The 69,581-nt window shown below is 42.6% G+C and overlaps 2 protein-coding genes and 2 long non-coding RNA genes across 4 annotated transcripts; all 4 read right to left on the bottom strand.

Moving 5' to 3' along the window:
* Positions 1-24,273: 24,273 nt before the first annotated feature.
* LOC134285421 (uncharacterized) lies at positions 24,274-24,913 on the bottom strand. The gene is made up of 2 exons (XR_009996366.1): positions 24,604-24,913; positions 24,274-24,537 (listed from the first exon to the last, which is right to left on the bottom strand). It is a non-coding gene; the product is annotated as an uncharacterized LOC134285421 (long non-coding RNA).
* A 5,186-nt stretch (positions 24,914-30,099) lies between these two features.
* LOC134288881 (uncharacterized protein K02A2.6-like) lies at positions 30,100-35,073 on the bottom strand. The gene is made up of 2 exons (XM_062854802.1): positions 34,795-35,073; positions 30,100-33,975 (listed from the first exon to the last, which is right to left on the bottom strand). Exons 1-2 carry the CDS (start codon positions 35,071-35,073, stop codon positions 30,100-30,102), a joined length of 4,155 nt encoding a protein of 1,384 aa, XP_062710786.1.
* A 10,761-nt stretch (positions 35,074-45,834) lies between these two features.
* Positions 45,835-48,846, bottom strand: LOC115256578 (uncharacterized). Its single transcript, XM_062854811.1, has 2 exons — positions 48,646-48,846; positions 45,835-47,292 (listed from the first exon to the last, which is right to left on the bottom strand). Exons 1-2 carry the CDS (start codon positions 48,844-48,846, stop codon positions 45,835-45,837), a joined length of 1,659 nt encoding a protein of 552 aa, XP_062710795.1.
* Positions 48,847-59,708: 10,862 nt separating this feature from the next.
* Positions 59,709-60,462, bottom strand: LOC115256500 (uncharacterized). Its single transcript, XR_009996138.1, has 2 exons — positions 60,236-60,462; positions 59,709-60,172 (listed from the first exon to the last, which is right to left on the bottom strand). It is a non-coding gene; the product is annotated as an uncharacterized LOC115256500 (long non-coding RNA).
* Between the last annotated feature and the right edge of the window lie 9,119 nt (positions 60,463-69,581).

Here is a 69,581-nt window from a genome sequence, read left to right on the forward strand (position 1 = left end):
GGATACCATAAGATACTAGCTCCAAGACCTACGGAACTTGGAGGAGGAGTAGGAATATATTTGAGGAACGAATATAATTTTCAAAAAATGACGTTAAGTACCACTAACATGTTTGAAGTAGTAGGAATTAAAATAACGAGTCTACAATTGCATCTTATTTCTGTTTATATAAATCCACGAATTACGATCGAAGAACTAAAATCAGGATTATCGAACTTATTGACAGAAACACGAGGAATATCCCAACTATTTATAGGTGGAGACTTTAATGCCCACAATATGGCGTGGGGTAGTGCTAGAAGCAATAACAAAGGAAACATTGTATTTGATGCCTTATTAACTTCAGATCTGTTAAGGTGAATATATGACGAAGCCACAACTAGAATTTTCAAAAGCACAAGTCTGAAGAACCGAATGTCGGTTTGAGCTGAAAAGTTGATCGATTGATAACCACCAGCGTGTAACCAATCGATCAACTTTTCAGCTCGAACCGACATTCGGTTCTTCAGATTTGTGCTCTTGAAAATTCGAGGTCTGGCTTCGTCATATATTCACCTTAATAATTAATAATGGAGAGAAAACATATAGACCTACGAATTTATCACACAGACCGAGTGCTATAGATTTGTCATTATGTAGTACTGCTATTTATACCAATACCGTCTGGAATGTATTGTGGATTTACCGGTTACTTGTATTCTACCGGTTACTTAAGTAGCCGTTACAAAGTAGCCGTTTTCATATAAAAAACAACTTGATTGTCAAAAAATGAATGTCGCTGAGTAGCTAGTGGCAACGAGGAATAGCGCATGCAATAAAAATGTTGAAAATCATTTTAAAGTTACTTTTTTTATAAAACGGCTACTTTGGAGGCCATACTGAAGCGACCGGTAGAATACAAGTAGCCGGTAAATCCACAATACTAGATCACACTATAGATAGTAGAGTAAACATAGATCCGCGGACACCGCTGACTAAAATGTTTCAAGCGTGTAAGTAGTAATTTTCAAGAGTGTGACGGTTGAATATGACGTCATGCGCTCCATTGATGTTGTTCAAATCGTGACGTCATGCTCGTTTGGATACAGATTTTAACAGTTCGTTTGGATACAACGGATTCATCAACACGGATCTATGTTTACTCTACTATCTATAGATCACACCATAGGTGGCTCAGGACATTTAGTCATAAAGGTAGTAATAGGAAATATCCAAGAGAAAAGAGAGAGACAGAAATACAACTACAACAAAATACACGCGGAGATCAAAGAAATCAGTGACGCAGATTTTGACTCAATTAGGGATTTAGAGCAATTAATTAAAACAAAAATTAAGAACTGTAGTGTAACGATGTGGTATAATGATTTAGAGTTCGAAAAATGTTGAAGAATATTAACAAAATTCATATACTGTTTTGGCCGAGTGTGTTGAAACTGATTCCAGAGCGGCAGTGTGATACGGTTGAAACGATAGTGTTGAGGAGAAGAGATAGAACGAATGAACGGGTGCGAGAAAAGGACAGCAATTGTTGTTTTCCGAAGCACAGGCGTGGAGGGCTATACTTGTCAGTCTTTTAACGATTTTCAACGCGAACGGTTGCACGGGTTGCGAGAGTTTCCATAACAGTTTCCGATAATTTGTTTTGGAAAAAAATTACGAATACGACAAGAACAACAAAGTAAGTAATGATTATACACCTAAATATTACTGGAAAGAAGAACTAAATACCTTATTGTAGAAATAGGGAGTTGGGCATTATTAAATTTAAATGCATGTTAGTTTCAAAAGCGCACAACAATTTCCATCGGTGTATTCATTGAGAGGCTGTATGCACACCGAAATTCTACTCAATGATGCGATTGACGAAAAGCGAGCCGTTCGAAATCCTACTCTGAGCTAGAGCGCTGGTTGTCGGGAAAAAAAGAAGGGGATCGGACAATAAACTAAGGGAAGAAAGAGAAAGATGATTGGGATGAATGACTCGGTTGGTCGAATATGATTTCAGTTTGGAGAACGTTGTGGTGAAGTATAGATGGTGGATCTAAGCGAACAGAATAAAAAAAAAAAATTGAATTTGAAAATGAAAGTGATTTTTCGTTATTTTAATTAAGAAATCCTACAATGGCGTATGGCGGTAGGTTAAAACATGTGAGTAAATTGACTATTAGGTTGTGATGATTTAGTTTGGACGAGTTTTAGTGGAAAGAAACGGAATTGTGATTGGCCTGTTCATGGCGTGACATGTTAAAGGTGCTTCCGGATACAGCAATGGGGTAAGAAAGCGACGACGGTGGTAAGTGGTTCGTGTTAATCGCGTTGATGCTTCCTTTGCGATCTTTCGTGGGTTGGTGTGCGTCGGAAGAATTGATGCTTCGCAGCAATCAACGTGAGCGGTATTTTTTTCATAAGCGAGACGAGTGGGGCAGATGCACAGGAATTGGTTCGAGCAGAGTTGAGAGCAGAGGTGAAGTGAAAGTGGGGATGTCCCAAATAATGAAAGAAGGGGCGTACAAGGAGATTGTGATGTGTTAGTTTTTAGCAGCTAAGATCGAATAGGGTTGTAATGCGGCAAGTAAATTTATGAAATTCATTATATTTCGTGCAAACGTGTGCTTTGGCCTTTGACGACTTCGATCAGGTAATTTTTATTATTTAATATTGATAAATATCTAAATTGTGACCCAAGAATGAAAGAAGAAGCAATGATGCAAATTATCACCTCACTAGTGCTCATCACAACTCATCAACTGTATATTTATCGCGTGCGATTGAGCTGTGCACTGATCAGCGATGACCAGCAGCAAAGAGGTGGCAAAACGAACATGATGTAAATCACAAACGATTTTGCACACATCTGACTGTGCCGCCACTCGCTCGCCCGAACAGCCAAACCATACCGAATAGGTTGGTTTGCGATGCTACGGCACGAACGCTCGACACGCACACAGAAGCAACATTCGCATGTACCGATACCATACTAATAAAGCTTCCAGCCAACGATGCTTCGCGATAAGCTGTCGAAAAGCATCGAAAGCGATGAAAAGAGATGCTTGGCTAGAACGCAACGGCTCAACGGCGAAAAGAAAGAGTCAACTATGCTGATCAGTGTTGAGTCCGTTCGTGTGCTACTCGTATGGGAGGTTGATTGAATAAAGCGAGGATGGGTGAAAACGTATTCGTTGTCGAAAGCAAATCGCATCATTTCGCGAATGTTTTCATCAAATAGCAAGCTTGAGAAGAAGAAAAGAAGAGTCGAAATATTATTTCACTTGAAATCTCGGATTTCCAACGTTCTTAAATCTAAATCTCCACTAAATAGTAGATGGTTTAGTTGAAGATAGTAATGTTATGTGCTTTACTTGTTATACAAAAATGCAAAACAAAATTGTGCTGTTGCTAGAATTTATGTTCTCGAAAATAATGTTTAAAGCAAGTGTTTCAATTTAATACGTTCGTGGTATTGGTAAGCAGATAAATGATGCCGTGAAAGTAAATTGAAGATGAACAGAACTGAATTATGAATAAGGTTGTAATAATACAAATTGACATTATTTCCTTGGAGATAAATGTATTTAGTATGTTCACTAACAGTTGAAGTATGTGTGATCGTACTGAAGCTAGTAATTATTGTAAAAGTGTACTACGTAACATTACAACCGTGTTGATTTAGCAGATTACAGTAGACGTTCGATAAGTGCAACATGTTTACGTGTCAGCTACCGAATGAAATTCGTTAACTGCAACGACTGACAGCCGTCAAACAGTTGTCAATTGCTGTTGGACGCAGCCAGAATGCACTTAAAAATATCGCAATGCAACTGTAGTGCATCCAAAAAACATCGCAAATCTGTTGATGTTTTGTTTTTGACAGATAGCGGTGCGATAACTGCAAAATTGTTGCACTTAGCGGACTTGCAGTAAAAAAAAAACATTGCAGTTAAGCCGTTTGCACCGAGCGAACGTCTACTGTACTTGAAGTATGAGATTATTATAATGAAAACAAAAATCTGTTTCTTTGGAAAAGTGTCCAAAGACAATAGACATGTAGTTTGATTGCTTGATTGGGTCTAAACACTTCAACTTAAGTTAGTGTAATGTAGTTAAACTGAAATTTCTGGAGATATAAATATGCTTGAATAAATCATTAAAAAAAAAGTTTTGATTCCACTGCTGGGCTTAATAAGACGCATTGAACCTGAGCACCTCATTTTAAGACAAAATAATTTAGGTAAGAGATTCTTACTTTATGAGTACTTGAATAAAGCTCCCATCCTCGAAGATTTTAGGTACTCTAAGTAAAAAAAAATATATAGTTTGTGAATCACACCTAGAAAAGATTTATTCAATTATCATCCACAATAGTTGTAATATGAAAAAAGTCGGCCACGATTGTTAATTTATTGATAATCCATATCATTTTTTTGAGAGTTTATTTAATGATCTTGAAGAATTCCAACTCTAGATCGGAGTTGGTCAGTGCGCCAAAGCTGAGCACTGCTACCCGGTTGGGTCAAGAAATCCAACTTAAGACCTGAAGCAAGAAAGTTGGTCGTCGCTTCATTGGGCGTAGATCCGGATGGATCAAGAAAAGGTCATAAATCCAACTCTAGATCGGAGTTGGTCAGTGCGTCCAAGCTGAGCACTGCGACCCGGTTGGGTCAAGAAATCCAACTTAAGACCTGAAGCAAGAAAGTTGGTCGTCGCTTCATTGGGCGTAGATCCGGATGGATCAAGAGAAGGTCATAAATCCAACTCTAGATCGGAGTTGGTCAGTGCGTCCAAGCTGAGCACTGCGACCCGGTTGGGTCAAGAAATCCAACTTAAGACCTGAAGTAAGAAAGTTGGTCGTCACTTCATTGGGCGTAGATCCGGATGGATCAAGAGAAGGCCATAAATCCAACTCTAGATCGGAGTTGGTCAGTGCGTCCAAGCTGAGCACTGCGACCCGGTTGGGTCAAGAAATCCAACTTAAGACCTGAAGCAAGAAAGTTGGTCGTCGCTTCATTGGGCGTAGATCCGGATGGATCATGAGAAGGTCATAAATCCAACTCTAGATCGGAGTTGGTCAGTGCGTCCAAGCTGAGCACTGCGACCCGGTTGGGTCAAGAAATCCAACTTAAGACCTGAAGTAAGAAAGTTGGTCGTCACTTCATTGGGCGTAGATCCGGATGGATCAAGAGAAGGTCATAAATCCAACTCTAGATCGGAGTTGGTCAGTGCGTCCAAGCTGAGCACTGCGACCCGGTTGGGTCAAGAAATCCAACTTAAGACCTGAAGCAAGAAAGTTGGTCGTCGCTTCATTGGGCGTAGATCCGGATGGATCAAGAGAAGGTCATAAATCCAACTCTAGATCGGAGTTGGTCAGTGCGTCCAAGCTGAGCACTGCGACCCGGTTGGGTCAAGAAATCCAACTTAAGACCTGAAGTAAGAAAGTTGGTCGTCACTTCATTGGGCGTAGATCCGGATGGATCAAGAGAAGGTCATAAATCCAACTCTAGATCGGAGTTGGTCAGTGCGTCCAAGCTGAGCACTGCGACCCGGTTGGGTCAAGAAATCCAACTTAAGACCTGAAGCAAGAAAGTTGGTCGTCGCTTCATTGGGCGTAGATCCGGATGGATCAAGAGAAGGTCATAAATCCAACTCTAGATCGGAGTTGGTCAGTGCGTCCAAGCTGAGCACTGCGACCCGGTTGGGTCAAGAAATCCAACTTAAGACCTGAAGTAAGAAAGTTGGTCGTCACTTCATTGGGCGTAGATCAAGAGAAGGTCATAAATCCAACTCTAGATCGGAGTTGGTCAGTGCGTCCAAGCTGAGCACTGCGACCCGGTTGGGTCAAGAAATCCAACTTAAGACCTGAAGCAAGAAAGTTGGTCGTCGCTTCATTGGGCGTAGATCCGGATGGATCAAGAGAAGGTCATAAATCCAACTCTAGATCGGAGTTGGTCAGTGCGTCCAAGCTGAGCACTGCGACCCGGTTGGGTCAAGAAATCCAACTTAAGACCTGAAGTAAGAAAGTTGGTCGTCACTTCATTGGGCGTAGATCCGGATGGATCAAGAGAAGGTCATTAATCCAACTCTAGATCGGAGTTGGTCAGTGCGTCCAAGCTGAGCACTGCGACCCGGTTGGGTCAAGAAATCCAACTTAAGACCTGAAGCAAGAAAGTTGGTCGTCGCTTCATTGGGCGTAGATCCGGATGGATCAAGAGAAGGCCATAAATCCAACTCTAGATCGGAGTTGGTCAGTACGTCCAAGCTGAGCACTGCGACCCGGTTGGGTCAAGAAATCCAACTTAAGACCTGAAGCAAGAAAGTTGGTCGTCGCTTCATTGGGCGTAGATCCGGATGGATCAAGAGAAGGTCATAAATCCAACTCTAGATCGGAGTTGGTCAGTGCGTCCAAGCTGAGCACTGCGACCCGGTTGGGTCAAGAAATCCAACTTAAGACCTGAAGCAAGAAAGTTGGTCGTCGCTTCATTGGGCGTAGATCCGGATGGATCAAGAGAAGGTCATAAATCCAACTCTAGATCGGAGTTGGTCAGTGCGTCCAAGCTGAGCACTGCGACCCGGTTGGGTCAAGAAATCCAACTTAAGACCTGAAGTAAGAAAGTTGGTCGTCACTTCATTGGGCGTAGATCCGGATGGATCAAGAGAAGGCCATAAATCCAACTCTAGATCGGAGTTGGTCAGTGCGTCCAAGCTGAGCACTGCGACCCGGTTGGGTCAAGAAATCCAACTTAAGACCTGAAGCAAGAAAGTTGGTCGTCGCTTCATTGGGCGTAGATCCGGATGGATCAAGAGAAGGTCATTAATCCAACTCTAGATCGGAGTTGGTCAGTGCGTCCAAGCTGAGCACTGCGACCCGGTTGGGTCAAGAAATCCAACTTAAGACCTGAAGCAAGAAAGTTGGTCGTCGCTTCATTGGGCGTAGATCCGGATGGATCAAGAGAAGGTCATAAATCCAACTCTAGATCGGAGTTGGTCAGTGCGTCCAAGCTGAGCACTGCGACCCGGTTGGGTCAAGAAATCCAACTTAAGACCTGAAGTAAGAAAGTTGGTCGTCACTTCATTGGGCGTAGATCCGGATGGATCAAGAGAAGGTCATTAATCCAACTCTAGATCGGAGTTGGTCCGTGCGTCCAAGCTGAGCACTGCGACACGGTTGGGTCAAGAAATCCAACTTAAGACCTGAAGCAAGAAAGTTGGTCGTCGGTTCATTGTGGCTGGAAAGAATCTTCTGGAACCTGGTAAGCTCCATCCACTAACGCATTTTCAAAATCAGTTTGATTGAAGTTGAGGAATTTGAGAAGTGAAATGTGTACAGTGACATTGAATTTGTTCTTGTTACGGTTTTTTTTTTCCTGGTTTTGTTGCTGGAAGGAATCTTCTGGAGCCTGGTAAGCTCCATCCACGAAAGCATTTTCAAAATCAGTTTGACTGAAGTTGAGGAGTTTGAGTAGTAGAAGTTGTAACTTGATATTGAATTTGTACTTGTTCAGGTTGTTTTTCTGGTTTTGTTGCTGGAAGGAATCTTCTGGAGCCTGGCAAGCTCCATCAACGAAAGCATTTTCAAAATCAGTGTAACTAACGTTGAGGAGTTTGAGAAGTAGTAATTGTAACTTGATATTGAATTTGTACTTGTTCAGGTTGTTTTTCTGGTTTTGTTGCTGGAAGGAATCTTCTGAAGCCTGGCAAGCTCCATCCACGAAGGCATTTTCAAAATCAGTGTAACTAACGTTGAGGAGTTTGAGAAGTAGTAATTGTAACTTGATATTGAATTTGTACTTGGTCAGGTTGTTTTTCTGGTTTTGTTGCTGGAAGGAATCTTCTGGAGCCTGGTAAGCTCCATCCACGAAAGCATTTTCAAAATCAGTTTGACTGAAGTTGAGGAGTTTGAGAAGTAGAATTTGTAACTCGATATTGAATTTGTACTTGTTCAGGTTGTTTTTCTGGTTTTGTTGCTGGAAGGAATCTTCTGGAGCCTGGCAAGCTCCATCCACGAAGGCATTTTCAAAATCAGTGTAACTAACGTTGGGGAGTTTGAGAAGTAGTATTTGTAACTTGATATTGAATTTGTACTTGTTCAGGTTGTTTTTCTGGTTTTGTTGCTGGAAGGAATCTTCTGGAGCCTGGCAAGCTCCATCCACGAAAGCATTTTCAAAATCAGTGTAACTGACGTTGAGGAGTTTGAGAAGTAGTAATTGTAACTTGATATTGAATTTGTACTTGTTCAGGTTGTTTTTCTGGTTTTGTTGCTGGAAGGAATCTTCTGGAGCCTGGTAAGCTCCATCCACGAAAGCATTTCCAAAATCAGTTTGACTGAAGTTGAGGAGTTTGAGAAGTAGAATTTGTAACTTGATATTGAATTTGTACTGGCTCAGGTTGTTTTTCTGGTTTTGTTGCTGGAAGGAATCTTCTGGAGCCTGGTAAGCTCCATCCACGAAGGCATTTTCAAAATCAGTTTGACTAACGTTGAGGAGTTTGAGAAGTAGAAGTTGTAACTTGATATTGAATTTGTACTTGTTCAGGTTGTTTTTCTGGTTTTGTTGCTGGAAGGAATCTTCTGGAGCCTGGCAAGCTCCAGCCACGAAAGCATTTTCAAAATCAGTGTAACTAACGTTGAGGAGTTTGAGAAGTTGTATTTGTAACTTGATATTGAATTTGCACTTGTTCAGGTTGTTTTTCTGGTTTTGTTGCTGGAAGGAATCTTCTGGAGCCTGGTAAGCTCCATCCACGAAAGCATTTCCAAAATCAGTTTGACTGAAGTTGAGGAGTTTGAGAAGTAGAATTTGTAACTTGATATTGAAATTGTACTTGCTCAGATTGTTTTTCTGGTTTTGTTGCTGGAAGGAATCTTCTGGAGCCTGGTAAGCTCCATCCACGAAGGCATTTTCAAAATTAGTGTAACTAACGTTGAGGAGTTTAAGAAGTAGTAATTGTAACTTGATATTGAATTTGTACTTGTTCAGGTTGTTTTTCTGGTTTTGTTGCTGGAAGGAATCTTCTGGAGCCTGGCAAGCTCCAGCCACGAAAGCATTTTCAAAATCAGTGTAACTAACGTTGAGGAGTTTGAGAAGTTGTATTTGTAACTTGATATTGAATTTGCACTTGTTCAGGTTGTTTTTCTGGTTTTGTTGCTGGAAGGAATCTTCTGGAGCCTGGTAAGCTCCATCCACGAAAGCATTTTCAAAATCAGTTTGACTGAAGTTGAGGAGTTTGAGAAGTAGAAGTTGTAACTTGATATTGAATTTGTACTTGTTCAGGTTGTTTTTCTGGTTTTGTTGCTGGAAGGAATCTTCTGGAGCCTGGCAAGCTCCATCCACGAAAGCATTTTCAAAATCAGTGTAACTAACGTTGAGGAGTTTAAGAAGTAGTAATTGTAACTTGATATTGAATTTGTACTTGTTCAGGTTGTTTTTCTGGTTTTGTTGCTGGAAGGAATCTTCTGGAGCCTGGCAAGCTCCAGCCACGAAAGCATTTTCAAAATCAGTGTAACTAACGTTGAGGAGTTTGAGAAGTTGTATTTGTAACTTGATATTGAATTTGTACTTGGTCAGGTTGTTTTTCTGGTTTTGTTGCTGGAAGGAATCTTCTGGAGCCTGGTAAGCTCCATCCACGAAAGCATTTCCAAAATCAGTTTGACTGAAGTTGAGGAGTTTGAGAAGTAGAATTTGTAACTTGATATTGAATTTGTACTTGCTCAGATTGTTTTTCTGGTTTTGTTGCTGGAAGGAATCTTCTGGAGCCTGGTAAGCTCCATCCACGAAGGCATTTTCAAAATCAGTGTAACTAACGTTGAGGAGTTTGAGAAGTTGTATTTGTAACTTGATATTGAATTTGTACTTGTTCAGGTTGTTTTTCTGGTTTTGTTGCTGGAAGGAATCTTCTGGAGCCTGGCAAGCTCCATCCACGAAAGCATTTTCAAAATCAGTGTAACTAACGTTGAGGAGTTTAAGAAGTAGTAATTGTAACTTGATATTGAATTTGTACTTGTTCAGGTTGTTTTTCTGGTTTTGTTGCTGGAAGGAATCTTCTGGAGCCTGGCAAGCTCCATCCACGAAAGCATTTTCAAAATCAGTGTAACTAACGTTGAGGAGTTTGAGAAGTAGTAATTGTTACTTGATATTGAATTTGTACTTGTTCAGGTTGTTTTTCTGGTTTTGTTGCTGGAAGGAATCTTCTGGAGCCTGGCAAGCTCCATCCACGAAAGCATTTTCAAAATCAGTGTAACTAACGTTGGGGAGTTTGAGAAGTAGTATTTGTAACTTGATATTGAATTTGTACTTGTTCAGGTTGTTTTTTCTGGTTTTGTTGCTGGAAGGAATCTTCTGGAGCCTGGCAAGCTCCATCCACGAAAGCATTTTCAAAATCAGTGTAACTAACGTTGAGGAGTTTGAGAAGTAGTAATTGTAACTTGATATTGAATTTGTACTTGTTCAGGTTGTTTTTCTGGTTTTGTTGCTGGAAGGAATCTTCTGGAGCCTGGCAAGCTCCATCCACGAAGGCATTTTCAAAATCAGTTTGACTAACGTTGAGGAGTTTGAGAAGTAGAAGTTGTAACTTGATATTGAATTTGTACTTGTTCAGGTTGTTTTTCTGGTTTTGTTGCTGGAAGGAATCTTCTGGAGCCTGGTAAGCTCCATCCACGAAGGCATTTTCAAAATCAGTGTAACTAACGTTGAGGAGTTTGAGAAGTAGTAATTGTAACTTGATATTGAATTTGTACTTGTTCAGGTTGTTTTTCTGGTTTTGTTGCTGGAAGGAATCTTCTGGAGCCTGGCAAGCTCCATCCACGAAAGCATTTTCAAAATCAGTGTAACTAACGTTGAGGAGTTTGAGAAGTAGTAATTGTAACTTGATATTGAATTTGTACTTGTTCAGGTTGTTTTTCTGGTTTTGTTGCTGGAAGGAATCTTCTGGAGCCTGGCAAGCTCCATCCACGAAAGCATTTTCAAAATCAGTGTAACTAACGTTGAGGAGTTTAAGAAGTAGTAATTGTAACTTGATATTGAATTTGTACTTGTTCAGGTTGTTTTTCTGGTTTTGTTGCTGGAAGGAATCTTCTGGAGCCTGGCAAGCTCCAGCCACGAAAGCATTTTCAAAATCAGTGTAACTAACGTTGAGGAGTTTGAGAAGTTGTATTTGTAACTTGATATTGAATTTGCACTTGTTCAGCTTGTTTTTCTGGTTTTGTTGCTGGAAGGAATCTTCTGGAGCCTGGTAAGCTCCATCCACGAAAGCATTTCCAAAATCAGTTTGACTGAAGTTGAGGAGTTTGAGAAGTAGAATTTGTAACTTGATATTGAAATTGTACTTGCTCAGATTGTTTTTCTGGTTTTGTTGCTGGAAGGAATCTTCTGGAGCCTGGTAAGCTCCATCCACGAAGGCATTTTCAAAATCAGTGTAACTAACGTTGAGGAGTTTGAGAAGTAGTATTTGTAACTTGATATTGAATTTGTACTTGTTCAGGTTGTTTTTCTGGTTTTGTTGCTGGAAGGAATCTTCTGGAGCCTGGCAAGCTCCATCCACGAAAGCATTTTCAAAATCAGTGTAACTAACGTTGAGGAGTTTAAGAAGTAGTAATTGTAACTTGATATTGAATTTGTACTTGTTCAGGTTGTTTTTCTGGTTTTGTTGCTGGAAGGAATCTTCTGGAGCCTGGCAAGCTCCAGCCACGAAAGCATTTTCTAAATCAGTGTAACTAACGTTGAGGAGTTTGAGAAGTAGAAGTTGTAACTTGATATTGAATTTGTACTTGTTCAGGTTGTTTTTCTGGTTTTGTTGCTGGAAGGAATCTTCTGGAGCCTGGCAAGCTCCAGCCACGAAAGCATTTTCAAAATCAGTGTAACTAACGTTGAGGAGTTTGAGAAGTAGAATTTGTAACTTGATATTGAATTTGTACTTGCTCAGATTGTTTTTCTGGTTTTGTTGCTGGAAGGAATCTTCTGGAGCCTGGTAAGCTCCATCCACGAAGGCATTTTCAAAATCAGTGTAACTAACGTTGAGGAGTTTGAGAAGTAGTATTTGTAACTTGATATTGAATTTGTACTTGTTCAGGTTGTTTTTCTGGTTTTGTTGCTGGAAGGAATCTTCTGGAGCCTGGCAAGCTCCATCCACGAAAGCATTTTCAAAATCAGTGTAACTAACGTTGAGGAGTTTAAGAAGTAGTAATTGTAACTTGATATTGAATTTGTACTTGTTCAGGTTGTTTTTCTGGTTTTGTTGCTGGAAGGAATCTTCTGGAGCCTGGCAAGCTCCATCCACGAAAGCATTTTCAAAATCAGTGTAACTAACGTTGAGGAGTTTGAGAAGTAGTAATTGTTACTTGATATTGAATTTGTACTTGTTCAGGTTGTTTTTCTGGTTTTGTTGCTGGAAGGAATCTTCTGGAGCCTGGTAAGCTCCATCCACGAAAGCATTTTCAAAATCAGTTTGACTGAAGTTGAGGAGTTTGAGAAGTAGAATTTGTAACTTGATATTGAATTTGTACTTGTTCAGGTTGTTTTTCTGGTTTTGTTGCTGGAAGGAATCTTCTGGAGCCTGGTAAGCTCCATCCACGAAGGCATTTTCAAAATCAGTGTAACTAACGTTGGGGAGTTTGAGACGTAGTATTTGTAACTTGATATTGAATTTGTACTTGTTCAGGTTGTTTTTCTGGTTTTGTTGCTGGAAGGAATCTTCTGGAGCCTGGTAAGCTCCATCCACGAAGGCATTTTCAAAATCAGTGTAACTAACGTTGGGGAGTTTGAGAAGTAGTATTTGTAACTTGATATTGAATTTGTACTTGTTCAGGTTGTTTTTTCTGGTTTTGTTGCTGGAAGGAATCTTCTGGAGCCTGGCAAGCTCCATCCACGAAAGCATTTTAAAATCAGTGTAACTAACGTTGAGGAGTTTGAGAAGTAGTAATTGTAACTTGATATTGAATTTGTACTTGTTCAGGTTGTTTTTCTGGTTTTGTTGCTGGAAGGAATCTTCTGGAGCCTGGCAAGCTCCAGCCACGAAAGCATTTTCAAAATCAGTGTAACTAACGTTGAGGAGTTTGAGAAGTTGTATTTGTAACTTGATATTGAATTTGCACTTGTTCAGGTTGTTTTTCTGGTTTTGTTGCTGGAAGGAATCTTCTGGAGCCTGGTAAGCTCCATCCACGAAAGCATTTCCAAAATCAGTTTGACTGAAGTTGAGGAGTTTGAGAAGTAGAATTTGTAACTTGATATTGAATTTGTACTTGCTCAGATTGTTTTTCTGGTTTTGTTGCTGGAAGGAATCTTCTGGAGCCTGGTAAGCTCCATCCACGAAGGCATTTTCAAAATCAGTGTAACTAACGTTGAGGAGTTTGAGAAGTAGTATTTGTAACTTGATATTGAATTTGTACTTGTTCAGGTTGTTTTTCTGGTTTTGTTGCTGGAAGGAATCTTCTGGAGCCTGGCAAGCTCCAACCACGAAGGCATTTTCAAAATCAGTGTAACTAACGTTGAGGAGTTTAAGAAGTAGTAATTGTAACTTGATATTGAATTTGTACTTGTTCAGGTTGTTTTTCTGGTTTTGTTGCTGGAAGGAATCTTCTGGAGCCTGGCAAGCTCCAGCCACGAAAGCATTTTCAAAATCAGTGTAACTAACGTTGAGGAGTTTGAGAAGTTGTATTTGTAACTTGATATTGAATTTGCACTTGTTCAGGTTGTTTTTTCTGGTTTTGTTGCTGGAAGGAATCTTCTGGAGCCTGGTAAGCTCCATCCACGAAAGCATTTTCAAAATCAGTGTAACTAACGTTGGGGAGTTTGAGAAGTTGTATTTGTAACTTGATATTGAATTTGTACTTGTTCAGGTTGTTTTTGTTCTGGTTTTGTTGCTGGAAGGAATCTTCTGGAGCCTGGCAAGCTCCATCCACGAAAGCATTTTCAAAATCAGTGTAACTAACGTTGAGGAGTTTAAGAAGTAGTAATTGTAACTTGATATTGAATTTGTACTTGTTCAGGTTGTTTTTCTGGTTTTGTTGCTGGAAGGAATCTTCTGGAGCCTGGCAAGCTCCATCCACGAAAGCATTTTCAAAATCAGTGTAACTAACGTTGAGGAGTTTGAGAAGTAGTAATTGTACCTTTATATTGAATTTGTACTTGTTCAGGTTGTTTTTCTGGTTTTGTTGCTGGAAGGAATCTTCTGGAGCCTGGCAAGCTCCATCCACGAACGCATTTTCAAAATCAGTGTGACTAACGTTGAGGAGTTTGAGAAGTAGAATTTATAACTTAATATTGAATGTGTACTTGTTCAGGTTGTTTTTCTGATTTTGTTGCTGGAAGGAATCTTCTGGAGCCTGGTAAGCTCCATCCACGAAAGCATTTTCAAAATCAGTTTGACTGAAGTTGAGGAGTTTGAGAAGTAGAAGTTGTAACTTGATATTGAATTTGTACTTGTTCAGGTTGTTTTTCTGGTTTTGTTGCTGGAAGGAATCTTCTGGAGCCTGGCAAGCTCCATCCACGAAAGCATTTTCAAAATCAGTTTGCCTGAAGTTGAGAAGTAGAATGTGTAAGGTGGCATTGAATTTGTACTTGTTGAGGTTGTTTTTCTGGTTTTGATGTTTGAAGGAATCTACTGGAGCCTGGTAAGCTCCATCCACGAAAGCGTATTTAAAATCAGTTTGACAGAAATTGAGGAGTTTTAAAAGTAGAATTTGTAACTTGATATTGAATTTGTACTTGTTCAGGTTGTTTTTCTGATTGTGTTGCTGGAAGGAATCTTCTGGAGCCTGGTAAGCTCCATCCATGAAAGCATTTTCCAAATCAGTTTGACTGAAGTTGTGGAGTTTTAGAAATAGAATTTGTAACTTGATATTGAATTTGTACTTGTTCAGATTGTTTTTTAGGTTTTGTAGCTTGAAGGATTCTTCTGGAGCCTGGTAAGCTCCAACCGCAAAAGCATGCTCAAAATCAGTTTCACTGAAGTTAAGGAATTTGAGAAGTAGAGCCTGTAAAGTAACAATGGGTTAACACTTTTCATGTTGTGTTTCTGATTTTGATGCTTGAAATACTCTTCTGGAGTCTGGCAAGCTCCATCCACGGTATTATTTTCATAATCAGTGGTCAGGTAGTTAACACAATGCATGGATGTATTTAAACAGGGTGGTAAGTAGTGTTTTAAATTTATTTAATGATTAATGTTCTTATCTTTTCAGAGTTAACACATCATAGTTCGCGCACTCAAAATGTAGGACAACATTTTTTGTTTATAATAATAATTATACGATTAAATATATTTGCAAATATTTAAATCAGGAGTAGAAGAGGAGAAGGATGTAGAAATAGGGAGTTGGGCATTATTAAATTTAAATGCATGTTAGTTTCAAAAGCGCACAACAATTTCCATCGGTGTATTCATTGAGAGGCTGTATGCACACCGAAATTCTACTCAATGATGCGATTGACGAAAAGCGAGCCGTTCGAAATCCTACTCTGAGCTAGAGCGCTGGTTGTCGGGAAAAAAAGAAGGGGATCGGACAATAAACTAAGGGAAGAAAGAGAAAGATGATTGGGATGAATGACTCGGTTGGTCGAATATGATTTCAGTTTGGAGAACGTTGTGGTGGTGGATCTAAGCGAACAGAATAAAAAAAAAAAAATTGAATTTGAAAATGAAAGTGATTTTTCGTTATTTTAATTAAGAAATCCTACACTTATATGAAGAAAAAAAGCTAGCTAGGAAAAGATACAACCAATGTTCAACTGTAGATAACCTGTGCGCCATTGGCGTAGCTAGGGGGGGTTCCAAGGGTGCCTGGCACCCCCTAGAACAAATTTGGCACCCCCTAGAATTTTTCCTTGGCAGTCACCTAAAATTAAAAATTTCGCACAATAAATTTCATATTTATTGATGGCACATTCGAATAAAACTTAAACACACCCAGAATTACTTATATACCTGTGGTACGTTTTGGCGTTTTGGATGTTGCTAAGAACAATCAACAGACTTCTCCATGGATTCCTCCAGAAATACCGTTATCTATTTATACAGTGATTTCTCTAGGCTTTCTTTATGGATTCCTCTCGTTATTTCTTTAATAAACTTCCCTCAGGATTCTCCAGGCAATTCTGATGGGGTTGTACAATCTATAAATTTCTGTAGATAATGATCCAGCAATTTCTTGTAGGATTTCTTTCGAAGTTCTTACTATGGTGCTTTTTGGAATTCTTCTAGGGATTCTTCTAAAAATTTCTCTTGGGATTTCTTCAGGAATTCCTGGTGGGATTATTTACGACAACCTTCCTGGATCCGAAGTTCCTCCGGTGATTCTTCTAGGAATTCCTGCAAAGATTTTATTCAGAGATTTTTCCAGAAATTTCTCATGAAATTCCTCCAGGAGCTTACATTGGCTTATATATAGGATTCCAGCCATTTCAATTAGAACTCCTCCAAAAACTCTCACCATGGTACCTTCAGGAATTCTACTAGGGAAGTTCTATCGAAAATTCTTCCAGAAAATCACTCTGGGATTTTTCTAAAAATCTCTTCGGTGATTCTTCCAGAGATTTCTTCGAGGATTCAACCAAGACTTCCTCCAGAGGGTCTTCCGGAAATTCCATAGGGGATTTCTCCAAGAACTTCCATTGGCCTTCCTCCATGCATTCCAGCTGGAATTGTTCAAGCAATTCCCATAAAGACTTCTTTAGAAATACAGGGGATAGACAAAATGATCGGGACAGGCAAATTGTTCCCTTCCAAAAAAATTTTCAAATAGCTGTAACTTTTCGAAAAGTGCAACAAATGTTCCTAAATTTTCACTATAAGTTGATCAACTAGTTGTGTATCAGTGGACAAAATTTGGAAAAGATCGGACTACATATTCTGCACAAAGTTGTAAACATTCTAGTAAAAGGTAATTATCCGATTGCCAACTTTGAGATGTTATATCTCCGGATTCAATGAACCGAATGTAATGAAATTTTGACCATTTATGACTTATATAATGAGCTTTGAAAAACTTTTGACTTAACTTAAAATTTTGAATACGGAAGAAAATTATGACGATAAGATTATTTTTCTAATAAAACACCTTTTTTTTTAATTTCAGCATCGTTTCAAAATTCAAAATGCTAATTATAGTTCATTTAAATTCCCTCTAATTGTCTTAAATATAAACATATTTTGAAAGAAAGTAACAACATAGTCGGCTCGGAAATTCATTGTAAAAGTATGGTATGCATATTAAAAATAGACCAACTTACCAAAAAAATTGTTAATAATTTCAAGTTGAGTCAAACGTTTCTCAGAGCTCCTTATATAGGTCATAAATGGTCAAAATTTCGTTGCATTCGGTTCATTGAAACCGGAGATATAACTGCTCAAAGTTGGCTATCGGATAATTCTACCTTTTTCTCGGGGCCAAGGGCTGAAAGGCTCTTTAATAAAGACAAATCAATCAATCAATACCTTTTTCTAAAATGCTTACAACTTCCTGCAAAATAGTGCGATATTTTCCAAATTTTGTGCATTGATACACAACTAGTAGATCAACTTACAGTGAAATTTTGAGAATATTTGATTACCTTTTCGAAAAGTCAATTTCGAAAAGGCAAAAAATTACATTTTTTAAGAGTGAAAATTTTGCCAGTCCCGATCATTTTGTCTATCCCCTGTACTTCCAGGGATTTCACCTGGCATACTTACTTGCGGCAATACTTTCGGGAAATCTTCCTGAGATTTCTCCAGAAATTCCTCCTGAGATTCCATCAGGGCTTCCTTCAGTATATTTCTACCGATTCTTTCAAGGAGAACTGTAGGTATTGCCCCAGGCATTTGTTAGAGGATTTCTCTTAGGATACCCCCGGCATTCCTGATTCTAGGATTTCTCTTCAAGTATACCTCCCGGAATTCATCCAGATTCGCGTTTCCCAAACTCCGAGTTCGTGGCGCACCAGCCAGCCTCTGGCAGCCTCGCTAAAAGGAGTACAAAAAACGAGCCTGCAACACGTGGGGGCGCCACAAAAACTGATTTTGAGTAGCGCTGCTCCAGATATTCCAGCTGGGATTCCTTTAGCAATTCCCGCGGTTCTTCCAGCTATTAATAAATTCTAACTGTGGTAGTTCATAAATTATGCTACGGAATCTTCTAGAGCATTCTCTTGACTTTTTTGCTGGGATCTTTCCAGGTAATCTTCCTGGAATTCTTGCAGAAATTTCTTTGGTTGTCCTACCAGAGATTTCTCCAAGGACTCATTCAAGAATTCCTCCAGAGATTTTATTCAAAGATTCCTCCAGAAGTTCCTCGTGGAATTCCTGCAGAAACTGCCTTTGGCCTTCCTCCAAGAATACCTCAAACAACTCCTCCTGCGGTTCTTCCAGCAATTCCTTCGGAAATTCTTATCATGATACGTCCAGAAATTCTTCTAGTGATTCCTTTACGAATTTATCCTAGCATTATAGCTGGAATTCTTCCGGGAAATCTTCCTGACATTTCTTCAGAAATTCCTTCTGCGATTCCTTCAGGGCCTTCTCTATAGATTCTTTCAGAATACCTCTACAGGTTCTTGCAGGTACTTCTCTAGACATTTCAAGGATTTTTTCTTTGGATTCCCCCAGGCACTCCTAATGGGGGTTCTCTATAAATTCCTGAATAGTTTCCTCCAGCCATTCCTCCTAGGAATTCTGCTGCGATTTCTACAATGACACACCCCAGAGTGCATTTAATAATACCTGTTGAGATTTTTCTCTATGACTTTTTCAGAACCTTTCCGATGATTACTCCAGGAATTTTTATCGAAGATATTTTATCCAAAGATTCTTTCATAAATTTCTCATGGGTTTTCCAGCAATTCCATCTAGGACTCCTCCAGAATTACTTATTGTAATACCTCCCTGAACTCTTCTAGAATTCTCCAGGGTTTTCTTCAAACACTTCCTGGGATTGTTCAAGGCAATCTTTCTATGAGCCTCGCAGAAGTACCTTCGGCATTTCCTCCTGGAAAACCCAAAGGTTGTTTTTTCCTGGGATTTCTCCAAATATTTCTTATTGAACTCCTCCAGGAAATACTCTTGTCTTTCATCCAGGAACTCCTCCTGAGATTCCATAAGCGATTCCTGCTGCTTCTAATGTTTCAGGAATGCCTCCTAGGTCTCCTCCAGAAATTCTCATTGTGATACTTGCAGGAATCTCTCTAGGGATTTTTCCTGGCATTCTTGCTAGGATTCTTCTAGGTAGTTTTCCTAGGATACTTCCAGAAATGCCTTCGATTCTTCCAGGGATTTGTCTAAAGTCTTATCCAGGAATTCCTCTAGAGTTTTTATTCGTGGATTACTATAGAAATTAATCACGGTATTACTTCTGGAAATCCTTTTGGGCTTCTTCAAGGAATTCCAGTAGAAATCTTTAAAGGAATCCCTAAACGAATTTCGGTATTAGTTGGTTTTTCCAGAGAAATCCTAGGAGGTATTACCAGAGAAATCTCTAGTGAAATCCTATAGGAATGTACGGGAAAAACTTGTAATTACTTAGAAGGCACAGAATTGACAAATTGAGAGATGAATTTGCGAAAAAACGCGTTCTGGTGGGATTCGAACCTACGACTCCGTATTCGCCAGACCGTAGTACATAAGGCCATTTCTTTGAGGATTCCTTCGGCATGGTTGTTTTTTATGAAAATTTCTGCGGTAGATCCATTAGAATTTCATCAGCAATTTCTTTGGTTTTTTTCTATAATTTCAATGGCTATTCCTCTGAAATTATTTCAGCAATTTCTTTTTCAGTTATTTTGCAAATTTATTAGGCCATTTTATCGTAATTATTTTTCAAATTCTTGCTTCCAAAAATTATTAAATTTAAAAATCAGAAATTCTCAACTGGTCTTGGTCAAAGAAAATCCTATGAAATTCACGAAAAACTTACTGACAAATTCCCAAAGAAATTGCCGGAAAAAAAATCCAAGTAGGTAGTTAAGTTCAAACTGGAAATACAAATTCCATGTATTTCATTTTTCCCGCGACGCAGTATATCATTATACTAAGAAATTGAGGGTGGATCGGTATTTCTTTTACAAAAAAAAAGCAACCTGGAAGCCACTGAAACTGGCACCCCCTAGGCACCCCTTAGGAAAAAATCCTAGATACGCCAATGCTGTGCGCACTACAAAAGGCAAACGCGAAATTCCTTAGAGAGAAAAAATTGCTGATGAGAGAGAAGATCGAAGAGATTACTAAACACATTGATCCAAGGGATACAAAAGGAAACTGGAAGTTAGTAAAAAATTTGAAGAGCAGACACGAAGACAAACCAAAGAACAATATCATTCTTACGACCAAGGAGGCGGCCAAGCAGTTTTTGGAAGCCAACTTCAGGATAGTGCCAGTTGCCCTTCAACAAAGTGCTCATTATCAAGCAGAAGAAGCGGGAAACCTCATAACCCTAGATAGCTTAAACAAATTTCTGGAGAGTAAGAAAAAAACATTCAGCCCCAGGCACAGATGGTATCACTTACAGTATGCTGAGGCAACTCAGTACGGACGCCAAGTTAAAGATCATAGAGGAACTCAACCAGTGTTGAGAATACTCACTTGCAAGAGTGATACTCACTTGCTTCTGTCTCAGTCCAGAAGCATGCTATCAAAAAATGATGTTTGAGAGGCTTTTAGATTGTAGTTTAATCTAAAAGTTTGCCGAATAAAGTAAAGATCGCAGACGCATACCAAAGTTGTGAGAGAGCTGTGAGTACGAGGTGAGTAAAATTCGTGTAATTCATACTCACCTTGTACTCACAGCTCTCTCACGGTTTTGATATGCATCTGCGACCTTAACTTTATTCGGCAAACTTTTAGATTAAACTACAATCTAAAAGTCCTTCGAACATCATTTTTTGATAGCATGCTTCTGGACTGAGATAGAAGCAAGTGAGTATAACTTTTTGCTTGTGAGTATTCCCAACACTAAACTCAACAATTACTACAGAGCCGGTCACCTACCAGACCACCTTAAAGAAGTGAGACTGATTCCAATTCTCAAGGCAGGTCGAGACCCAGAGGACAACACCGCTTATCGACCCATAGCAATGCTACCAACACTAGCGAAGGCAGTAAATGGGAATGTTTTGACGAGGATTAAAACACACGTGAGCGGGAATCATTTGCTACCTGAGTTATCATTTGGTTTCCAAACGCAAAAATCAACCGAAGACTGTTTGGAGTTTGCCACGAACTTCATAATGGAAGGTAAACGGAAAGGTCAGGTTTGCATAGGAGTATTCTTCGACTTCTCCAATGCATTTAATACGGTAGTAGTGGAAAAGCTAATAGAAATATTGGAAGAGATGAGCTTTCCAGCAGACGTCACGAGATGGGTAGCAAACTTCTTGTATAACCGAAAGTTGATACTGCAAACTGATGAAGGAAGAGTGGAAATGAGCGTCTCGCAAGGATTACCCCAAGGAGATGTCCTTTCTCCAATGTTGTTTAACTTGTATACCGCGAAACTCCACAGCAACATGGACGACGATGTAGTTACTATCCAATTTGCGGACGATTTTTTCAAAATCGTAAGGGGAAGAACACGTGACGAGGCAATAACGAAAGCATAAACAGAAATAAATAACTTTGCAAGCATATGCTCTGGACTTAATCTGCAGTTGAACGAGGCCAAAACAAAAGCCATACTGTTCACAGCGGCAAACGTAGAACTGATGTTGAAGGTTGGCGATGTGGTTATAGAAACGGTTCGCAACTACAAGTATCTGGGAATATACGTGGACAAAAACCTATCCTACGGAACACACATCAGGACCATGAAAGAGAGGATAACAGATCGACAAAACATGCTTAAAATCATTGGAAGCATTAAGAAAGGTGCCACCCCCCGAGTTATGACTATGTTTCATAAAGCGCTCTATGGAAACTACATTCTCTACGGGTCATCTGTATACGGAAGAACACCAAAAACGTATCAAAATATGCTGGAGGTATCAAACAGACAATGCCAACGAATTGCCACAGGATGCACCAAGACAACTCCGACGAACACACTGGCAGCACTAAGTAACGAGAAACCGTTACACTTCACTCGGGAATACCACACCAAAAAAAAGGATAATAAAACATATAAAAAGGCAGGATCCCATAGGAGAGCAGTTAATGCAGCTGGCGCGAACAGGAGGAACACCAGAAGATGTTTCGTACACATTCATGGAAAAGATTTTCATGGAGAATGTGGATCAGATGTTGAACGTTTATCACAACCGAAGAAACACCGTAAAAGAAAGAGAAGTTTTGATTGAAACACTAGTGGATGGCATGCAGTTCTCCAAAAACAACCTAGCTCCAAGTACTACAAGACAGATAACAACAAACATGATCCAGAACAAGTATCCCGAATAAAACGGTATTATACATGAATAATTGAATGTATGATTTTCTTATTATTCGTGTTATCATAAACTGGATTATAAATCGATGATACGATTGATCATATCGCTGATAGCAGTTATCGTTTTAGGAGTTTTAATGATAGACCGAATGGGTTGTTAAGTATCGTTACCATTCAAAAATGGCATTATTCTCGAACAAAAATTTTGCGAAATTATACGTATTATAATCACTTTATCAATTTTATGATACGGCGAATAATAAAAACAAAACGAAAATATTTCAGCAAATCTGCTTTACCGACCGAAAAAATGTGCACACCCCTGTGGGCTCTTTCGGACACTGTCAAGTGTATCTACACGGAGAGACGAAACTACCCAAAAGTGAGTTCTATCCACCCAACTTCGGGGTTGCGTGCGTCAAGCCAATTTTGAGTTGATGGAATCGATGTTTTTGTTGGGTTGTTCCCGCTAGCTTCCATGTGAAAAAAATACCTAATTTTAAGTTTTTTCCACCCAACCGAAATTTTGACTAGGTTGTATTCACTCAAATTTGAGTACTGTGCTAGAAACTCAGTTTTGGCTTGACGCACGGAACTGCAAAAGTTGGGCTGTTTCTCTCTTCACTCTCTGACAACAACAGAAAGAGCGCATGAAAAGGGAGATGAAAAAGAACTCAAAATTAAGTTTAAAAGTACCTAATTTTGAGTTTTTTAGTTTCTCCGTGTACGATTGTGTGAATCATTGTTTATATTCGCGGCGTTTTTTATCTTTTGGGTAGGGAATCGAACCGAGTGAAGTTGACGTGGTCGAGATTAATGTAGTAACTCTTCGCGCTACACCAAACGCAAGCAGTGTTCGCGGTACATTGAAACTCATAGAAGTTAAAAAACAAAAAAGAAATTAGTGGTAATCTAGGTGGTAATCAACGGCACCAAGGAAGATCTCAAATAGGAATTTTCTGAGAGGAAAAGGGATATTTGGGCGGCATCAACATTCTGCTGCAGCCGCAAAAGCAACCAGTGAAGGACGGATGAAGGTAAGCTTTCTAGTGCATTTGTGGAAATTAGAGAAAGCCAGCTGCTGACACGAAAAAAGGCTACGGAACCAGTGGTAGATTTTGGTGAAAAACTCCCCACTAGAGAAAAAAATGAATCATCACACTGCAGTATTGTTGTGCTCGGAGATCTCGGAAGTGCTCAATTTCGTCACTGCTGAGGAAACAGTAATGCACATTATCTTATTTACGTGCGGTACTGTTGTTTTCACATTGAAAAAAATCCGAGGAACAAGCCACAAAAGTAGTATCAACTACTACCTAAACAAAAAGGTATTATTAGAAATTTTTCATATATAATTGCATGTATCGTTATCATAAGTGGTATGATATTCGAAAAGTTTTGTATGATGGTAATTTTTCATCTTTAATCATTGCATCATAAAACTACTATTGCTTCTATAATAATCATTCCACTTATGAACGTCTTATAATATGTACGATACCATAAATTGTAAATTTCTATGCGGGATATCTACTGGGAACACATCTATACACTCAGAATAATTAACATATTAAATATAAGTGCCCTGCACTGAGATTGTGACCAATTGCTTTTGCACTTAAAAAATAAGTGCAACACTATCAAAACTTTGTCAATTCAGTCAAGATTAATTTTATGTGCGAACCTTTTGCTTTGTAAAAATCAAATTATGGGTTTTCAATCGTGAGGCACATGGTTCCTATTACAAAGAATAACAAAATTATTGGCAGTAGGAGTTGGCTTTGAAATAAAAATAAATGATAATTTGGAAGAATCTGCGATCGAACAGTTATAAATAACTTTTCAGATAATTTTCTAAGATTGATTTTGGAAAATAATTAACCAGCTCGATCACAGGTTATGCCAAACTTGATTTGTTATGCAACACTAAATAAAGAGCGTAGTTGACGATTGTTACAAAATATGTTTTAATTATAAGCCATTGCGCACTTAATCTGCCGATCCACCGACGACACCACGGCCAACGAAGATGATGGACCAGTGAGATCCGCAGATGCCACGATGAGTTCCCGCTGGCTACCGGTCAAAAAGTACGTCTCAATCGCCCGTCCAACCCGTAGCTTCCAAATCGTTTACGATTTCGGCCTGATGGGTGACGGTGCACCGTCACATGGAGAAGCGGTCGATGTGCAATTCTCGACGCAATTCTATCGAAAATACAAAAGATATGTGTATTTTGGAAAGGATTTCAAAGTTCCAAGTGGACTACTTACCTTCAAAAACAAGAAGCAGCACGATCGGCAAATTTCCTGAGCACCTTGATGTTGAAAGAGATCTTTTTTCGGAGCAAAACGTGGGTCTTCTGCGCGCGCCATGCTCGTTTCGCGTTTGTTATGCTTGTGTTTGGATTTTAAGTTGACAGGGTTGCTTATTAAGTTGTTGCACTCTAAATTTATTATAAGACAAATCAAATTTAACATAGTAACTTTTAATTCTCATTAGATGCACATAGAATCATTTTTCTCTCTCTCGTTCGTCATCTATGTGCTTTTTGCACTTAGATTCTATCAGTAAAATGATATGAGTGTACTGACGCATCAAAGTCAGAAACAGGATGTGCCATAGGGGCGCTTATCGAAGGAAACGGTACAGAGATTAGCATGAGACTGGAACACAACTGCTGCATTATGACAGCAGAAATTCTGGCGATTTGGATGGCATCGATCGAAGCACCAACATCACAAAACACAGTTATCTTCACGGACTCGCAATCGGCATGCTGGTATCTAATCAACCAAGCAGGCCAGGAATATGTAGATCAAATATCACAGGAGATTCTAGAAAACATGGTTAGGAAACGGATAACTCTGCAATGGATACCAGCCCATGTAGGAATAAGAGGTAATGAAAGAGCAGATGAGTTGGCAAAAGGTGGTCTAAACAATCCAGCGGTCATTCGTAATAAACTATTGTGGCACGACATCATATGCAACTTGAAAAAAGATCTGCAGCAAACAACGGAAGATTGGTATCGGCGAATAGCACTCGAGGAAGGAAAAGGTCGAAAGTTCTTCGACATAATGGAACATTTTCCAACGAAACCTTGGTACTGGAACAAAAAGCTGAACGGAGAGGACGTAAGACTCCTTAACAGAATTATGTCCGGACACGACTACTCCAATTTTTGGCTGGCGAAGCTAAAAATCCAGGAAAGCGAGGAATGTGACCTTTGTGAAGAGTTAGACACGACAGAACATGCCCTACTACATTGCATCAAATATGGACACATTAGAAATCACTTCGATTGGGAAACGTACCGAAACCTGAAGGAATTGATAGGAGAAATGGAAGAAGACAAATTGAAGCAAATCGTGAAATTCGTTAAAATGGCTAGATTGAAGCCATGAATTTTACCACAATCAAAAATACCAGAGGGTAGCTACTGGCGGATATGAGGCACTGTACCTCAAGCCATAAACGGAAAAACCCAACAACAACAACAACAACAACAACAAAGACAACGTAGCAACCATAGCCAATATTGTCTATCCGGTTGGAATCAAGACCGACATTCAATCAAAAATTGCCATTTTCTTGGTCCACAAGTGTCGCAACTGTTTCGCATCTAGTGCGCTGTGTTGCTGACAACAACGGGAAGGATGCGCACTACCTTTGACATGATTTAAAAACGTCGCGAGTTGGGTCGCGTCGCGACTTGATTGTGCGAAGTCCGGTTTGGTGGCGGCCCGACAATATCACCGCCAACCTAGGATTCGAAAGCTCCCACTGACATCGGGTTACTTGTTAGAAAATCTTACCGCATTTGGTGTTCCCGCATTTGATATTTGCATTTTGAATGCACACAGCAATATGTAGCAGAAATACTAAGGTATCGCGCCACTTGGGCGGCGGCTTCTGTATTCGTCTGTTTTCCACTTTAACTCAGTCAATTTTGAACCAATGGGGCACGTTCGGTGTAGTACTAGATTTGTAGTAATGAGCTGAATTTCAGTATGGTGAGAAGGTCAATTCTCCGTTTTTGCAATGAAATGGTGCAAAAAGCGTGGGTATTATGATTCCTTGCCTAATTTGATGATGTTTGAGTAAAACTTTGGATAACTATGTTGTTTATGTTGCAAGAATGGAGAAAAAAACAACACTGTTGCCCACAATTTTGCTCATAAGGCATCAAATTAGGCAAGGAATCATAATACCCACACTTGTTGTGTCATTTCATTGCATAAACGGAGAATTTACCTTCTCACCATACTAAAATTCAGCTCATTACTACAAATCTAGTACTTCACCGATTTGTCCTATTGACTTGAAATGTTGTACACGGGTAGATACTATACCTATCTCACCACATTCAAAAAGTTGTGTCGATTGGTTCAAATTTGACTGAGTTATAGTGGAAAACAGACGAATATAGAAGCCACCGCCCAAGTGGCGCGATTCCCTAGCTTAGATATTTTTTTCTTATCAGGAGGTTAAATGAAATCTTTGAGGTCCAAATACATTCTCAATGTATTTCCTTGGGTGAATAAAATTATTGTTTTCACGCATTCCCTGGACAACCAAATGTATTATAATGGTCGTGTACGGGAAGAGATCCGGCCAGATCCCAGACCAAGCACAAGGCATCCTTCCTTTTAGAACTATTGTAAATTGCTTCGCATTCCACTGCTCCATGCTTGAAAAGATACACACCACAAAGTTGTAGAAAATGTATTGTTGGACAGTTTCGGTCGTATTTTGGCCCAATTTGCATTCGATTGCAATGAGCCTCTACCAATTCTTTTGCAAAAATGTATTCACAGCTGCCAATAAAACTTTGATCCTGTCAATCGTGCCTAAAATTACAAAAAAGTAATAAAAAATGAGAAACTTAGAATCTTGAAACGGTCAACTACAAACATTTGTGAAAACTTTTGACAGTTGAATCAACAACCTACATTTTCAGCCTACTCAGATCTACAGTAGACGTTCGGTAACTGCAACATGTTTACGTTTCACTTAGCGAATGAAATTCGATAACTGCAACAACTGACAGACGCCAAAGAACTGTCAGTTTCTGCAGAATGCAGCCAATTTGCATTTGAAAAACATCGCACTGCAGCGAAAGTGCATGCGATAAACATCGCATCGCTGTTGACATTTCATTTTGAAGGATAGCGGTGCGATAACTGCAAAATTGTTGCCCTTAGCGGACTTGTAGTTAAAAAGCATTGCAGTTAAACCGTTTGCACCGAGCGAACGTCTACTGTACTAAAGTATTGTTTCCAGTTCAAAACCGAATTAGCGACATTTCTTCTTTGACTTCCGCTGCTTTTGCCTTGCGTTAAACACAATGTCGGAAGTGGGGCGCTGTATAGAGCACCAGGTGTACAATACAGCGCCCTACTTCCGACATTGTTTAACGCAAGGCAAAAGCAGCGGAAGTCAAAGAAAAAATGTCGCTAATTCGGTTTTGAACTAGAAACATAATATTTATACAACGTTTTTGTTTTGCAGTGCTGAAAATGATTTAATTTAGACCTATCTAGATTCAATGTCATCGAATATCTTCGAAAAAGGCAATTAATATTCATCACCCGATTCATCATGAAAACATGGGATTACATGTGCGATGTAAAGATCGAGTTTTGCAACGAGTTGCAAAACATTTTTGCAATGAAAAAAAAAAAAAATAATACTAGAATATGATCATTTCCATCGTGCTTCGCGGTGGTTCGGTGGAAATGGTCATGTGTTCCATCATGCTAGACACTAAATTTTGATCAAGGGGAACTTATTGACCTCAAAGTTGGCCTCAAATCCTTCCAAAGTAAGCTGAATGATATGGCCATGTTTCAGGCATTTTGGCCGACAAAAACCCCCCACGAAAAAGAGAACAAACCTGCCGATAATATCCAACGTCACCCTATTAGGCATTCAAAATGAGTCATGTTTAGAAGTACACCACGAATAATACTTTTTATGTTTAGAATTATGAGTCAAAATATTTAATATTCGAACGTGCTCTGAATTAAGTTTTCGTAAGAAATCAGTGTATTAGTTATTAGAAGACATTTTTTTAGTGTCATCCTTAGTTTGTTTGTTAAAAAAATTATATCTCTTGAACCATTGGTAAGAAACAAAAATAGGGTGACGAAGGGTATTATCGGCAGGTTTGTTCTCTTCGTCATAGGGGTTTTTTGTGGGCGAATTGCCTGAAATTTGGGAATATAACTCAGCTTGGTTGAGAAGGATTTGAGGCCAACTATGAGACCAACAGGTTTCAAAAAACCCCCCAAGACGAAGAGAACAAAACTGCCGAAAATACGTAAGTTCCCCTATGTTAATTGTGATCTGACGTTATGGAAGGACCGGATTAAAATAAATAGAAACTTTAATGCAAATGTACTTTTGACTTCCATATCAGGATGAAAATTTCCAAAACTATCAACACGGTGCCTTTTTGAAGACTTTCAATCTGATGCAAAAACTTGATTGTCCCAAAATCCGATGTTGAATATTTTATATTGACGACGTGCCGGTTGTAGATTATCATTTTCTTTATCATCGCCTCCATCCGTATCCAAACGTTTTACAATTGTATAGTTCTTAAGTGTACATATTTTATTAAAAATATTTTCTGCTGTTTCAAAAATTTATCCCTGAAGCAGGTGAAGAAACCCAAACTCTGCAATTTGCGGCTTAAGCCTGGCTCAGCGCTGCTAAGCCACCTCAGAGCACCGCTTAAAATAAGCCACACTTAACGTAAACCGTAGCTTTATTAAACCGGGTTTAGTGGTTAAGCCGAAGTGAAGAAATCGAAAAAAAGTTAAGCCCGGCTTAAAATTTTGCAGAGCCTGGTTTAAAATTTAAGCCCGGGTGAAGAAATCGGCCCTTAGAGCATCGCCACGGGAGTCCTCATCGCTATCCCTATTATACCACTCCTTTTCGGGTTCTATTTTAGGATAGCACCCCACCAGTGGTTTCTATTTTGTGTTTAGGGACTTCAAAAACATATTGATTTTCCACCGTGCGTTGCTAAAAGTGGTTCTCATTTTTCATCGGACGTAGTATTTAGGAAGTTAAAGACTTTCATTGTCGAAATTTGCATAAACTATTTATTTAGTGCGCTAACTAACATGTTAACATTCAATTATGCGCAAAATAGAAGAATTTTATGAAAATGTGCAACTGACAGTTTGATTAATTTTCATAATGTTTACATGTTGACTCGTTTGGGGTCGGATCCGAATCCGTTTCCGCTCGGTTATTGCTAGTCAGGGTCAGCTCTGACTCAGGTTCAAAACCGAAAACGACATTAATGTTTACCATTAAGGTCTTTCGTTCTCGGTCCACCAGCTGGTCATGTTTACACAACAAAACCAGCTGGTGCACCGATGTTTACATCCTTATTGTTCTCGGCTACCAGCTGTTTATGTTTTCATAACAAAATCAGTTGGTTTCGCCTGAATCGGGGAAAGAAGGCGAATGTGTCATAAATCGAAGACCACATTATCAAGAAGACTTGCAGCACTGCTGAAAATCGGGAGTCAATGCTTGCAGCGCCACCCCGGATGAAAATGGCACTACTCATGATAGTATGTGTAAATTTTTATACTCGCACCAATACACTCTTATACACTTTGTTGAGATTGAAACACGCGACTTGCTAGATTATTTGTTTATGTATTTCAGTTTCTTCAGTGTTGCCAATAGTAATCAATAAGCACAACATATCTCATTTATTTTATCGAAAGTAGTATACTTAGTTCTCATACCAAGTAATCATCAAAACGCTTTGGAAGTCTTCTTTCACGTTGTGGTCTTTCACCCGTCATGTTCGCAGTGCCGGATGACACCTCCAGTTCAGCTGGTTCCGGAACATGAGCTTCGACGTTGGATTGCTGGATAAAAGGCCTTACATGTGACGTATTCCGCTTGTACACCTGACCTTCACTTGTTTTGAGGGTGACGCTGTTTCCGATCCTGTCGACTACTGTTGCTGGCGTTGGCAAGAACTTGGAAGATAGTTTGTTTTGTGGCAACAGATTCTTCATCAAAACCTGATCCCCGACATCGACCGGCGATTCTCTTGCTCCGACTCTTTTATCCCTGTTTTCCTTAGCTTGATACTTGGCAACCCAGTCCTTGTCACGTAGTTCTCCATCGTCCAATGTACAGTCTTGTACGTGTGGAATCAAATCACGAAAACGCCGGCCAAACATGAGATTGGCCGGGGCCACACCTGTTGTCGAATGAGGCGTAATCGAGTACATGTACATATATTCTTGTAACGCCTCTTTCCAGTCAGTCCCCTTGTTCTGGCTAATCCTCAAAACCTTCAGAAGCGACTGGTTTTGTCGCTCAGCTTCTCCGTTGGCACTCGGCCAGTAAGGTGTGGTGTGGGTCAGCTTGATACCGCGGTCAACACAGAAGTCCTTCAATAGTTGACTCGAAAAGTTTTTAGCGTTATCCAAGGTAATAACTTGCGGCAGTCCCATTCTGGTAAATATTTCCTTCAGTGTGCGGATCACGTCATTCGAAGTTGTCTGATTCATAGGTTCAACGATCATATACCTGCTGTACAAGTCGATCAGTACAAACAAGTAGTAACCGTTGGGAAGTGGTCCCAAAAAATCTCCAGCCAAATGGACCCACGGAGCGGAAGGGAGTTCTCTGATACGCAGCGGTTCTGGTTTGTCAAACGGTGCTACCAGCTGGCAATCGAAACATTCCTTACACGACTTCTGCACATCGCCATCGATCCCTGGCCACCATACAGCTGCTCGAAGTCTTCTCTTCATCTTCTCCTGTCCTGGGTGTCCTGTATGTGCCAATGCTAGCACCGTACTTCGGAGTTGTCTCGGTACCACCAGTTTGCTTTTTCTGAGCAGTACTTCATTCGCAAAACATAGTTCCGACTTGAATGGTGCATAGGTTTTGATAGTTTCGATCCAGTTGCCATCGTGCAGCGCTCTCTTTACTTGCTGTGTTTCAACGTCCTCTTGAGAACACCGAGCAATCTCGTCGAAGGTTACCGCAGATGGTTTGTTGACTTCCACAATGGAGCAAAGGACCCTTTCCGCTTCCTTGTCGAAAGTTCTTGCGTTCGCCACTTCGGATAATCTAGAGAAAGGATCCGCAATATTCAGCTCACCTGGAACATGGCGTATAGTGTACCGATAGGACTGCATTCGCAATGCCCATCTTTCTTGGCGTTGGTTTGGAATGGAAGAATCGCAAAAAATATTGACCAGTGGTTTATGGTCTGTTAGGATCACGAAATGCAAACCTCGCAGATACATTTGGAAGCGCTCCGTAGCCCAGACAATTGCAAGTGCCTCTTTGTCCAAAGTCGGATACTTTTTCTCAGTCGGCGAAAGTGTTTTGCTGGCGTAGCTTATCACTCGTGGTTGACCATTGACTGTTTGCATCAGTACTGCATCGAGACCACAATCGCTGGCATCGGTAATTAGGGTTGTCGGATTGCTTGGACTATAGTAGCCTAGGTAGTTCGGGTTCGACAGGGCTGTTTTGACCTTTTGAAAAGCTTCCTTTCGTTCCTCGGTCCAAACGAACTTCACTCCTTTAACCGTCATCTCACGCAGAGGTGCCGAAATGCTGGACAGATTGGGCACGAATTTACCTAGGTAGTTTACCAAGCCCAAGAAGCTTCGCATCTCCTTAGCATCTTGTGGCTGTCGAAAAGCTTGAACTGCTGATACTTTATCGTCCGTTGGTAGTATTCCTTTTGATGACAGGGTATGACCCATGAAATCGACAGACTCCTTGCCATACTCACACTTCTCGTCGTTTACCGTTAGTCCGTACTCCGATAGTCTGCGCAGAACTGCAGCCACTCGCTTATCGTGTTCCTTTTTCGTCGAGGCGTACACAAGCGCATCGTCAATGAATACTTTCGTTCCAGGTAGACCATGAAGAACTCGCTCGATTTCGCGCTGAAACACTTCTGCGGCGCAGTTCATACCGAACATCAACCTTTTGTAGCGGTAGTAGGCATTTGGGGTAACGAAAGTAGTGATTTCTCTAGATGCCGGTGACAGCTCCAATTGATGAAACGCCTGCACCAAGTCTATCTTACTGAAGAATCGGCAGCCGTCGAGGTGCGGCATTATCTCCTCGAAGGTCGGTAATGGGTGTCGATCTGGGATGATGGCCTTGTTCGCTTGCCGCATATCAACACACAGGCGAACATTTCTCCCTCCGTTCTTCGGTGTCACCACCAGTGGCGAGGCCCAGGTAATCTTGAGCGGCGCTGGTTCGATTATATCCTGTTGCAACAGCTCCTCCAATTTGTCCTCGACAGGTTTTTGCAATGGAATAGGCAGCCGCCTACATGGTTGCTGAACAGGTGTTACGTTTTTGTTGATTTTTACCTCCACTTGTACGCCCTTAAGTTTTCCAACTGTTGGTTTCGCTCGCTGCTCCACGTTGAACACCTCTCCTCGAATTTCCAGGATTCCCAGATCGATTGATGTTTGCTTGCTGAGCAGGTTAACTCCTTTCTGCTGGTCCACTACATATATCAGGTGACTCACTTTGCTAGACTGCGTCGCAATATCAGTCCTGATCACTTTATGGACGCCCAGTTCACCGTCGCCGTATACACGAAGGGCATTCCGTGGTTTCCTCTCTGTGACGTAAAGGCATCCCTTTTGTTTTAGGTCATTCCAAGTCTTTCTGCTGATCACATTCACGTGAGCTCCAGAGTCCACCACCCAATCCAGCTTTACGCCGCCTGCGTAGCACGTAACGAATCCTTGTTTGCAGTTCGTTGCATAAATGTGACACACATCGCTGCCACTCTCGCTTGCGGTGTCGTCGCCGGAAGTGATGTCTTCACGCCCTCGTCTCTCGGTTTCGGACACCATTAGAACTTTGTCACGTTTCTTATGCTTCGGTGGATCGTGTTTAGTTTTGCACATTTTCTTAAAATGGCCTGCGAGGCTACACCGGTCGCATATTTTGTTCCTTGCGGGACAAGCTTTGTCGTTCGCAAAATGGCCTGCGAGTCCGCACCGGAAACACACTGCCTTTTTCTTGTTTGCCTTGATCCGGTTGATAGTGTGATCCTCGGTTGAAGCCTTTGCAGCACTTTCCTTCGCTTCGTCCTTTTCCATCGCCATGAGCTCCTTATTTCGATGAACGGTTTCAATCATCCGTGCCTCTTCAACGATTTCGTTCACCGTCATCAACTTCTTCTTGAGAATCACCTCCCGTAGTTCTTCTGAGATGCAGTGGTCAAAGATTTGCTCCGTAATTCTCATGTCCAGTGCGGCCCCGTAATCGCATAGTCTTCCTTGTTCTCTTAGTCGGCTGACAAACTGGTCGACTGTTTCGTCCTCTTTTTGTCTGATGCTGCGAAACACGAACCGATCGTAGGGAATGCTGGCCATTGGTGCAAAATAGTTGTCCAACAGTCTAATCGCCTCACGATAAACGTCACTTCCCGCCGGTGGGGGCGCATCATGTCCTTCGAGCTCGTAAAAGATGTCTTGCACCGCTGGTCCGGCATAATGAAGCAGATAGGATTTCTTACGGGACGCCAGAGCTACCGAGTTCACCTCCAGGAATAATTCTAGCGACCGCTTCCACTTCCTCCATCTCGTGGCGATCGAGGAAGTATCCTTAGTGTCGAACGTTGATAGAGATGGTCTGTTTACATCCATTTGAACTGCTGGTTTGCGCAACTTAGGCGAAATCACTTTTTTTTAGGTTCTTCTCTGCGTCTCCACTTATTACTGCTAGCGATTCTGCGCCGGGCTCAGGGCAGTTGAACACTCGACGACACAACACCACGCGACGCAACACACCGCGGCGCGACAACACGACGTGACACACCGTTCTGCCGACGGCCAACTAAAGCCGTTCGTTGTTCCAGAAATAATCCACTTTTCTGGCTTTTTCGACGAGCTAATCCACTCTTACCCGTTGGAAAACGTCTCTAGCCAACGTTATCCAACCGAATTGAATCAAACAGATACGAATTTAATCTAAAAATCCCGAAACTTGTCGCCAAATGTTGAGATTGAAACACGCGACTTGCTAGATTATTTGTTTATGTATTTCAGTTTCTTCAGTGTTGCCAATAGTAATCAATAAGCACAACACACTTTTAAACAAAGGTACCACCTTAGCTCACCAGGCGGCAGTGCCGTCGGTAACGCACACCGTTAGTATGGGAAAATAACAGAGTTGCATGACTTCTTGATAAAGTAGTCTTCGCATAAATGTTAGGTTAGTACCATATTAGGGCGAGTTCAATTTCGTCGCCAAAGTCTGATTATTCGTAAAAAAATACAATAACTCTTAACCCTAAAAGGGATACCTTCATGGCCTCAATTTTGTCACCTCGCTGAGTGTGTTCCATCAAAGACGAGCTCTGAAAGGCGCCTGGGGTCCAATGGACCCCAGGTATTCCTTTTAGGGTTAACGGTGAGACTGACCTGCTGGTGGTGATTCTGGAGGGCCGTCCATGCTTCCTTTGCGGTTGTCGATGACCGGATCAACGGGTGTTGATTGTCCTCGATCAGTAGTAACCCGATGGTTGCCCTGGCCTTGACGTCTCCAGTGGACCAAACTGCATCCGATTCCGTTGTTGGTTTCTCACCTGGTGTCACATAACGCCACAGCTCCTCCCGTACCAACAAAAGTTCAACCTTGAAGCGCCAGCTTGAATAATTGGCGTTGTTCAGCTTTTGCAGGCTGAATCGGCTTCCGTCCATTTTGCTTCTAGAATTTAAAAAAAAAATCTCCTCGCAGGCCCATAAACCTGTTGTAGGTTGCAGTGGGAATAAAAACCGTCTGGTTTGATTAGCAAATGAACAAAGACTGAAGAAAATGTGGAGCGGACCTGGTGTGATGGTTAGAACACTTGACTTTCACGCCGAGGACCTGGGATCGAATCCCACTCCCGACAAACTCGCAAAATGTGTTCCTTCGGAAGGGAAGTAAAGCGTGGGTCCCGAGATGAACTAGCCTAGGGCTAAAAATCTCGTTAATACAGATAAAAAAAAAAACTGAAGAAAATTTATTCGACTAAAAGTACAAGATTGCTTTGATTGAGTTCAAATTAATCCTAGGTTCAACGATGACAGCAGAAGGTGTAACGGAAAAAACATTGGAACCTCATAAATGCGCAAGGCCCCACGTTGGGCGCCAATGTAACGGTAAAAACATTGGAACCTCATAAATGCACATTTTATTTTCCGTATCGGGCCCCACGTCTGGGAACTTAGATACGAAAAACAAAATGGAACATTACAAATGCACAAAACACAAACATGCAACACATAACATAAATTGTGCCCAGTTATCCAAATAGATAACGTAGTCCAATCCCAGGATGACGAGGTTTCATTTTTGTTCTTGGTCCATCAGTCAATCCTGTAATCCTATTTTTTCTGGCAGTTCGCCTTTTAGTTCGCAGCATCTGTTGCGGCATTCATAGCTCGATTTGGTCTAGGATTTTCTTATCCTAAGGGAGGCCTCCAGATTCGGGCAACAACACAAGACCGTCTACAATTTGATGTCCGTGTTAGGGGACGGCTTGTGCGTTTTGTACTGGATCGCTCCTGAAATTTTTGGAGCGCTACAAATGCACATTAAATTTCAGGGACAAATGTACAAACCTTAGTAAAACATACAAAATAAACAGACAAAATGTTCACAACAATTGTAACTAATGAGGCCTCCCCCTATCCGGCATCAATGAGACCCCCTTCTACAACTGCCTCAGGGTCGGCATACGCGCTTGACTCACCGCGACCAAGAAAACACCTGAGCTCCGGATTGCAACACACTTTCCCACTTTGTTGTAACTTTTGTGCACAAGGTACCTTTATTTCCTCCCACTTTCTTACAGCCTATCTCCTACCTTAACTTCCTATCTTCTTCTTCTTCCCTTTTACGGTCGACGGGGCCCCTTCTTCGTTCCGCAACCACTCCTTTCCACCTTCCTACGTCGACGCTGGCTCGCTCCTCTCGATCAGCGACGCTACGTTGGCTTCTCTTCCTCTTTCTCGCTTGGTTTCCTTCCGTTGGCTTCAACCGCCGAGCGTTCGCGGTCTTAACTTGACGATGCCGCGAAGCTCCAGGCAAAATGGCGGCACTCACTCACCGTCGGGTAACGGCACGGTGATGGGCGGTTCTATCCAGCAGGATAGGCGACCTACTTCTGCAGTCTCGGGTGTAGGGTTCGAGAACTGCGGTTGACTGAGAGGCGGTAGGACCACGCAAGGGTCTCGGTCGACTACGCGCACTCTACTGCGGACTTCACCAAGGTAAAACACAAGGGGTCCTGCGGGCGGTTTGGAAACGAATGGGTGGCGCATTAGTGATGGGGGCGATTGGGTGATTCTGGTCGGGGAATTGTTACCTGGATACTTTTCACTATGCTGCTTCTTCCACTAACTTTCACTTCAGCTTATCTACGGCCTTTCAAACTCCAAATGTTTTTTCTTACGGGTTTTCAAACTCCAAATATTTAATCTCAACACGTCTGTTCGATATGGTTTTGCGTTTGATAATGATGTGGAGCAATGGAGCTTGTCCTATCCAGAATCCCCGACCAATAGTTTCCCGCTTTGTTGCAATTCGCCCCATCATGGCTCCTTATACGCCACCCCTCATGGCTGCCTTATCCTTGAGCCTGCGATGTCTGGTGGCGAGTAGCGGAACTATGTGGTGTGGCTGCTAGTTGTCCGGTGGGCGGTGGGTGGTATTTGGTGAAGCTCAGCGGATATTCAAATATCTTCTTGGTATTTTAACATTGAAACGAAACACTACACCGCGAAAATCTCACAAATCTCGGACAGACAGACACACCACTGGTTACACTCTCCCCCCGCTCGGGTTAAAAAAAATCAGAGAAGCTGATTTTTTTTTTTTCATACACTTAAACTTCAACTTTGTGACGCGTACCTCTGAACCAGAATTTTCACCAACAGAACTTAACTTACTAACACACTCTTTTTTTAACACAAACCAAATCATAAGCATCTCAAACACATTCAGAAATAACGAATCACGGCTGTAAGCTTAGGGAAAAATAGCCTTTTATGAAATTTAGTAAAAATATGGTTTGGGGTCATAAGGTGTCATTGTTGGAATTCCAACTCCACTCTGTTTCAAAGTAATTACTTTCTACTGACCATCAACATCTTTCGATTCCGGTCTCCAGCAAACCTATTAAACTATTTTCAACATTAACCAACATTGAAACAAAACCAAAATAAAATATATACAAGTTGAACTACATTGAACAAATTAAAACTTATTATATTTTAAAACATGCAAAATCGAACTTTTTGACATGCAACAATTTAAAAAAACATTTCTAACTACAATTACTTAAATGAATTCCGGAATAACAAATATTTACAAAATTGTACAGATTTACTCATGAGTACGGTGAGAACATCATCTTCACCCTTTTAAAATACAATGCATTGTCGGAGTTAGCCAATATCAGTCAAATCAACTGTGGCTTTTTTGGTAGCGATATCGGCTTATCAGTGTGTACGTGCGGTCTACTGTGAACAACCAAACTGTCAAATTGCCTATCTATTATGTCGTGGCTATTGTGAAACGTGGCTGACCTGCGAAAAGTGAATTTTCTCAAAAAGCTAGGATAAAGTGCGCGATTAGGAAGAATATTTATCGATTTAGTGACATTGTGTCTAATATTTGGGCCCAGTGATCATTTGATTGGTATTTCTCCCATAAGATCCCTTTATTCTAGGCATTTTAATGAAAATTCAATCTATGAGGATTGCATGCTTTATACAATAGGGTAAGTATGGTGTACTAGTGTTTTTCGGAAAATTAATAATAGAATAGTGCGAAAGTGATTGAATTTAATTGGAAAATTTGTCTAACTCACTTGATGCTGTGTTCTTGGAATTTTCCGGTGGAAATAATCTGAAAGTGGTCATTCACAGCAATTTTGCGCGCTCACACACTCAAATAATGCACAGCTTCCATCTGCTGAATGAAATGCAGTCTTAGAAACTTGCTTACAAGATTGCATTCAAGACAGTCGATTGCATAGGTGCATATTTAAGTTTTATTGAAAATTTGAAAAATGTTGAATTTACACAACAGAAAATAACAATTTAAAAAACAATTAAACATTACATACAAATTAAAATAATTTGATTTTTGGTTGAATGCATTCATTGATGGGTGCTAAGTCCATTAGACACTCCATTTTCAACTTCTGATTCCATCCTCGATTCAGAATTACGCAGTGTGATTCAGAAAATCCATCCAAAAACACTTTTGACGGATTGGATCTCTTCCTCACTACTGACCTTCTATCACTCAAGAACCAGAGTTGATATTAATCGGTTGTACCATGGATTTTTCATTTAGGTTTTGCCTAGGCCTTCAGGTCCGCTGCAGAGAAGACTCCCAGCGACCGGCCGTTCAGGTCCGCGACCTCGTACGAACTGCTGCCTTTCTTCGCCACGATGACACACGGGGTGTACTGTGGACCCAGCTTCGCATTGAAGTCTTTTCCTGCTGCTGATAGGGCGAAGCTTCGTTTGAATACGCGCTGTCCGACAGTGAAAGATGGTGAGTACCGTTTGTGACGTAGATCATATTGCCGTTTCGTATTATCATATGCTTTTTTTAGGTTCTGTCTCACCAACTCCAGATTCTGCTTGCTGACGACCTTCATCCTCTCCGCTCGGTCTTCTTCCGAGATCTCTCTCTCATCTTCCAACCGATGGTCTGATCCTCGGGTTGCCATCTCACTTCCGAAGATCACTCTGTGAGGGGTAAGTTTTGTCGATCCATGTACGGTGTTGTTCAACACGAACTCAATTTCTGAGACCTTAGTGTCCCAGAGTCTCTGATCGCGTTGGACGTAAGTGCGAATCATTGCGTTTATGCTTCTATTTAACCTTTCCGTTGGATTAGCCTGACTACGGTGTCTCGCATTTGCCCAGTGCTGGATGTCATATTTCTTCAGTAGCTCCTGAAACTCTTTGGACATAAACGTTGTGGCGTTATCCGTGATGACGTACTGTGGGACTGCCAATCGCCGAAACCATCGTTCCTCCAATATTGTGCAAAGATTACCCGATGCAATTTTCTTTACCGGAGCAAGCAGGCAGTACTTAGAAAACATGTCTAAGACAACTAACAAGTGAGCATTGCCCTGCTTGCTTCGGGGCAGAGATTGTATGTAATCCATGCACACAATCTGGAAGGGACGGGTCGCGATTCGCTGGTTTCCCATCGCAGGAGCGGTTGATGTAGTGGAATGCTTACTCATTTTGCAGATTTCGCATTTAGCAATGTGTTTCTTCACATCTGCGCTCATTCTGGGCCAATAAAATCTCCGTTTAATCTGTTCGATGCACTTCTCGAAGCCGATGTGCATCATGCCGTCGTGTTCTTCGCGTATGATCCTGGGACGTTCGGATTCGGGTACACACTCCTTCCACTCGAACCTGTAGTCCAGGACATCGGATTGAGCTGCCACGAACTTGTAAAGTTTCCCATCTTGGATGCGAAAGTCCATATATTTTTCAGGGTTTCCTTCAACAGCGTCAAAGAGATCGCGATACCATTTATCCGCTTCTATCACGTCCAACGCTTCGATCGACCGGGACAGGGCGTCCGGGACCACATTCTCTTTTCCTTTTCGGTGTCTGATGTCCATGTCGTAGTGTTGAAGCGTGATACTCCAGCGGCTCAAGCGTGATGAGGATCTCCATTTGGCTCGCATAATGAAGGAGAGAGCCGACGAGTCAGTCACTAGTGTGAAGTGAGTGCCTTCTATGTAGCATCGGAACTTCTCAATGCAGCGAAGGGCAGCTAAGCCTTCCTTCTCTGCTGCATGATAGTTGACCTCAGCACCTTTCAATTTCTCGGAGTGATACGCGATGACTCTCTCGACCCCGTTTTGTACCTGGGTGAGCACACCAGCCAAAGCAATATCACTCGCGTCAGTTTGCACCGAGAACGGTAAGGTGAAATCGGGATTTGCCATCACCGGAGCTGTTATGAGCCTCTCTTTGATTGCCCTAAACGCCCCTTCTGCTGCCTCGTTCCACCGCACCTTTTTCGGTTTGTTTTTCAACAAATCCGTTAGAGGTGCGGTGAGTTCGCTGAAATTATTGATAAACCGTCGGTAGTAGTTTACCATACCGAGGAATCTTCTCAGTGACCTCACGGATTTTGGGGCCTCAAATCCCAGGATCGCTTGGACCCGATCCGGGTTAGGCCGCAGTCCTTTCTCAGAAAGGATGTATCCGAGGTAGGGCAGTTCATAGCAGCAGAATTTGGATTTTTCTAAATTTATGTACAAATTGGCCTCCTTCAATCGTCTCGCTAAATCTCTCAACTTTTGTATATGCTCCTCGAATGTGTGACTCGCCACCACTATATCATCTAAATAGACGAAAATAGCTGGTTCGAGTTCACCGTAGCCCAAAACTCTGTCCATCAGCTTGCTCAGTGTCGCCGGGCTGTTCACCAGGCCAAAAGGTAGCCTCGTGAACTGAAAAAGTCCCTTTCCTGGCACCGAAAAAGCAGTGAACCTCCTGGACTGCCGATTCAAGGGCACCTGCAAAAAGGCTTGTGACAGATCGATTGTCGTTAAGAATTTGAACGGTCCGAGCTGACTCAGGATCCTGTTCTGATGTGGGAGAGGATATGCATCGCGCTTCGTCCGCTCGTTGAGCTTTCTTGCGTCGAGACAAAGTCGCACCTCCTCACTGTCACGTTTCTTCACGGGAACCACTGGTAAAGCCCAGTCTGATTCCGATGGTTCTACAACGCCGTCCCTAATCATCCCATCCAGCGCTCGGTGAATCTTCTTTTGGATTTCGGGACTCCAAGGGTACGGATTCTTACGAACTGGATCCGCATTCAGGAATTCGTCCTTCATCTCGATATTATGCTCGATGAGACTGGTTTTCCCAAGGTGGCCTGGACTGGCTACCAAGAAGAGTCGCTTCACCTCCTCCAGCTGCCGTTTTTGGTCTTCATTCAGCTCATTAACACAGTCTCTCATTTCTATTTCAGCCTCATCGATCAAATCAACGGACTGAGAGATTGTTGGATGAATCCCAAACGATTGCCAAAAATCGTATCCCAAAATGCAACGACGATTAAGACTCGGAGCTACTACCACAGGTATGATTTTGGTCTCTCCGTTGAATGTAATGGGAATATCGGTGGTACCTAACACTTCTAACTGCTCTCCTCCGGCTGTTTTTAGGCTCAACGTGGTGGGTCTCAGTTTCAAATTTAACGCACTCATCAGCTTTCTACTACCTGTCCCTAACACTGTTCTAGCTGCTCCACTATCTAGCAGGCCTAAGAGAGTAATGCCTAGCATTTCTACTCTCACGAATGGTCTGGGATCATCGCTGAGAGTGACTATCATAGTGGCTACTTCTACCTCTTCGTGTGGATCTCCACTCACTCGCGAATAGCCAAGCTGCTCAAGGGTCTCTGCAACTGCTGGCTCAGTGTGAGGTCTTGTGGAGTTGTATGGAAGACTGACTTGCCTCGTTAGACAGCCTTCTGCCCGTTTTTTGATTGGCAATACGGACAATCTTTCGTGTAGAAACCTGGGAATCCACATCGCTCACAGAAGACCTTGCGTTCCTGGTTGCACTCACTGAAGCTATGGCCTCCCTCGTGACAGTTGAAGCAAACATTTTTCTTCAATGGAATGTAGGCTCTAACTATCCTCTCGAGGGCATTAGTTCCACTAGTGCCAGGAACGGAACTTCCTTGTGGTGCATTCTGTGGCTTAGGTTTCTGAAACGGTTTCTCGTTATGCTGTTTATGTTCGTTCGGTTGCTGCTGTTTCCATTCACGTTTCTGTGACTGGCGGTTGTCTGACCTGAAAGGTTGATTCATGTTCGATTTTCGGTGTTCTACATTTTGAAATCTATCTCGACCCTCTCTATACGACGACTGCTGTCTAACCTCATCTATCTGTATCGTTTCTTTCCGTGCAAACCTATTCTCTCTTTTCTGGTACATGTGCCAATTAATTGAGTCGAAACGTTTCCCAAAATCTCTCATTTTAGGAATCGAGTCAACGTTCGCCGCAAGCATCGCTATACGACAGTCATCCCGGGTGTTACGGAAGAGAACGTCGAATTTCCGTTTTTCATCCCATGGGGTTGACATGCTACGGAAGATCCGGACCATGTCCAAGTAAAAGTCCTGGAACTTCTCCCTGGCACCTTGCTTCCGGTTTCCAGCTTGCCGCTCGTAGACATAGTCTATATCGACAGGTAAAAACTCTCTCTTCAACTCTCTAACCAACTCTCTCCACGAACTTATCTCATAGCAGACTTCCATGTACCAGGATCTCGCCTTCTGCGTAAACAGATGGTGAGCACCCTGGAACAGCTCAGCTTCCGAAAATCCTTCTGACCTAGCGTTAAACTCAACCTCTTTTAGGAACTCATTCAACCTACGTCCATTGTCCATTCCATCGTATTTAACTGTCCATTTGTGAATGGGAAACCTGTTCTCAAACCTATTTCTTGCTTCCACATTCTGAACTTTTCCAACCCCTTTCAAATCTACTTTCCTAGCTTCCTCTGAAACTTTCAAGGTTTCAATCGAGTCATTTCTTTTCTTCAACCATTCCAGAAAATCTCCTGAATGGGCCTGAACCTGTTCTGAATCTACACCGTCCTTAACCTGTTCTTCGATCCTAGTACTGTTAGTGGTCTTAGCATGCGTATCCACAGGCTGGCAAGTTGCTTGATTAGCCTCTAACACCGTGATGCGCTGCAGTAGTACGCCTACAACCGCAGTCAGTTTTGCAACCTCTGCAGCTAGTTTCTCACTCTCACTCTCTACCGCTACTGTTTTCTCGCCACCCACAGCACCCTGCTCGTCATTCTCTCCATTTTCGTCACTCGCTGCATTCAAATTTTCCTCAGTAGATCCCTTCTCATTCTCGTTTCCCTTCTCCACCTCAACAGCATGTTCGTCAACCTCTTCATTTCGCATTTGGTGCAAGCTTTCATTGATGATTGCCAGCTCAGCCTCTCTCACTTCGGGGAGGTGAGAGGTTGCTGAGAAGTACACGCTAAGAAGCTTGACACATTCCCCGGCAATTACGGCTAGACTATTTAAATCCTCCTCTTCTTTCGCGACGGTTTTTAGTCGATGCATCCGTAACAGGATATGAATTAGTCGAGTTTTGTACAACTGTTCCGGCGCTCTTTTCGAACCTCGTTTCATCAAATGGTTCTTAATTCCGTTCAACTTATCGTCACACACTTCCAACTCTTCTACTACCGATTCGCTAACAAATGGAAATTCTAATTGCGGTTTATTTTTCTCCTCTTTCAGCAAACATCTCAGGGTTCTCTCAGACGCGCTCCGTGAAGCTTCCAACGGCGCACCGCGGATCTTCAGCTCATGCTCCAGCTCATCTATAGTGAGATGGCCTGGATTCATCGCATGGTACTTCGACAACATATGGGACATTTCCATAGTTGCCGCCGACATTCAACCAGAAAAAATCGAAAAATAAAATTTAAAAAGAAACTAATAATGCTGTTCAGAGGAACTTCCTCTCGAACCAATTTGAAAATCCTAAATGTATAAACACCTTCGTTGCTTGAAAGCTGAAAAATGAAATTTAAAAAAACCTAAAATTTGTTCACGCTCTCCTATGGAGCAATCAATTTAAAAATCCTAGTTTTAGCAAGTTTATGGTCAATAAACGTTTCGTTTCGTTTGGTGTTTTACTGTTCAGTTTGAAAATCACACTACACTGAGCCTTTCCGGAATTCAACCGCGAAAATACTCCAACTAAGAACTTGTACTATTTTAGTAAGTTTTGATCAAGTGTTGGCGGCTAATTAGACCGTCCACTCACATCCAAGACCCCTCTTGGTGAATTAGCTGTATTGATATTTAATCTTCAGTTGGTTACCTGTTTTGTGTGCTTTTAGAAAAGTTTGTCGACGAAGTCTGGACGTTCCCAGAGACCTCCGCAAAGACACGCAATCGGCATTCAAGTGTACCCGGGCACTGAATCTGCGCAAAATTTCAGTTGGGCGCCAAGTGTAACTAATGAGGCCTCCCCCTATCCGGCATCAATGAGACCCCCTTCTACAACTGCCTCAGGGTCGGCATACGCGCTTGACTCACCGCGACCAAGAAAACACCTGAGCTCCGGATTGCAACACACTTTCCCACTTTGTTGTAACTTTTGTGCACAAGGTACCTTAATTTCCTCCCACTTTCTTACAGCCTATCTCCTACCTTAACTTCCTATCTTCTTCTTCTTCCCTTTTACGGTCGACGGGGCCCCTTCTTCGTTCCGCAACCACTCCTTTCCACCTTCCTACGTCGACGCTGGCTCGCTCCTCTCGATCAGCGACGCTACGTTGGCTTCTCTTCCTCTTTCTCGCTTGGTTTCCTTCCGTTGGCTTCAACCGCCGAGCGTTCGCGGTCTTAACTTGACGATGCCGCGAAGCTCCAGGCAAAATGGCGGCACTCACTCACCGTCGGGTAACGGCACGGTGATGGGCGGTTCTATCCAGCAGGATAGGCGACCTACTTCTGCAGTCTCGGGTGTAGGGTTCGAGAACTGCGGTTGACTGAGAGGCGGTAGGACCACGCAAGGGTCTCGGTCGACTACGCGCACTCTACTGCGGACTTCACCAAGGTAAAACACAAGGGGTCCTGCGGGCGGTTTGGAAACGAATGGGTGGCGCATTAGTGATGGGGGCGATTGGGTGATTCTGGTCGGGGAATTGTTACCTGGATACTTTTCACTATGCTGCTTCTTCCACTAACTTTCACTTCAGCTTATCTACGGCCTTTCAAACTCCAAATGTTTTTTCTTACGGGTTTTCAAACTCCAAATATTTAATCTCAACACGTCTGTTCGATATGGTTTTGCGTTTGATAATGATGTGGAGCAATGGAGCTTGTCCTATCCAGAATCCCCGACCAATAGTTTCCCGCTTTGTTGCAATTCGCCCCATCATGGCTCCTTATACGCCACCCCTCATGGCTGCCTTATCCTTGAGCCTGCGATGTCTGGTGGCGAGTAGCGGAACTATGTGGTGTGGCTGCTAGTTGTCCGGTGGGCGGTGGGTGGTATTTGGTGAAGCTCAGCGGATATTCAAATATCTTCTTGGTATTTTAACATTGAAACGAAACACTACACCGCGAAAATCTCACAAATCTCGGACAGACAGACACACCACTGGTTACACAATTTACAAACGTAACAAAGGTCGCATCAAAAAACGAGATAGTGTGGTAGGCAAAAGTGGCAGCAAGTAGACATCAAATTGACGAAGTTCGTAAAGGACGTTTGAAATAGGGTGTCGAATAGACCATCGAATCCAGTGGCCAAGGAAACTCAGTGAATAAAAAAAACATTTATTAAGCATATCTTCAGTTTATACATTTCAATAATGCGTAAAACGCAACCTGGCGTTGTATGTTGATTCGATAGCAACTGACGCTGCCTAGTTCAAATGCAAATCGTTCATGCCTTTTTCAGCGCTGATCAAGCAAGATTGAAACTGCTGTTCAAACTTTACAATGTCCACCAGGTAGCCCAGCCCAGAATCCATCAGATATTGCTCAACCTGCTCCGGATTGTCCATGTTGATGAAATCGGTCCATTTGAGAGCCGACTCGTACCACAGCTTCACGGTGTCACCCCGGCCATAGACCGCTTGATACTTAAGAAGCAGTTCGCTGAGAATGGCAGCGCCATATTTGGGCAGGACGCTTCGCGCCACGTATTGTATATCTCTCAGGTTGATGTAAAACATATTCAGCAGCCTTACATAGAAGATGCTAAGGTACTTGAAAAGCTCGGGAATATCGATGATGAATTCATCGGCTTGCTCGAAAACCGTCTTGAGAGCTTGCAGATAGTCGACCCTGGCAATGGCCTTCTCCTTGAACATCTGGGCCACATAGTGGGCGACCGTTTTTCGCGAGACTTCGTCCCGTTCGATGTTGTTCAGCAACAGTTGTTCCAAATTCACTGATGGATTTCTGTTTCCCGATCTCCAGGATTGTGCCCTGTTATCTCGTCCGTAGACACGGCCACCGGAATTAATCCACCTGCCGGACCCGCGTTGCACGGTACCTCGATAATCTCGGGTAGGTTCAGCTGCTCGCTGATCCTGACTATGTTGTTTTGTTGTCCATCCAATTTGCCGTAGTTCCATCACATCCTGGATGGCAAAGCGAATTTTTCTGCTGAGTCGATACTTTTCCTCGTTATGAAAAATGTCGTGCAGCTTTTCAAAATATGGACCCAAATTTTGACCATTGTCTACCTCCATTTTACGACCAATGGTGGTAAGAAGCACGCACAAGCATTCCAAGTCTTCTTCAGAACAATCTTTCGATTCAGTCTCAAGCAGCTGCATAATACAGCTCTTCATGATGGAGTTCGTCAGTTGATCTGTTTTGTAAAGCTCTCCGATGATTCGGACAGTTCCAACGTATCGTCGTCGTACTTCCTGTCGTGTCTGCTCACATTGCGTCTTTAAATCATCGAATGATTCCTTGTTCGGACCTTGGCGACGTTCAAAATTATCTTGACACTTATTCACCAGTCGACTCTTGAAACTCGAGGAACGCTTCTTGGAAGCGTCGTTAGCCACCACAATCGTTCCAATTTCCTTACACATCCTTGCGTAAGCTTCGGCGAACATAGGTTCTGAGATGGCCTTCTGGAAAAGCAGCTCGACACAACCGTCCAACCGTTCGTCGGTGTCAATGACGAGGGATTTGACCTGATCCACTAGCCGGAACAAGTTGTCCAATGTCAATTTGTTCAATACAGAGCGAAACTTCCTGAACAGTATCTGCGTATCTCGTTGAGCTGTGTCGAGGGAATCGCTCTGCTCCAGGTGAGACGGAAGCCATTTGATCGTTGATTCACCCGGGCTGTTTTCTCGGTCCTGTTGAAAAATAGAACGTCTGCATTAGCCGACACTGAGAAAGATCAGTTTAGTTTGTATACATTTTGCTCCATTAAGTCTCTACAAAATACACACGTAAGGTTAAGGTAGGCTAAATGTGACCCAACACCAAGTCGTTATTCTATTCTTCGTACTGAGCCCTTTGGCTCCCGTGCAATTTGTTATTCTATTACGAGTACACATCGCCATTTAGAGACCTTCTAGGTAGTATGTTAGCCATATGTTACTATGCCACATGCCGAGCCCTTTGACTCCAGTTAGTAATGGGTTAGTACTAATTTATTCGCCATTCTGCGACTGATTTCGGTTACTAACACTCCTCATGCACTCCTCACTCCGCTAGACTACTCGGATAGTCCCTGGCGGCAATGAATCTATCCTACACCGACGACGAATTCCCCGGCAGTGGAAGGTCTTCCGAAACCGTCTCTTCCCGGGCAGTGTTGCGAATACTCACTTGCAAGAGTGATACTCATTTGCTTCTATCTCAGTCCAGAAGCATGCTATCAAAAAATGATGTTAGAAGGGCTTTTAGATTGTAGTTTAATCTAAAAGTTTGCCGAATAAAGTAAAGGTCGCAGACGCATACCAAAGTTGTGAGAGAGCTGTGAGTACGAGGTGAGTAAAATTCGTGTAATTTATACTCACCGTGTACTCACAGCTCTCTCACGGTTTTGGCATGCGTCTGAGACCTTTACTTTATTTGGCAAACTTTTAGATTAAACTACAATCTAAAACCCCTTCAAACATCATTTTTTGATAGCATGCTTCTGGACTGAGATAGAAGCAAGTGAGTATAATTTTTTGCTAGTGAGTATTCGCAACACTGTTCCCGGGCAGGTGCCGAGGTCGGTTCTGCGATTCCGGTTAAGGTCGGCTTCCGGTTTACAGGCACCCCAACGACCAAGCTCCGGTGCTTTTTCGCGATCTACTCGGTCTCTAGACCCCGGCGGTGCAGGTGGGAGCCTAGGATTCTTTCCTAAGCGAACCATATTCGCACATAAGTGTGGACTGACCACCTTTGACATCGCAAGGTGACCGAGCATCATATGGGCCACTTCAGAAATACCACACACCCGGAAGCATCAACTCGCGTCCCTGCCGGGCCCTTCCGTAGCCGAATGGCTGCAGCGGCCTGTTAGGTTTCGACCTCGCGGATATGGAAGCTTGGTCGGACCGGCTAATAAACTTGACTCCACAACAACATTTGATTACATGGTGTGCAAACTTTATTCAAAACTCCCTCCATCTTATCCTTTCTCCTATCTATCCTTTTAGGCCCTTATCTCTTTCTTCTCTCTATTACAATTCTTATTACTCACGGTTCATCACTTCGGGTGCACCCTTATCTTCTTGGCGAACCGCTGCGCCTGCTCGCCGGAGGGTCCAATTCGTAGTGGCGTCTGCTTCGAAGTAGTCCCGGTCCCCATTCGCACCGCACCGAATCTGGACTACGCGGTTTGTGTTTCGGCCAGAGGCCGACGCTTCCTGCACAGCCGTCTCTTCGTCTTTCCGTCTATGGCCGACAACCATGGAGCTCTTGTTTGGCCGGCTATCGAACTGTCCGTTCCGACTCACACACTCGACGGCTTCTGCTTAGTCCGACCCCGTCTGCTGACGGCAATCGCTGACCTCGTCGAGCTGGTCCTGCTGTCCCTTTTGGCTGATGATGGGGAACTGATCCGCCGGAACCGGCACGATCTCTTGGTTCTGCTGCGCGCTTCCGGGTCTTGTTCCTCCCACCAACGTCCTCAGATTCCTCACCCCTCGCTGCACGCCCGCTCAGTCTTCGTCAACCGACCTCGATTTTGTCAACACCGCCTTGCTCCTCGCTCCGTTGCGATTTCCGGGAGCTCTCCGGGGAATGAGCGGAACACTAAACCAAGTATGAAGAAAAAAAAGCCTGCTTGTGCAGGCTTTTTTCCCGTTTTGATTCGTCTGTGCCCACAGGTCCGCTCTTCCCGCTGACGGGCTGCTTAATGGTTCCTGGCACTTCCGCTAGTTTTCCGCTGTGGTTGCTGGCGGGATTCGTTTCCTATTGACCGGCGTGGTGGTCACTCCAACAAGGTTTTCGCTCCTCGAGGGTGAATGAAGCTCGATCGTCGGAGCCGGCTCATGCAGACCAAATCATGCAAGGTTCTATGGAGATGCCTCGTTTCGTGCTCGATGGCGAAGACTTAGAATGTCCGGATTCGTTCGATCCGGATCCACCGCATGCGTGCTTTCCGCCTTCTGTCGACTGCCACCGCTTCTGTGACAGCGTGGATCGGATCAGCGTTGGTCCAGCCGCCAGCACTTTCCAACCGAACCACTCACTCCGGGCGTTGAATACTTTCTGCTGAAGCTTCACGCAAAAACGCCTACGCTCAAAAATGTGTTCGGCCTGCACATTTTTAGTAAACATCCATGCCGCACATAACTGTGTTGGAAACACACATTTTTTTAAAATTGCTCGTACGCTCACATGAGCATGTATTTTGCAATAATTTCGACATGGCAACCTCACTGGGTTTATAAACCACCTTCAAATACCGAAAAACATTGATATTTTGCAAAAATGTGAGCGTACGAGCAATTTAAAAAAAATGTGTGTTTCCAACACAGTCCCTGTGCGGCATGGGCGCTACTCAAAAATGAGAGTTTTTATTTTAGAGAGTTTATCGTTGATTTCTCTATCCTGCTCGTGTGTGTCGACGTGTGCGTGCGGGTTTTCCGGAAGCAGTTCGAACCGTCATGCGAGTGACAGTTATGACAACTGCGTCTTCTTGTCAGGCTGTGGAGCCCATGCAGCAGCATGTCACTCGTTTTCATTACACTCTAAGCTTATACCGCTAGTAATTACACCCAGTTTGCACACTAAATCTGGAGCAGTAACTATGCTCGCTTAATATTATCATGAAGTTTGAAGCTTGCAAAACCAAACGCTACACAACTTCACTGTGGGGATTGAATTTTTCATGAATTGATTCTGCGATTCATGAAAAATTCTAAACTTTCACTTCCATTAAGAAGTTTTCTAGAGACTGAACTGATCTGGTTGTTTAGTTTTCACAGACATACTAAACGATACAAAATCCAAACTAAATAACGCAAGTCTTACCACTTGCCAGAGCGGGAATACTTAATCCAAAACTCATATTGTTCTGCAAACGACAGCGAGTCCTGTCAGACAAATTGATCAGACGCCAACGATGTCTTGGCAAATGGTCTCTAGAGAAGTTCTTGTCCATCATCTCTATGCTAGCTGTCCCACAGCGAGACATTCAAACAGATTATCTCTAGTTGTAAATAAACTAGGGAAATCTTACAAATAACATAGAGGAATACGATTGTTTGGCTAAATTACTTAGGCTAGGACATCATCGGTAGTTTGATTCCTTATACTGCCTTTTTTTGGTGCGTTGTGGCATAGTCGCTGATCAAAGTCAAGTGCATAGCATGAGTAGTTAGTTCGGGAAAGAGCGCATTTACTCGCCCTCGATTTGCATGGGTCCAGGAAAAGGGTTCACAATTCCATGTTGCCTTGGAATATCCGCGCCCACGGTCGCGTTGCTTTTGGGTAAGACCCGGGATGATATGCCATGCAAACGCCCGAACACTACGAGGTGCCAAGAAGACCTTTGACAGATTTATAGGATTACGTAACACTCTGGACCTGATCGATTTTTGCTGTTGTGGCTACCGCCAGTACACCATCCAGGGCTTGTGACTTTGTTGCTTCCTTCTTGAGTGTTTCTCGAGGGCTGAACTCCTTGTAACTGGTGTTGTTCATAGCTGATTGACTGGTTTTGCCTCTTCGCATGCTGGTATTTGGAGCCTCCCTACTCTGCCACTGGTTTTCAGGGTTCCAATCTCCCGCGCCTTCTGCAGGCTTCTGCTTCATCTCCTTGCCGCTTCGCCTGCTGGTCTTTGGAGCCTCCCTACTCGCCATCGGTTTTCGGGGTCCCAATCTCCCGTGCCCTCTGCAGGCTTCTGCTACGTCTCCTTGCCGCTTCGCATGCTGGTCTTTGGAGCCTCCCTACTCACTATAAGCTTTCAGGGTCCCAATCTCCCGCGCCTTCTGCAGGCTTCTGCTCCATCTCCTTGCTGCTTTGCATGCTGGTCTTTGGAGCCTCCCTACTCGCCATCGGTTTTCGGGGTCCCAATCTCCCGTGCCCTCTGCAGGCCTCTGCTCCATGTCCTTGTCGCTTTGCATGCTGGTATTTGGAGCCTCCCTACTCGCCATCGGTTTTCGGGGTCCCAATCTCCCGCGCCCTCTGCAGGCTTCTGCTACGTCTCCTTGCTGTTCGCATGCTGGTCTTTGGAGCCTCCCTACTCACTATAAGCTTTCAGGGTCCCAATCTCCCGTGCCTTCCGTAGGCTTCTGTTTGTCGTCGTGCTCCACTACTCCCAACATCTCCAGATGATACCTCGCTGCGCCTGGTAGTGGCCGTAAACATCAACTCCGCGCCGAACCGATTGTTGGTCGTCGACCCCGGGTCTCCGTTCCTCCTACCCAAGACACTATCTGGAACATTGGTGAGCTCCCTGCATTCCGTTGCCAGAACTGCAAGGTGCAATTTCTCCCGTTTTGCGAACGGCGAGCGGTCTACTTCCTGGCGCGACGGAAGCGTGCGATGACCGCAATGATGTTTTCTGACTTTTGTGACCGCAATGCGTGTGTTCTTCTCTTCGTGATGAAGGTCGTAGTCTGCAACAAGGCTGCTTACATAGCTGATTAAACTGTCGAGGTGGAGAGGTAGTCATATAGAAGTTTTTGCTCATCACACCTGACCAGACTGCCGTTTTCCCGCTAGGCACGGAGCATAGTGCTCATCGTTGACAGGTTTTGCCTGTGGACATAGCTTTACCATGTTTGCTTAATCTGCCTTGATGTCCTTTGCGTGATAAAGGCCTGCCTTGCCATCAGCAACGTCCTCCAGCATGTAGATGTTCTTTCCCAGGATCTGTTTCACCATTGCTGGCACGAACTTCGGATCCAGCTTCTTGTTGACGTGATCTGCCTTGGAAGATTGGGTAAACGTGCGTCTCCAAACGATGTCTCCTTTCTTGAAGTCTACCTGCCTTGTCCGCACCCTCAAGGTTAGCTGCCGTAGCCTAGCAGCAACGAACATCGATGACTCGCTCTGGAGAGTCCATCACGGTAGCATGCTGGCGCTTAGCCAGTTTCCCGAGTGGTCCTCGCCACTCCCTTTGTCCTCGGAAGGCGGGCAGGGTCAACCCCGCCCGCGCCCTACTGCTGAGCGGACATCAAGAACTGATGCCCACATGCAACCCGATCTGACCTGCCCGTAAGGAAGGGTATCACTACCCTTCAGGCCCTATCAGATGCACCCGTAGGTTGCAGACAGCAGGATCTCACCTACCCCGACCCTTGCCGGGGACCCCTTTCCAACCGCGGGCTCGGATCCAACCCAGTAGACCGACGCCACGACAGCACCGCTACCGGGACTTCCTCTCCGCGGCCACTTAATCGTTGTAAGGGTCGATCTCGACGGCAGGGCACCGGTATGACCTACGAAGCCGACTCCGAACCCCTGGACCACCTCTTGTACTGCATCTGGACTAGCCACTCTCCGAGTCCACGCGCCACCTCCTCTGTAGTTCCCAGACGATATGGGTGATAGCCGTTGAAACGGCGTTCCAGCCAAACTCATCCCTACACATCCTCTGGACCAAGTTGTCCGGATTTGTGTCCTCCCCTCATGTGGCAAGCATGCGGTCACGCATTGTGCGAAAACGCGGGCACACGAACAAAACGTGTTCCGCCGTTTCCTCTAAACCATTGCACGCTGGGCATTCGGGAGAATCCGCATGCCCGAAACGGTGTAGATACTGTCGGAAGCAACCATGACCTGTAAGGACCTGTGTCAGGTGAAATGTAACTTCCCCATGGCGCCTGTTAATCCAACTATCTACCCTCAGTATCAACCTATGGGTCCACCTTCCTTTGGTGGAACTGTCCCACGCGCGGTGCCATTTGACCATAGAGGCCATCCTGGCAGTCCTGCGTATTCCTCTTGTGCCGCGCATTTCGAAGCACTCCATGTCCTCACTGATAAGAATGCTGATAGGCACCATACCAGTAATGACGCAGAGAGCGTCGTGTGATACGGTACGGTATGCGCTCGCAACCCTCAGGCACATAAGCCTGTAAGTACTTTCCAGCTTCCGTCGGTAGCATTTAGTACTTAGCGCGGTGCCCCACGCCGGGCCGCCATACCTAAGTATGGACGTAGCAACACTAGCCAGAAGCTTGCGCTTACTGGCGTACACCGCAGAGCTATTGGACATCATCCGGGACAGTGCCGCAATAGCTGTGGAGGCTCTTTTACAGGCATAATCGACGTGGCTACCGAAGGTAAGCTTATCGTCGATCATCACGCCCAAGTGTTTGACGGAGCGCTTTGACAGGATAGTACACTCTCCTACACTGATCTCCGTCTGCTGCTCCGACTTCAGGTTGTTAACAACCGTCACCTCTGTCTTGTGGTGAGCCAGCTCCAGTTTCCTGGAGCCTCCACAACCTTGATCGAGTGGTTGGTAGTCAACTTTACCTCCTCGATCGTTTCACCGAAGACTTCGAGCGTAACGTCGTCGGCAAATCCGACAATCACCACTCCCACTGGATACTCTAACCTCAACACCTCGTCGTACATGACATTCCATAACACCGGACCCAGGATGGAACCTTGCGGGACTCCTGAGGTTATGTGAAAGCACTTCCGACCCACCTCCGTGTCGTAGACTAGTACACGATTCTGAAAGTAACTTCCGAGAATCTTGTACAGGTACTCCGGTATCTTGTAACCGACAAGATAGCGTCTACGGTGGACCTCCCCTTCCGGAAGCCGTACTGGTTACTCGAAAGACCATTTTCGCCCTCGGTGAACCGCAATATTCTATTGAGGATGATCTTTTCGAGCACCTTCCCCGCCGTTTCAATCAAGCATATTGGTCTATATGCCGACGGGTCTCCGGGTGGTTTCCCCGCCTTTGGCAATAGTACCAGGCTCTGCCTCTTCCAAGCTTCTGGGAAAACTCCCTCGTCCAGGCATTTCTGCATAGCAGACCTGAACATCTCGGGAGCCTCTGCAATGGCTACTTTTAAGGCCAGGTTCGGAACTCCGTCCGGACCAGGGGCCTTACCTACGCTAAGGGACTTAGCTATCCCCACAAGTTCCACATCGGTGACCCCCTCCTCATCGCCAGCCCCAGTCCCCGGCTGTCCTACGAAAGGAGGCCAAGGATTAGGATCATGACGCGGAAAAAGTCCTCCAATGATCCCCTCCAACATCTCTGGAGATTGCTCTGTAGGAGCCATCACACCTCTCGTCTTGGCCGTAACGATCCTGTAGGCGTCACCCCACGGGTTCGTATTGGCACTCTGACAGAGACCCTCAAAGCAGGTCTTTTTGCTTGCTCTTATCTCGGTCTTAAGCGCGGCTTTTGCAGCGGCGAACACTACCCGCCGTTCGTTTCGCTCTTCCTCTGATCGTGCTCGCTGCATCCGCCGCCTAGCCCGTAGGCAGGCACGGCGCAGGTCCGCAATCGCGTCGGTCCACCAGTAAGCCGGTGGCCTCCCATTTCTAGGGTGGACTCGCCTAGGCATGGTCGCATCACACGCACGTGAGAGCACCGCTACCAGCTCGTCGCCGTCTAAACCGATTAAGTTTCGCTCACGGCGAAGCACCTCCCTAAATACCCCTTCGTCGAAGTATGATGTCTTCCACCTGCGAGGGCTTGGCTTTGGCCTAGCCGCCTCCTCTTCTATCCGCTGTCTGCTGTTGTTGTAGTCGATACTGTAGCGAACCGCCAGGTGGTCGCTGTGACTGTAGCCATCATCTACTCTCCAGTTCGAACTACTTGTTAAACCAGGACTACAAAAGGTCACGTCAATAATTGACTCCGCTCCGTTTCGACTAAAGGTACTCTTGGTACCGACATTAGCCAAGTCGACATCTAAGATGGCCAGTGTTTCTAGCAGGATCTGACCCCGCTGGTTCGTGAAACGGCTTCCCCATTCCACGGCCCAGGCATTAAAGTCGCCCGCTATTACCACCGGCCTTCGCCCTGTTAGCACGGTCGTTAAGCGATCCAGCATTTGCGTGAACTGCTCGATCGGCCACCGCGGAGGCGCATAACAGCTACAGAAGAAGACCCCGTTTACTTTGACGACCACGAAGCCCTCATAGGTAGTAGACACCAACTCCTGAACGGGGTATTTACCCGTCGTCCATATCGCCGCCATTTTTCTGGTCCCATCTGAGGCTCAGTTGCCGTTGCCGGCGGGTACTCGGTATGGGTCCGAAATGATGGCGATATCCGTCTCCCAATCAGAAACCGCCTGACAGAGCAGTTGCTGAGCCGCATCACAGTGGTTCAGGTTCAGCTGCGTTACCTGCACTGCGATTTGTTGTTCACTGCGACTTTCTTGAAGGCCGGGCATCTTGGACCACCCGTCGGATGTCTGTTGCAGCTTTGGGCCTTATGACCTTCAGCGCCGCATCGCCTGCACAGTTTGCGCCTGTCGGGGCCTTTGCAGTCCCACGACTTGTGTCCTGGTTCCAGACACCTGAAGCAAACCCTTGAGCAAACCTCTGGTGGCTCGTGGAATGTTAGGTGACATACAAACCAACCCACCTTTATGTTCCCTATCTTAACGGACATTTTTACATCTGCCACAGGAAGCTGAACCAAAGCTATTTGTGTCCCTGCTGGTCCTTTCCGTAGCTTAACGGCTGCGGCGACCACCTGCACATCGCACTGTTGCCGCAGTGCCGTGACGAGCTCTTCCACTTCGGTGATCTCATCAATGTCCTTGACCTTCAGAGTCGCCTCATGTGTCAGAGCCCTCACCTGCACACGCTCACCAAGGACCTCTTCTGCCAGCCTCTTATAGGCGGCGCCCTTGTACTCCTTCTGGCGCTTCAACTCCAGGATCATCTCGCCCGTACGAGTACGTCTAATACTGCGTACGTCGGCTCCAAGACCCTCAAGCTTAGCGTCGCTTCGCATCATCTTCAAGACGTCCGAGTACTTGGACTGTTCCGTCTTGATGACGATCGCGTCGCCTTTCTCGCGCTTGGTTTGGCGTCCTGCGCTACTAGCTGCGGATTCGCCTTCTTCTTCCTCTTCCGCTCTACCTTCGTCCAAGGGGGGTCCTCCCCTTGGATCGCCCTGCTCTGTGGCTGTCGAGGGCCCACCAGTGGTCGCAACCCCTTGTTCCCATCCTTCCGGGACGGGCCAGCCTTTTCAAGCCAACCCTTCCCAGCTTTCCGGGAACCCTGGCTGGGGTCCGACCTTCCGGCATTATTACCGACTTTCGGGGTAATGATTCACCTGGCCTTGCGGGCACTGCCAGACAGCTCCTCACCTGACGGTTACCTTGCCTGCTTCTGCGATTGCTTGCCTCGTTTGTAGTGAGCAGTCGCTTCCGCCTTATTCGGACTTCCTGCGAAGGAGAAGGCCTCCGTTTGAGTAAACTTCGGCACTTTATCCTTTGCAGGGTCTGCTGCTGCAGCAGTCAGCCATGCGAGTACCGCGTGCTCCTGCTTGGCCTCGTCGATCGCCACCATAAGTTGAAGCAAGGCCGTTTTCAGGTCCTAGCTTATGTTCCACTTAGTGGACGCAAAGTCGATGATTTTGCCAAGCTGCTGCTCAGCCACCTCTATTGCGGACCGTCGTTTGGTTTCTTGGATGACGACCCTCAACAACCACGCTCCGTCCATAACCTCCACCGGCTGGCTTGCCGGGAAGTGGACTGGAGCACCCACGCTTGAGCTGCGTACGCAACTCCCAGCACCTAATCTCCTCACTTCTCCTTGTCGGACATCTCATCAACCCGCTTCTTGCGAAGGGGTTGATCCCACCACTACTTCCACCTAGGTTTTGATTTGTTTTATTTGATTTCATGATTAAATCATACGAGTAGCACGGGAAAGAATGTCCACCACGCCAGAGCCCTGCATTAACGCGGTAAGGGACAGCTTACCCTACTAGGAGTTTGATCGTGGCGATCTGTATACCTGCTGGGTTTTTCCGTAGACGGATCGATGCACTTGATGTATGTACCTCGCACCTAGCCTCGCACTGCTGCTTGGTTACATACACCTCCCAAGTGCGGCTGCGAGCTCCTCTGCGTCGGTGATTTCGTTCCGGTTTCGCACGCTCAGCCAAATAAACCTAAGATTATAATAAGGTCTACCTTATGAAATGGCCATTCACAACGATTAGAATGAATTTCATAAGGTCATTTTATGACGCAGAATCGACTCACAGCTTGGCTTTTATGTATACGCATTCAGCAACACGATATTCTCAAGCATCGATAGCCGTGTGGGTTGGGCACGAGCTAAATGATCTCGACGTTAATAGATCGATTCCAGTCTGCGATTTTTCTGCTCTTTTTATAAGTTTATCTTTTTTTTTCGTGACATACAAACACCATTCCATTTTTATTTATATATACATTTGCTAGCTATCTTCCATGAACTGAAATTAACCCAAGTAGTATGTTGGGGTCAATATGTCCCAGACAGGCACGCTGAACGTGCACTACGCCATCGTGATGCGAAAATCTTAACATCTTAGGAGGGTTAATAATGCAAATGGCTCTAGGTCGCATTGAAGATCATTAGAAGTATCATTTTTGTCCTTTTTACACCATAAGAATTGTATAAATGACGCTTAGTTTCGATATATAACCATGAGTCCCAAGTACCTTCGGAGCCAAATTAATTGATTGATTAACCCCAAGGGGTTGGAAACTCTGACACCTTGTGTGAAACACCCGTTTAACACACCAAAAACACCTTCTGACACCTTTCGACACCATTCAAATGTACCACCGCGATTTCTTTTCTATTTACTGGCATCACTGTTCTGTCGATATTTTTGTTTACGTTTTCAGAGTCGCTGACCAGTAGCAATCGAAAAGTTTCAAACGCGAGGTTTTAAAGTGGTTTAAAATAGATTCCGTAGCATAGCCATTGGCATGAAGGTCCACCGCCACCAACGGAACTTCGGCGGAACGGGCGGAATGGACCACCTCGTGAACCACAACACCTCCTCCAGCAAGCCCAATAACCATACTGTTTGTTAAGTGGGGTATTTGTGTTAAAATCTCAAGATACATAAATTGAAAAAGTGTAGTGAATCCCGCTCGATCCCGTTATGTTTTGCATATGTATCGAAAGGGTGTAAGTTCATGCAAAACATAACGTGGAAATTAGCTGCTAATAGCCGCTATTCTGTATGATCTATCCCCCTAAAGTTGGTATAAAAAAGTAAGAAAAACATTCCTAAGTCTTTTAAACGAAAAGATAGCCATTTGCTGTCTTCAGAAAAAATGTGTATTTTTGCAGTATCTACAACTTTCCTGAACATTGGAAAACTGGGAAAATTCATTCTAAAAAGATATTTCGAAAAATCTATTTTAAGGGACATATACACCATTTTTGCCCTATAACTTTGTTAAACTGCGAGATAGAATTTTTTGGTCTTCGACAAAGTTTCTTCTAAATACATTATCTACAATGTTTTCTTAGACATTTTTCAATTTTGACGTAAAATAAAAAAGTTAATTTTTTTATCTAAGTGTATACCACCCTTAAGTGAAATTTTATTACATCAAAATAAAGTACTTGTAAAATGGAGAAACATTGTAGAAGACCACATAACGCTAATTCCAATAGTTTCTGAGTAAATACCCATGTCCCACTTTTTTTGATTTCGTCCCACTGTGCGCCGGTGGCAGAATTTGGGATCAACGGGAAGCGCTCGTGCCATCTAATGACCTCGATGTGGCTAAGATTCACTAGGCCAAATCACATCCCAGGAATTGCAAGAGGAAGATGCCCCAACCACTTGATCATCGCCGCCGAACGACTTTCACTCCACCATCCACTCTGATCCACTGGAGGAAGTAATCTCGGAATCATTTCTTCCATCGGCAGAATTTTTCCTGGTGGTATCGCGTGCCGCTCCCATCCTTTCCGGATTCTTCGGTTGCAACAGCAACAACGGGTGGACCCCTAAAGGAAGATCAACATGGCGACTGTCCGTAATGTTGGCCCATACGTTTCCGAGGCAGTAACCGAAGATGGCGTCACTGGCGCCTGCTGTTTGTGGGACCAACCAACCTTTGGTGTGAAACATTTACTGGAGGAAGCTTCGTAGGATTTTACGACCGATTGCTTCCTGGCAAATCATCTGGGCGTATCTGGACAAAAGCTGCTCAAAACTCAAAAGTATATGTAATGTGAGAGGTGTGTAATTTTTTTGTACTGTGATAAGCATGAAATTAAATAAAAAATGAATCATTATTATTGTAATAAAACTAACTTATTTTTTTGTTTCTTGTTCGTTCTCATTAGAAACCCCATGTCGGAAGATTGCTCTTCTCGTCTTCCTGTACCGATCAATTTCCGTTCATTGTTCATCGATTCAACCGACTAAGATCCGCCCACTTCAATTTTTCTACCGATTTCTTCTTCAGTGGCTATAGATCATCGTTCGCCTTCGCTTCATCACACGGGAAACATCATTCCCTTGTCCTTGCCAGACCACGTCAGCGTTTGACTCAACGATTTCTAACTATTCGATGTCTCTTCCTTCAGATCTTCTTCAAGAATGTCCTCCAGCACAGCATGCTCGATGATTGTGGCTGAAGCAGCATCGATGGTTTTGTCCTTCTTCGCTCGACTGCTTTTGTGGCTCGCTTTGCTTGGGTGTTCCGTTTAATTGAGTTTTGGCGACGCATCCTGCTGGACTGCACTTGCTTCCAAGGGAGTTAAATCCAATACCAGCTTTTGCTCGGCAACTTCCGATTCCTGGCATGAAAGTTGTTGGAAAATAGCTGATGTATTTGTTATTAAAAACTTTAAGGAATTAAGCTTCCCCGAGAGCTTCCCTTACTTACCGGGACCGGAATTCCGCAACATGCGGGAAGGTGTAAAGTCGCTTCGGCCGTGTTGTTTGAACTTGGTTTGGTTAAATTTACATCAAAACAAAACAACGATGAAAGAACTTCTGAAGTGTTGCCAATAATCTGGAAAAATGTGACGTCTATCACATTAATTGTCAAAAACGTCAAAGCACCGAGAAACACCCAAAAACACCCGATTGACACACTTCGACACCTTCTAGGGAGTGGATGGTGGAGTGAAAGTCGTTCGGCGGCGATGATCAAGTGGTTGGGGCATCTTCCTCTTGCAATTCCTGGGATGTGATTTGGCCTAGTGAATCTTAGCCACATCGAGGTCATTAGATGGCACGAGCGCTTCCCGTTGATCCCAAATTCTGCCACCGGCGCACAGTGGGACGAAATCAAAAAAAGTGGGACATGGGTATTTACTCAGAAACTATTGGAATTAGCGTTATGTGGTCTTCTACAATGTTTCTCCATTTTACAAGTACTTTATTTTGATGTAATAAAATTTCACTTAAGGGTGGTATACACTTAGATAAAAAAATTAACTTTTTTATTTTACGTCAAAATTGAAAAATGTCTAAGAAAACATTGTAGATAATGTATTTAGAAGAAACTTTGTCGAAGACCAAAAAATTCTATCTCGCAGTTTAACAAAGTTATAGGGCAAAAATGGTGTATATGTCCCTTAAAATAGATTTTTCGAAATATCTTTTTAGAATGAATTTTCCCAGTTTTCCAATGTTCAGGAAAGTTGTAGATACTGCAAAAATACACATTTTTTCTGAAGACAGCAAATGGCTATCTTTTCGTTTAAAAGACTTAGGAATGTTTTTCTTACTTTTTTATACCAACTTTAGGGGGATAGATCATACAGAATAGCGGCTATTAGCAGCTAATTTCCACGTTATGTTTTGCATGAACTTACACCCTTTCGATACATATGCAAAACATAACGGGATCGAGCGGGATTCACTACACTTTTTCAATTTATGTATCTTGAGATTTTAACACAAATACCCCACTTAACAAACAGTATGTTTGAAAGATGATTTCAAAACATTTTTTTTATTTTGGTATTTGATTAGTAAAGTTGTAGATGCATAGAAATACACTAGCCGGCATAAGTATAGACCTACAAAAAATATTGCTGCAATATTGCATCACATTGACTGACCTTAATATCTCCAAATCCTGAGGACTTACAAAGATGCTGTCTTCAGCAAAGTTATTAAGCCCAAATAAGCAACAACTTTTCTGGAGGCGGTATTTTTGTACGTGTTCTGGTTTTAGATATATCGAGGTCAGTCAGTGAGTGTCAGAGTGTAATTTTTGAAAGTGATTTCAAACCAATCTAATATTCAAAGGTCAGAGCTGTTTACTGTTTAGTTTAAGGTTGATTTGAAGGAGAAAAGTGATACATACATACATACATTTATTTGTTCAACATCACATTTAAGACAAGACATAATCAACAATAGTACGTCACAATACTCGGTGTGTGGCTGCCGCTCTTATCCTCGGTCGCGCCCAATGCTCGCTAGGTCACGCTCCACCTGGCCCGCCCATCGTGCTCTCTGTGATCTACACCTTCTTGTGCCAACCGCGGTAGTGGAAAAAATATTATCTCCAAATAACTGTTTTTTTAATTTGTCTTTATTCCTATTAGTTCTCAGGATTTGATGTTTTTTACATAATCCAGCTCTGTAATCTGGTCTATTTGGTAAAACCGTGTATTTTTGAGCATCTACAACTTTGCAGATCAAAGGCAAAATAAAAAAAAAAATAAAATGAAGAAATCTTTTAAACATACTGTTTGTTAAGTGGGGTATTTGTGTTAAAATCTTACGATACATAAATTGAAAAAGTGTAGTGAATCCCGCTCGATCCCGTTGTGATTTGCATATGTATCAAAAGGGTGTAAGTTCATGCAAAACATAACGTGGAAATTAGCTGCTAATAGCCGCTATTCTGTATGATCTATCCCCCTAAAGTTGGTATAAAAAAGTAAGAAAAACATTCCTAAGTCTTTTAAACGAAAAGATAGCCATTTGCTGTCTTCAGAAAAAATGTGTATTTTTGCAGTATCTACAACTTTCCTGAACATTGGAAAACTGGGAAAATTCATTCTAAAAAGATATTTCGAAAAATCTATTTTAAGGGACATATACACCATTTTTGCCCTATAACTTTGTTAAACTGCGAGATAGAATTTTTTGGTCTTCGACAAAGTTTCTTCTAAATACATTATCTACAATGTTTTCTCAGACATTTTTCAATTTTGACGTAAAATAAAAAAGTTAATTTTTTTATCTAAGTGTATACCACCCTTAAGTGAAATTTTATTACATCAAAATAAAGTACTTGTAAAATGGAGAAACATTGTAGAAGACCACATAACGCTAATTCCAATAGTTTCTGAGTAAATACCCATGTCCCACTTTTTTTGATTTCGTCCCACTGTGCGGCGAGGCCACCATGGTCGTGGTTTGACTCCGGTCGTCTTGGTATAGAATGGCTTTAGTAACCTTTCTCGGAATAGGCTTTTGATCAATTCGATGGTTCTCGGAAGTTTGATTTGGGACGTCCTGGGGTTCTGGTTCAGAAGCGGTGACCATTCTGGAGCCGGAGTCGTTGGTTTCTTCCCAGTTCTTTTTGCATTTATCCAGAATATCGATCAGAATTGTACGTTGAACAATCCCTCGAACAATCGCCTACGGTAGGATGTCGCTGTCGACGGGTGTCTCGGTCTCGAGATGATGGCTTGTTTGAAAACTGCGTCGCACTACGACCAGAACTTGCCCAAGTAACCAGTAAGCATTTAAAATAGCATTCCTTCGGCATTATAGTAGCCTTTACGACAAGGCGTTTAATGCTAATTAGCCGTATATGCGCCTATAGTGCTACCTCACAGCAGGTTTTGGCAAAATAACGGGCTGTCTTAGTGCTATCCCTTCAGGAACGTCTTGACGAAATGTCAAAGAAGCGTAACGCCTCGTCGAGCAAAAGAAAAACAAAAATAGATTGACTTCTGCCTCTCGTTCTCTCAGCCTGCTTCCCCGCTACATCGTCCTTCCATATTCCAGCCGGTGCTAGGTGGTACTTTTTTGCTGATTTTTGTAGTGATGTAGGTTTGAACTTACGATCCGGAGATTGATTAATCATATCTGCTTCGGATTCTGTTGCTCCTGATCCACGATGCTGAAGCTGTCCCGGTGGCGTGCGTTGATTTATTCGCCAATATAAAGAATGATTCGATAACAGCTTCAACATCCAAAACTTGTTTTCATTGCGATATTTCGTTGTGGTAGAGCATTACGATCCCTTCTTTTAAATATCTGTGGAATATGATTGTTTCTTCCCTCTTTCAAACAATCCTATGATCCACCAAAGCATCCACCTATTCGGCACATATTTTCCGACGAAATGATAAATAATTGGTGATTTTTTGATGGCCAAGTTCCCAATCCAATCCAGCTGCAGTAATGTTTTCTTTGGTGCTTTTGGATGAGCAGGAGAAAATGAAGAAACAAATAAGATGCACAAACTTGTAAACAGAAGCATAGGCTCTGTAAGAGAGAGACAAAATGTGTTGCCAAATGCGTAACATATCTCCCAACCTTTTTGCTCCTAGCATTTAAAGAGCAGTTGAAAAGCATTCTTTATGCTCCCAAGTGAAACCACTTGAAGCAGTTGAAATGCTAATTAACAGCCGGAAGCTTTTGAGCAGCACAACTTATGCTAACTCAAGGCAGCTATGCATTCGAACTGCTTATGTAGGGCAGCAAGCAGTTTAAATGCGTAATACGGGCTGATACACGGCTTATTCAAATGCTTAGTGGTTACCTGGGTGGTTATTGGGCTTGCTGGAGGAGGTGTTGTGGTTCACGAGGTGGTCCATTCCGCCCGTTCCGCCGAAGTTCCGTTGGTGGCGGTGGACCTTCATGCCAATGGCTATGCTACGGAATCTATTTTAAACCACTTTAAAACCTCGCGTTTGAAACTTTTCGATTGCTACTGGTCAGCGACTCTGAAAACGTAAACAAAAATATGAGCGCTTGCACGCTGACGTCATCACTGTCTCCTTCTCTTTCTTTCCTTCGGCGTCGGTCCATAAAGCCGTCCTTGCCCTCAAAAAAAATTTGAGGGCAATGTTTACAAATCGTATGAGAATTCGATGAGGTTATGTTTTTGATGCAAGCCTCTATCGACAGAACAGTGATGCCAGTAAATAGAAAAGAAATCGCGGTGGTACATTTGAATGGTGTCGAAAGGTGTCAGAAGGTGTTTTTGGTGTGTTAAACGGGTGTTTCACACAAGGTGTCAGAGTTTCCAACCCCTTGCTTTTTAGCAGATCTATTAGAGCCGATGCACACGAGCGTTAATAGACGCTGCGTTAATTCACGCCGCGTCGCCGCAGCGTTCCTGTGGGGCATGCGTTGACATTGCGTGCCGCACACGGTGCGGCGCGGTTGCGGTGCGGTAGCGTTGCGTTCTCGTGTGCATCCTCCCATTTGATTGCGTGTAATTCAGGACGCACTTGCGTGCACGCTGCGTGGACGCGCCGCCCGTGTGCATCGGCTCTTATAGGATGTACACGCTAACCCTCGGTTACCCAGATTGGTGTCAAAGCGACCCAGATTGAGCAAAACTGCAGTTACTCTAATCTGAGTAAAGGCACCTTTACTCAAATCTGGGTTACCGATGTTGGTTGCAAAATCTGGGTAACCGGTACCCAGCTTCTCCGGGACCTTGATTTTGTTAATTTATTTCCAATTTAGATTTTTGATAAAAAGCTCCTAATTCCCATGTGCTTTTCACTTACCTGATGCAGGAAAACAGTTCCTTTGAAGAATTTCACTGTTTTCCCGTCATTTATCCTCATATTTTCCGTGGAAACATCCATAATTGCCTGCGTTCGCCTGATCGCTGCCATATTCTCAAACCGGAAAGTGACAAAGTGCCGATTACCCAGATCTTTACCCAGATTCAACCAATCTGGGTTTTCGGATTACCCGGATTCTGACAACTGCTAACAACATGAAAATCCGGGTAGAATCGACCCAGGCGATGGGTAGTTTCAGGTTAGCGTGTAGTTCTGAAAAGCTCTGTTGGCACTGTTCTTCATATGAATATAGAACCAACTTGGTGCCAATTTTTACGGCTTAGTGGTTACTTGGGAGTTGTTGACTTAGCTTAAGGTACCAACTGAAATTCAGGGGCCGCAGTTATGAAAATTAAGATCTGAACACACACACTAAGATTCAGATGTTCCAGCTCAGTAATTTTTTCACTGAGTTCAGCATTTTTTTCATCTTTTCACTGAGTTTTCAACAGCAGATTTATCTCGGTACACTCAGTAATCGTATTTACCGTTCACCAGTAACGATACTTACCGTGCATCAGTAACTTTTGACAGTTTATTAGCTGAGCTCGGTAACTCATTTACAGAATTTCCGCATAATAAACAACCGAGCGTACCGAGTTAAATCTGCTGTTGAGAACTCAGTAAAAAGATGGGGAAAATACCGAGCTGATCTTAGTGTGCATGTCAGGTCAAACCCGTAATAACAATAGTTTGTCGATTTTTTTTTGCTTTCGTATGAAAAATAAGTGCAATTAATGTATCCAACGATTTTATCAAGCATTTCTATCCAAATATCCCGAGCAAAGACGGATAACAAAGTGATATCACTTTGATAACAAACTATGTTATCGGTGTTATCATGTTGTTATTTTTGTTATCATCTTTTTCCAATTGATGATAATGAGATGATAACAAATTTAGTTATCAATAATTTTGGTCTATAACATAAAAATACTAAATGATGACAACATATGTTATCAGTTTCCAAACGCACATTTCAAAGCTTTCCCAAGACTGAGGGTCTGGTGGACTTCGAATCTAAAAATAGATTCTGCTTTCCATCTTCAATGCGACTGCAGTACGAAAGCGTAGCCTTCAAACACTCTCCCTCTCACTGAGTCCCTTTACACTAGTCGACAAAATTGAAACTTTTTTCACGCACTTTGACCATTTGTTCCATTTCTAATGGAATTTGGCCCGCTGAATCCGAATCTGACTTCAGAATTCCTGTAACACGTACAGTTTTTGAGAAAAATAGGGTTTTATTCACAAAGTTTCATATTTTCAAAGAAATTTAATATTGTCTTTAAAATTTTAAATTTTTCATCTGCTTATTATAACCAATATTCATATTCAATAGATTTTGATCCACTGAATCAGAATCTGACCTAATAATTTTAGTATTACGTAAATTTTTTGAGAAAAATTGGGTTTTATTCACAAATTCCATATTTTCATAGAAAATAGACTATTATATTTATATTTTTTTTTTATCTGCCCATCTTTACCAATATTTATATTCAATAGATTTTCATATTCTGAATTGAAATCTGACCTAAGAATTTCTGTAACACGTAAAATTTTTGAGACAATAGGTTTTTAAACACAAAATTTCATTGTTGAAAATGCTTTGACATCCATGTGCACAACAGAACATGTGCTCGATGAACAAATTGAGATTTGAAATTATGAAAAGAAATCCACGTACTCCGGTGAGACTCGAACTCACGACTCCCAATTCGCTAGACGGGCGCTTCTATTCCTTCAAGCTACGGAGTCACTCGACTATCTCCGTCGCCAGCAGGCCTAGAACTGAACTCGATTCCACAATCGCACATGGTTATCTTCTTTTCACAATCCAAACCCCCTTCGGATGGGATTAGATGAACATCTAACACATTGTCTGTTGTGCACATGTATGTCAAAGCGGGAGAGGAAGTTATTTTTAATTGTCGAGAGCTTCGGGCACTGCCTTCCAATCACTTATTGGTATGGCAATTAGTGTGCAGTCGGACTCTCGACGGGTCGGTCCTCGGCCGACCGAATACGGTAAGGGTGACCGTAGCACCTTACAAATGTCAATTTCTTGATTTTGCTTTGGCTGACCAAGCCATGTGGGAAATTACACTGTTGAAAATGCTTTGACATCCATGTGTAATTTCCCACATGGCTTGGTCAGCCAAAGCAAAATCAAGAAATTGACATTTGTAAGGTGCTACGGTCACCCTTACCGTATTCGGTCGGCCGAGGACCGACCCGTCGAGAGTCCGACTGCACACTAATTGCCATACCAATAAGTGATTGGAAGGCAGTGCCCGAAGCTCTCGACAATTAAAAATAACTTCCTCTCCCGCTTTGACATACATGTGCACAACAGACAATGTGTTAGATGTTCATCTAATCCCATCCGAAGGGGGTTTGGATTGTGAAAAGAAGATAACCATGTGCGATTGTGGAATCGAGTTCAGTTCTAGGCCTGCTGGCGACGGAGATAGTCGAGTGACTCCGTAGCTTGAAGGAATAGAAGCGCCCGTCTAGCGAATTGGGAGTCGTGAGTTCGAGTCTCACCGGAGTACGTGGATTTCTTTTCATAATTTCAAATCTCAATTTGTTCATCGAGCACATGTTCTGTTGTGCACATGGATGTCAAAGCATTTTCAACAGTGTAATTTCCCACATGGCTTGGTCAGCCAAAGCAAAATCAAGAAATTGACAAAATTTCATGTTGTCATAGAAAATAAACTACTGTCTTAACAATTTTAATTTTTTTTATCTGCTCATCTCAACCAATATTTGTATTTAATAGATTTTCATATACTGATTCGGAATCTGACCTATGAATTTCTGTAACACGTGTTTTTTTTAGAAAAATAGGGTTTTATTCACAAATTTCAGATTTTCATATAAAAGAAAATATTGTTTTCATATTTTTCAATTTTCCATCTGCTCATCATAACCAATATTTTTATTCAATAGATTTTGATCCACTGATTCAGAAACTGACCTAAGAATTTCTGTAACACGTAAAATATTTGAGAAAGTATTCACAAAATTTCATTTTTTCAGAGAAAATTTAATATTGTCTTTATAATTTCAAATTTTTCATCTGCTCATTATAACCAATATTCATATTAAATAGATTTTGATCCACTGAGTCAGAATCTGACCTAATAATTTTAGTAACACGTAAATTTTTTGAGAAAAATTGGGTTTTATTCGCAAATTACATATTTTCATAGAAAATAGACTGTTGTATTTATAATATTATTATTTCATCTGCCCATGTTTACCAATATTTATATTAAATAAATTTTCTTATTCTGATTTGCAATCTGACCCAAAAATTTCTGTAACACGTAAAATTTTTGGGAAAAATAGAATTTTAAGTACAAAATTTCATATTTTCATAAAAAAATAAACTACTGTTTTTATAATTTTAATTTTTTCATAGAAAATAAACTACAGTCTTTATAATTTTATTTTTTTCTATCTGCTCATCTAAAAAATACTCAAAATTTAAAATTACTCAAAAATTTCTCAAAAATTTTACGTGTTACAGAAATTCTTAGGTCAGATTACGAATAAGTGAAATAGAATCTTTTAAATATAAAATATGAATTAAGATGAGTAGATAAAAACTTTAAAATTATAAAGACAATATTTTATTTTCTTTGAAAATATGAAATTTTGTGATTAAAAAGCCATTTTTCTCAAAAACTGCACGTGTTACAGAGATTTTTTAGGTAACTTACCAAATCGGTGGATTAAAATCTAATAAATATAAATAAAGGCTAAAATGAGGAGATAAAAACTTTAAAATTATAAAGATAATAGTTTATTTTCTTTGAAAATATGAAATTTTGTAAATAAAGCCCCATTTTTCTCAAAAAAATAACGTTTTACAGATATTCTTGGGTCAGATTCTGAATCAGTGGATCAAAATCTATTGAATTTAAATATTGGTTATGATGAGCAGATAAAAAAATTATAAATATTAAGACAATATTTTGTTTTCTATGAAAATGTGAATTTTGTGAATAAACCCCTATTTTTCTCAAAAACTGTACGTGTTACAGCTATTCCGAAGTCAGATTCGGAATCAGCGGGCCAAAATCCTTCGGAAATGGATCAAGTGGTCAAAGTGCGTGATTATAATCACTCGATCAGGGTTCGAGACTCACTGGGTGCAATAGTTGAAAACATGAATTTTAATTACAAAAAACTTTTATCAACTGCTAACTATGTCGGTAAAGTAGATGTTTACTGTTTTGGTCGGTAAAATAGCTCTGAATGATAACCAAATGATAACAAAACCTGTTATCAATCAGCTGTATTTTTTCATGTTGATAACTAAATGTAATATTGAATAAAATATTATATAACACAATTAGTTATCAACTTGAACTCAATGATAACTTAACTGCTTATCATTTTGGTATTCGTGGAGTAAATTTGGGTTATCATTTTTGT

Source organism: Aedes albopictus, chromosome 1 (assembly GCF_035046485.1).
Source record: "Aedes albopictus strain Foshan chromosome 1, AalbF5, whole genome shotgun sequence".
In the NCBI taxonomy this organism is placed as follows: Eukaryota; Metazoa; Arthropoda; class Insecta; order Diptera; family Culicidae; genus Aedes; species Aedes albopictus.

Coding starts and splice junctions, on each gene's coding strand:
- LOC134288881 (XM_062854802.1), bottom strand. CDS start 35,073: ATGGACGGAAGCCGATTCAGCCTGCAAAAGCTGAACAACGCCAATTAT. Junction 33,976..34,794: donor TCCAGAATCACCACCAGCAG/GTCAGTCTCACC, acceptor TTCGACACTAAG/GATACTTCCTCGATCGCCAC.
- LOC115256578 (XM_062854811.1), bottom strand. CDS start 48,846: ATGGTTGTCGGCCATAGACGGAAAGACGAAGAGACGGCTGTGCAGGAA. Junction 47,293..48,645: donor AAGATAAGGGTGCACCCGAA/GTGATGAACCGT, acceptor ATTTTTCAACAG/GACCGAGAAAACAGCCCGGG.